Raw genomic sequence first — 72,089 nt, 5'->3', positions numbered from 1 at the left:
TGCCAGAATGGAAAGGAATTTGTTGAGGAGAAGGAGACGCCAATCACAGAAAATAAACACAGCGATCCCATGCTGCATGGAAAAATACATTTCAAATGGAGTTTGTTATATGCTCTATTCGGTGGCTAGTTTGAGGGGAAAAAACATCATGTTTAAAACATCTTTTTAATCACCAAGATGGTAATTAAGCTGCATAATTTGTGTTCTAATTTAACATTTTAGTTAATTCAGTGCAGTCAGGAAGTACAGTTTAGTTTTGGCCTATCACAGTGCATTCATCTTTATGCTGCAGAAAATGCAAATGCATATTAGAATTAAAATTAAACTAGTATTGGCAAGAACATGAACCTCTCCGATTGATACTGGTCTGCAGCTCCGGAAGGGATCATTGTGCCGTGCAGAAGTTTCATGTCAACATGGAAAATTCACTCTCGGATTAGACGTTAATACTTGCGTTTGCTGCTGCTGCTGACGGACATGAAGTTTAGATGCCTTCTTCCTCTCCCTCCTTCTTCCCCTCCCCTCCTTTGTCATTACTGTTTTTGGTATTGATTGCCTGCTGCCTCTTAAATTATGCATTCTGCAGCTTGGTTCGGAGGTGCTCCCAGGTGGGTTTGTCAAAGGAAGGAGACACATGTAGTCGGGCACTGTGGCTGGGACGTCAGAAATCCATACAGGTCACAATCATGTCACCCCATCAGTTTTAATCAGCCGAGCCTGAATGCAAGCTGGTGACAGGGCTTAGAGGTATAAGAGATGTGCCTCTGCTGTTCCCCCGACACACAAGCTCTGGTTCAATACTGCTGGATGCCACTGACAGAGATTCATTATCATCAGTATGTGGCTCGCAGCTGAGCTGGATGATGAGACATATACTGGTCTGGGCCTGTTTGACAGTGTGTTGCCACGCCATGGTGCAATTTTAGCCTGATGGGTTTATCAGCATCTTCATCGCTGTCTCCCAGTTTTTACATTGGGTGTAATGATGCATTGTGTGACTGTACTGCGGTTTTCTCGCATGGTCAAGATTGTTTTAAAAGTTGACAGTTATTTCCCAAAGTCTTAAACTGCAAACTTTGAGGTGTGTCTACAGTGATGATTGCAGCTCCGTTAGCTTTGAGCTAAATGTTGACATTAGCATGCTAACCTGCCCAGGAAAATGGACGGTTACTCGCTGTTAGTAGGTTAAAAGTTAGCTGTAAGTTGTGGCAACACAGAAAGCCTTAAAAATGCATTTTTAATCACGCTACATGGTTCTGATTTAACAGTAGCCTTCTACGTTTATCAGTTATGCTAGTGTAGCAGCTAGTGTCACATGTGTAGCTAACACCCAGAACATATTTTTAGGCAACAGGTTTGTTTTTCACAGTTTTGCATCTGTAACTTCAGTCATTGTGTATTGTGTATAGTATATAGTATATAGCAGAAGTATTGTGTATGTGTATATAGTACGGTGACCAACAGTCCTCTTTTCCCCGGACATGTCCACTTTTCACGTTCTGTCCAGGGCGTCCGGGGGAATTTTCGAGATTGATGAAAATGTCCAGGTTTTCCTACAGAGGACTTATATATGTGACGTCATCCCCGAGCTGCTGCTTTGTGAGTTGTTGTTCTGCGCACAGGGGAGAGCGCACAGTGGCGCACCTGATGATGTTTAAAAGATGCCAAAGCGCAACTGCAGCTTCTCAGATGAACTGTAAAAGAAATTTCCCTCATACAGTCCCAGTACTGGTAAATTTTCTTATACAGGTGAGGCCTTATTTCTGTACCATTGTTTAATTCCAGAGGTATTTAAGTTATTTTTTTGCCCTTGTTGACTTATAAAAGCCTATGTGACATTTTTTGTTTCACCTTTCATTAACCGCACAGAGAAGGCATCGTTTAAATATGTTAAAATTTTCTTTAAGCAAACAGTACTATTAAAGTTCTTCGTGACGGGGCCAAGTGTCCTCTTTTTTGGAAATCAAAATATGGTCACCCTAGTATATAGTATACCAAATCTGATTACTTCTTATATATGTGGAGAAACACTCACTGCTTCTGATATGCTACTAAAAGAAGCTGCTCATGCTTTTACCTGTAGACAAAGGGCTACATGTGAGGGACTGTCCTCAACCACAAATAATGTGTGAGGGCAGTCTCCAATTCACTCGCTGGGCCCATGTCCTCATTTTAGGTTTGACAGCGTTTTAGTAGATAAAGGTGAATGGCTTGGACATGAATTGAGATGCAGTTTGGGGAAGACCTCGAAGGGGAGGTGTGGCAGCTCCTGGGCCCGGCAGATCTCCATGTACTGAATAGAAGGGAGGAAGTTAAAGAATTGGAAAGGGGAGGGATGGCGGGGCACGTAAACGAGAACGAACAGCTTGTACAACTGGGGGAAACATATATAGATGAGAACCGGAGGCGTGGTCCAAATACTTTATCTCCAAACAGCGCTCATAGGTGTGGTTAGTGTTACGTATGGAGTTCAGCTTTTTTTTAAACACAGGGACAGTCAGCTCATTACAATATTAATATCAAACGCTAAAGATAAGATTTTTTTTTGGTGTTAAATATCAGCATTGTATGTCACAAACGTCTGTAAATCAGTTGCACGGTTGACTTAAATATTCTCCTACCTATATGTTTTGCTTTGATAAAAGTACTCCCAGCAATGTATATCAGTAGCCAAAATGATCCCACCTAAGTACACTGACAAGATACATAAAATCTTGTCAGTGTGGTTTCTTTTTAATACGACAGAATTTCTTTTTAACGGTAAAACCCATTTTGTGCTTGAGCAACTTGTTAGTAAATCTGGCCCAAGTTAGTTGTGTCGGTAGTGAGAATTCAGATGCCAAATCACTGGAGAAAATCAAACTTTGAGCCGCTCACAGGGCTGAGATACAAAATGTGTTAAGAAATCTAAAGGTAAGTTTCATCCACAAGGAACTTGATCTTCCTATAAACTCCAAAGGCAGAATGAATCATCTGTGGGACCTTGAATGTCAGTAGATAATTTCATGGCAATCCAACTTGTAGATGCTGAGATGCCTGGTCCTGAGTAAATGAATGACTACTACTTCATGGTGTGGAGAACCAAAAGAATTTCCAACAATAATTTATCTTCTGGCTGTTTTTTTTTTTCTTCTCTGACTCATTGCATGAACAAGACAATTACCCTGCAATACAAACTCCATGATCCTTGTAAACAAATGGAGGGTCATGACACCGCAATCAATGGATGCGTGGTGGATCAAGTTGCGGCTGCATCTCACTGTGAATCTTCCCATGGAAGGGCGAGTCTCCAAATGAGGCCAGCGATCCTTTGATGAAAACAGTCACAGAACTCAGAGTGGTGCAAACTTAAAGGAGTGAAACACAACAGGGTCAAAAGAGCAAATCCGGCCTTCTGTTCGCGTTGCCTTTATTGTGAAGTTTGTGCAAGGCACGGTGTGATTTTCTTAACACTGCCAATGAAAAGAAGCTTGATTTTCACAGGCCAGTTGACCTGCTAAGAGCAGGTGTGTCGGAGATACAGTTTCAGCCTTTTTTTTTTCTCCACTCCCTTTCCTGTACACTTCCCAGCTGACGATACTGCTGCCCGATCCAAATGCTTATTAGGACTTAAAGAAAAAAGAAATTCTGCCACTTTTTTTCTTCTACTTTTCATCTTTTTCAATGATTCTTCCGTTCTTTGAGTACTGTGACTGAAACAGTTATGAGAACATCACCTGAAAAGTGACATCAATCACTCAGGTGGGTCAGCTTTGTTGTCTTTGCTCTCGCTTAACTGTTTCCGTTGCGTGTGTAACGATATATGACAGACGATCAGGTAAAAACTTTCTCATATTTCCACCTTGAGCCCTGAAAGGGAAATACCTGATCTCTTCTTGTAAAGTGATATCAAGTGAGGAAATCACCAGTCTTTTGTAAAGCTCGGCGAGGGTCCTTTTTAGACCTTCAGGATAATTATATGTCTATGTGAGTTCTTTAAAAGCATGAGAAGAGAAATTCAAGTCAATTTTAATTGTTACTTATCTAAAAGTAGCTTTTTTATCTTAAAGCAACATTTTGCATAGCGCATATTTAAAAGAAAGATTCTGTCTCAATTTGATCTCTAAAAGGTGGCTAACATCATGTGTTTAACTCTGCATAACGTAAACATCAAAGCAGGTACACGTTAAAAGACTTTTGCTGGAATGACGCTTTATGTGGGGTAAGCAGAAAGAAACCTGGGAAGGCGCCAGAGACACAACATCCTGCGACACCAGCCGACTCTCTGACCTTACATACAGTATGCTCAAAATAAACCTTTACACGAGCGAAGAAAAGCTGAAATGTTTGTTCAGAACCTTATCTCAGGCTGTATGTTTCCTCTGGGGTCACGCAACTTGAGCTGGGTGGTTTATGTGCGGGCCCGTAGGATGTATTATAAAACCTTCAGGAAGACACTCACATCTAACTTCCCATTGCAGATTCCCAAGATGCTTATCTTGGTAGAGTATAAGCAAAAGCCTGTTGCTTCACCGTGATGTATTGTATCTAAATAAAGTGCTTGAAAATCAATCATCGTGGCATGAAAAGATATATGGTATTTGAGGCAATGCAAAAGGTTAAAATGCATCTAACAGAATCTAGATAGATTCGAAAACAACAAACTTATTGTCAGATGGGGACGTAATATCTCTTATCTTGTCCATAAATCAGAAAATAATCCTCCAATAAAAGTGAAAAAGTGGCTTTTATTTGATTGATTTCTTATGCAAACCAACCATATTTAAGTGTTTTATAATGCCAATGCCTATAGCTATGCCTATAGCTGTCAAGAGTCTTAAGACTCTTTTTAAATCGTCATATCATATTACAGTTCTTGACAGTGGGAAAATCAGGGTCAGTATTAAACAGTATTCATAATTCATGTTTAAATTGTTGCCAACAACACAGGAACATTTCCAATAGAGAGTCAGTGTTGGTCAAGTTACTTGAAAAAAGTAATTAGTTACTAATTACTGATTACTTCGCCAAAAAAGTAAACCCATTACTTTACTGATTACTTATTTTCAAAAGTAATTGGTTACTTAGTTACTTTTTAAAAGCATGATACACAACCTGAATAGGTAATAAAGCAAAAGACCTTTCAGCCCAATTCTATTTTTTATGCATAATCCATCATATACAATTATATCAAATGGAAAGCCTCTTTTTAAAAATTGTTTTATGAGTTTTAATCTTTTAATTTTATGCACATTGCATCAAGCAAAAATTAAATTATATGCAACAGTCTTTGACTTGAATAAATTATTTCACATTTTTTCTTTTCTGCATATTCCAGGGTATAAAATAAATGTTTAAAATAATGTTTTTTGTTTACACTCACTCTTTCAAATAAATGTTAGAAAAACAGCAAAAAAATAAAATCAAAGTCTCAGCAGCACTGAGTCCCGTTGCTCAGATTCGAAGTTTAGTTTTTCGCTGTAGAAAGAAGTTTTCTTCCCACGCAGAGTACACAGCGGACGCTAATATTTTGTCACTTTTTACGAACTAAAACCTCCACGCTTTAAACGCTGCATGGTAGTTCTCTCTCCCACACTCCATATTATTCATTGTTGGTCTAAACGTGTGTTGCTACCATGGACGTCGCACGCTCGTACGTCATTGTCATGAGACATTCTCACAAACAAAATCACGGTTTAATAACACAGTAATGCAGCGTGCTTACGGGAAAGTAACAGTAATCTAATTAGTTTTTTTGCAATAGTAATTCCTTACATTACTCGCTACTTTGAAAGGTACTGCAATCCGATTACTTTTTTCCCATCTCTGGTTGTGTCCCATGGTTGATTGTTATTATTTAGAGTTTAGATTTTATCACTTTATTGTTTCATTTTTAAAACAGTTTTTAAATGACCTTTATTGTATTCCTCCTCTGAAACCCAACTGGATACATTTGTTTCTCTCTCGTCCCCACTGATCAATTCCATTGTTTGGTGAAGGTGGTAAAAAAGTTCAAAATTTCACATTAGTATATGTTATACATATTTACAAAGAGACACGTCGATGAGACAATAAGCTATGGGTCTGCTGTGTCTGCGTTCCCACTTTAACCAATCTCAAAAGACCGCCATGACCTCATTCCACCTGAGCCCAGCTCCCAGCTGTCTCCCAAAAAGCCTCCAGGCCAGAGGCGGGTTGCGCCAACCGTAATCTTCTACACCTTCTACACCGTTGCCTGAGCTCACTGGAGTCACGTCACCTCTTTCACAGCCAAACACGCTGAGCTGAGGTCTGTTACATTAAAAGCCATGTTAGTGTTTCTTAAAACCTGCATGAAAGAGCAGACTTACACAGATTTAGTTTCACAGACCTCAGTCACCCTGAACAAGAGGGGCTTTGTATGAAAATGTGCAAGTCACAGCAGCTGCTTTAGATAGAAGTTCAAAGGTTATCCAATTAAAAGTGTTTATGAGACAGAGATCGTCATAGTTGTAACATACAACTAACTTATAAAGTGCCATCTGCTTCCTCTTTTAGGCTTGGGTAGGATTTTAGGATATACATTAGTCTGATACATGTGGGACTATCTGTAAGTTTCACAGTCTAAAACTGTATTTTAGAAGTGATATAATGTGCTAATTATATTTGAAGCAGCATGGCAGACCAAGGAAACAGCTGCGTACAAAAACAGCCAAGCAATGACATAATCAAGAGCAGGACTTTCCAATATTTCCAGTGTTTGTTATTTTGACTTCACTGTCTGCAGTATTTCTTAAAACCATGCTTGAAAAATGTAGTTTGAGCAGTTTCTAATGCATGAACTACACGTAAACAGGGAACTATTTCACTGTAAATCCTCGTCCCTCCTTAGTGATGAGGACGAGGTTTCTTTTGACTACGATGACCTGGATGACTGAGAACCTTCACAGACGTTTCTTTTGAGGGTTTTTTTTTCAAAAGTTCAAGGATTTAGGAATGTCCTCTAAGTGGTTGGTGTAATCTATTTGCAATCATTTGCAACAACTTAAAGAACGAGCATAGTTTGACGTCTTTGAGGGGAAAATTCAAAGAAAATAAACAAAGGCGGACATATTTAATCTGTTTTTGCATGTTAATCCAAAGTTTTGAAATTGTACAAAACACTATAAAAGGAAAGGAAAATTAAGATTTTGGACTTTGGTGTGGGTTTAGCATCGTATGTCACACATGAGAGTCGATGATGAAATGTCCAGTTTTATCAGTCAAACACAAATGCTAAAATGTCATTTAATAATGCAACCCAATTTACAAAGTAAGTTATTTCACAGCTAAAGTTTGTCAGATGCCTGTGCATGACGTTACTAATACAACCAAATCTAGCATGGTAAGAATTTGGGGGTGGCTGTAGCCAGTGTTGGGGAGTAACGGAATACATGTATCGCCGTTACGTATTTAAAATACAAAATATGAGTAACTGTATTCCGTTACAGTTACAGTTTAAAAAGGTGGTATTTAGAATACAGTTACTTTGTTGAAATAAATGGATTACACGGCGGTACTTTCCTGTTTCATATTGTCGCGGGTCAGGACTGTTTGGGTTTGTTTGACAGCTACGTTCTGTTGTTCCAGGCGGCAGCGTTATGGTTGCCATGGTTATAGGGCAACGCTGTGCCTCCTGGGTGAGAGAGCGCCTTTTTGTTGTTGCTGTGCTAAGCTAATAGGCAGAGTGCTACGGGCATAGCTCTAAAGAATGTAGCATCATGGGCAGTGTAGTCTGTGCTGCAGGGAGAATGGACTGCCATACACATTATGTGTCTGTGAGCGAGGGAGGGAGAAAAAGGAAAAGTACGAGCTGTCATCGAGCAAAAACGGGAGCTGGAAGCATGTAAATATAATAATAACCACTGCAGCCAAGAAGAGAGCCTGACCAGCCCAGTTGTAAGTAAGCTATTAAGACTCGACTGTACACCGTGTTCGTGTTTTCCTCCGAAAACAATACGTTTCGTTGCAGCAGCCTTTCAACGCCTCTCTCTGTCTCTCGCAAGCAAAGTTGACCCAGACAACAAAGTAAAGCTATTTTTCGGCTACGAGCCCCACATGGAACCCGCAGTATTAGTCAGAGGTCCCTTTACTACGGTTCGGAGCCGCGGACCTTCGGTAATAGTAATAAATCACAGCAATAGTACAGTAGTTGTAAAAAGCATGATAATATATTAAGTAATCCAAAGTATTCAGAATACGTTACTCTCATTGAGTAACGGAACGGAATATGTTACAGAATACATTTTGGGGCATGTATTCTGTATTCTGTAATGGAATACATTTTAAAAGTAACCTTCCCAACACTGACTGTAGCTCAGGAGATAGAGCAGGTCATGTACTGACTGGAAGGTTAGTGGTTCCACCTGGCTCCCCCTAGTCTGCACACCAAGTATCCTTAGGCAAGATACTAACCCCAAGTTGCTCTCCGATGCATCCATCATAGTGTGAATGTTAGCTAGGAAGCACTGACAAGCATAGAAGAAATTAAATGTGGTCAGAATCAGTCCATTTGCCATTTAATAAGAATACTAAGAAGTGTTGTCTGCTATGGAGAAGCTACCTTGAAACATGAATTTCACAACAGCATTAACACAGTCTGGGAATAACATCTTGCCAAAATTGTCAGGATAACCAAACATTGCCTCACCCTAATTACTCTTTATTGAACAGTAAAACTTTTAAATGGGTGTAAAGGTTGAGAAAGGCCTGTTAGATGAACTTGAGCATTCCCAGTTATTGTTTTCTAAGGTAAACACTTCCAGTTAACGACAGCAGTTACATCAGTGTTTGAGTGGAAATCAGCTGTGATTTACACAAAGAATTGTCGAATTAGAGGATTCGTAAACATTTACAGGCCTGGCAGAGTTGAAAAAAAAACTTGGATCAAGGCCATTTTCCTGTCCAAATCATGTTTCGTGTAGTGAGTAATAATCTCGTCTCACCTCTTCTCGGCCTGGTGTTACCGCTTTAGTGAAATCACCCTGTCTTGGCAAGTGTACCTGCTGTTGAACAAGCCTCTCTCCTATTACAGAAGGCTGGGCTTAATAAGCGTCCAGGCTATATCAGCGCTGTATTCAATTTCCTCAGATCTTGAAAACACAGCTGTAAAAGAAGCTGAAATTTACAGCTTTGCCCCCTCAGGTTTTGTTTAAAAGGGATATTCCCTTGTGTTGGTTCTTTTACTCCAGCCAGGAATATTGCTTTGCACTCTTCATTGGGCCTGTGGGAGAAATATGGAAATTTTACAGTTGGAAGTTTAGAAGCAGTGTAATTGGAGTTGGGCCAGGGTGAAACCCCCACCTTCTTCGTGTCCTAAAGCATTAAAGCCCCCCGAGCCACGTCTGAATCTGAGCGCCTCACACACAGGCTTTCTTAATTGGATCAGGCTTTAGTTCATATATGTGAACATGCATGCACCGCTGCACCAGTTATAGGCTATTCTGACTGTAGTCCACTGTTTTAGGTATTTACAACCATATCCTAGAATTAGCTTTATTTCTAAATACGTCTCAGTTCAAGATCAAGTTAACAGCTGTTTAGACGCTTTCGATCACACGGTCGATTTGTAGCTATTATATAAACACAATGTAACTGGACTAACTATTATAACTAGTACTGTTACTGTAGGGTCAATAGGAAGGCATTTTAAGCACGCAGGACAGCTATTTCTGCTTCGTTTACATATGTAGTTAATGCAGTACAACTGCATTATTAATGCAGTGCTGTCTTTGGAACAGGCCAGACTCTGATCAATAGTTGAATTAACAGGAGAGCATCCTACAGTACCACCGTTAGCCTCTTTCACTCAGATCACTGAGGGATTTAGCTTGTGCTAATTAGTGAGCATAAGTGGTAGAAGCGTTAAACTGTATTAAAACTTAACAGTTGCACTTGTTTACTTTTGCTTTTGTAAACAGTAAAAGTAAACTTTGTAAAAGTGTAAAAACCACAGCTGAGGTGGTGGTGATGAGGGGTTGGTGGAAACCCTGACAATGACGATTCGTAAAAAGGACATGCTAGCTAACCTGCTAGTTTACAGAAAAGCTGTGACCTTAGAGAATAAATTTACAGTTGTAAACTTAACTTGGTTATATCTGCACAAAGCCTATTTAAGATACTTTTTTTTTACATGTGCACATTACCAAGAGCTATTTATTGACCTCTAGTGTTATTTATTGTTATTTTTATTTATTTATTCAGGCCTTCTCATGACAAAGAAAACCGCAAAGTTAGGAATACAGGAGCTAAGTGCCCCTCTGGCTGTCTATCATGAATCTGACTGGCTTTCATGAATCATGCTATCACTGATCATGATGCAATGCCCTGCAAAGTGAACTACTGCAGCACATCATTACAGTGGTAGAGTACAGTAAAAGTACAATCTCAATGAGTCATGGCCTGGAGGAGTCTGTCCATGTGAGTTTAGATTGATAGAACATGATGACTTCTCTTTTTCGCTGCCTCGTTCTCCAGTTTGACATTGAACCACTGCAGGTGTACTCTGCAGCTTTCAGTCAGCAGTAACTAAATGGCAGAATGAACCTGCCAAACCAATTGGCCACACTGAAAGTTGAATCAGTGTTGAAGGTTGTCATGAGTCAAGCATGTCAAGATAACATCAAGAGTGACTTTACAATATGTTGACTGACATTAGTGCTGAAAGAAGTTTTGGCCACGGGAACGGGAGCATTAGATGAATGTGATCACAGCATGCCAGACAGGCAGAGGCACAGGTGAAGACGCTGATAAGGGGAATATCTCGTGGGTGTGTACTGGGGCAAAAGACAAGTTGGGATGGTTTCTGAATAATGCCATGTTAGAGGAAAGAGTTATCGCTGGCTTCCCATCAGATTGGAGTAGGCGCATATCCGCAGTGGAAGACTGGAACTATGGAATGGGGAAATGCTTAACGACTATTGATAAGTTCACCTGCAGGTCACGGTGTGCTCCCATAGTATCGGATAATTCCTCCCCTTTCTAAAAACATCATCTCATTTAGGCAAAACTATCTGCCTGACACATCACAAGGTAACCTGCTTAAGTTCAAACTCAGCATTAGAATGTGGAAGAAAGGTGATTTCAGTGACGTTAAACGTGGCATAGTTGTTGGTGCTGGACGGGCTGGTCTGAGATAATTATTGGTCTACCCAGAATTTTGAGGACAGCCACAACTATGCAGAAGAGCATCTGTGAATGCATAGGGTATCAAACCACCAAAAGATGTCCTGCAGCAGCAGAAGTCATTCCTGTCAGCTACGAGCAGGAAACCAAAATTGGACAATAGAAAATTGGTAAATGGACTGATTCTTATATAGCGCTTTTCTACTCTCCCGGAGTACTCAAAGCGCTCTATACAACATGCCTCATTCACCCAATCACACCCATTCTCACAAGCACTTCATCTATACGTAGTGCTTTCTAAGTACATTCACACACATTCATACTCCGATGGATGCATCGGAGAGCAAGTTGGGGTTAGTATCTTACCCAAGGATACTTGACATGCAGACTGGAGGAGCCAGGGATCGAACCACCAACCTTCCGATCAGCTCTACCAGCTCTACCTCCTGAGCTACAGCCACCCCCCAAAATTGGAAAAACATTACCTGCTCTGAGCACTTACCATTTCTCCTCCGATATTTAGATGGTTGGGTATGGTATCAGCATTGTTGCTGACTATTTCCATCCCGTAACCACAGTGTACCCATCTTCTGATGGCTACTTCTAGCAGGATAATGTGCCATTTCAGAACATTCGAATCATTTCAAGCTAGTTTCTTGAACATGATAATAAATTTGCTCATAAACCCTCCACAGTCTCCAGATCTCAATCCAATACAGCACCTTTAGTTTGTGGTTGAATGGAAGATTTGCTTCGTTGATGTGAAGACTCAAGAAGAAGTTTATTGTAATTTCGTATGATGTTACCCAGCCTGAAATGAAATACTGTTTCTCACCAGCCTCTACAGTCCAATAAGCAATACGGTTTAAAAAGAATAAATACAGTTTAAAAGAATGAGTTTTAAAAAAGAGCAGCAAAAAAGGCATAAATAGCATAAAATCTAAGTTCTAAAATAAACCCCAGTCACATTCGTTCGGGTAGATTGCAGCAGTTCTTTCACAGAAGGGGATGGAAAAATGAGGTAGTGTGTGTATCTGGGGGGTGTATTGTATGTGTGTGTGTGTGTGGGGGGGGGGGGGTGGTGGTGGTGGTGGACAGGGGCAACACAGTCTGCTTGTTGATCTTGAAGCCGACGAATGTGCAGGAATGTATCTATACCAGGAAGAATTAAAGTAGTCAGTAGCCAGATATGAAGTGTAAGCCTATACCTAATAGCCTTAAATAGCTAATAGCCTATTAACCAAGCTATTGAACAAAAACATCCACTAATGGAAATATCTACACTTTCCGACATGTTCTATCCAGGAAAAGGTTTGTAAGACTAAATGTTGGGGATTAAAAGAGCCTGGCACAAACACTAAGGAAATAGAATTAGCTATAGAGTCCTGAGGATATGAGTCAGGTAGTGAGGTCACTTATTCTGATAATCTGTTGGTTACCTCAAGCAAGTGAGGTCACATCTGTAACCGTGCACACAGTTTAGATTTCCAGCTCATTCTCACTCTGTGGTAATAAAACAAGAAATAATTTTGAATTTCTACCAAGGGGACTAAAAGTAAAAAGCATCATTAGTTTTGTTAACTGCTTTTGTAAAGCATTCAAACCACAGGATTGAATCTGAATGGCTGCGAAAAGATTTTCTAGCTTCTTTTTTAAAACCAGCTGAACTTTTGCTTGTGGTGGGAAATGCGAAGCCGGGGGCCAAACAAGGGCCACCCTCCGTCACAGGCCCATCGTTAAAGAAGCCCCTCGATAATACACACATGCACTCGAGCGAGATGTCGGTTTTCTTTCTTCCTCACAGCACGGGCAAACGGCTGACCTGTGTCTTTTTTCACAGTCTGCACGACAGCCTCCCATCCAGGGAGCTGTTACTCCAGCGAGTGACTTTTCTTTCCGGTCGTTTGTGGAAATAATGGCGCACAGAGGCCAATACTCCACAGTGACCGGGGGCTGTTATTCCTAGCAACCGTCTGAAAGGTTCAGGACATTAGTCAGAGTTTTGGAAGCTTGTGAAATGTTGAACCCCCGAGTGCATTTGTGGGGGAATTTCTCACTTTTTACTTTAATGAATTAGATGCATATTAAAGTGATTTATTCACTCAATAGCACTTGATTTGTAATGAGCATCATCTCAAGGCCATGATTTAAACAAACTTTGTCCTATTGATTTTCTGTTGAGGTGTCTCTTATCCACCATTGTGCAGAACTGCTTTTTTTTTGTTGCAGTCAATCTATTCTTATGTATAATGCACACATAAAGCAATCATGTGTTATTAGACTTAGCATTACAATTACACCTAAAAATTTATATTTCTTTCAGCACACCTTCTGCTTTGGCTCGCCAGTGAATTTCCAAATACAATCATTTGCAGGCTGCTAATAAAACATGCAGAACCACCATTAGCCTTTCAACAGCACTTCAAGTCTGCCAACAAGCAGCATGCCAAACGTCTAACATTATCATTTATTAACATGTTACTGACAGGCCGTATCAGGCTCTTAAAACTTTAACAAAGTCTTTCTCTTGTGTGGCCTTGTATAAGCTTTGATGGTATTTCTCAAAACACGTCTGCTGAATTTACCTGAGTAATACATCAGAATCAATGCTATTCTGACAGTCATCCTTTTAGGACTGCTAAACCAAAACTGAGAGTACACCTGTCAGCTCCTGTTTTTTTCTAGTATGAAGTCCAAAAACTTGTATTTGGTCTAAGTAAGTACATTTCTTGGTGTAATTTATGCTGGAGGAGCATTTTCTGGTGTCAGATGCCTAAATGAATATCTGCGTGTGTGTATGCAAGCGCTAAATTGGGATAGCAACGAGAAGCCCTTGGATTTGCTTCTGAGTTTTAGTATCCCTTTGCCATTGCCTGCAGGCATTTCAGCTTATTCATTTATAGATGTGCATAAATTATTTCAAAGACTATTTTGGGGGGGGGGGGCAAAATTGTTTTATTGGACTATTACACTGGAAGTGAGTCGCTTTTCGCGCACCACTTTGAAGCTGACAGCTAGTCACTAGTGGACATTCCATGCACCGGTTGCCTAGGTAACCCTCTGCCGTATTTACTACAAGTTCATGTGCCAATCAGTGATGTTCTGGCCTCTCACTGGTAGCTGCTTCAATTTTACTGGACTTACCTGAAGATCCAAACCCTCTCTGGTAGCTCATATTTAGCTGCAAAGCCAAGAAGCGATCTTACTCAACTGTACTCACCCGATTGCCCATCCCTGGGATGTTTATCCCAACATAAAGTCAAGTAAGAAGGCTTCCTGGCCATATATGGATAATCAATTACACTAACCTGCAGCTCAATACTAACCCATCTCCTTGTAGGCACTCCCTGGTGAATTCCAGTCCTGCACCTGAATAGCAATAGTGTGTTATTTCAGGTACATGGATCTCTCATTGGGGCCCTAACTGTTTGTTATTATGACAATTTCTAGTGTAAGAAAGTTAATTAAGGCACTACTATGGCCTTACAAATTAGTGAAAATGCAATAAAATTCTAATATTCCACTGAATATTCATGAGGTTATGTTATAGTATGTGCATGCATGCCTGTCAGTCTGTCTGTAAACATGACAGTTTGAAAAGTTTTGAATGAATTCTGATAACACTTTGTATGGGTGTAAATATGACTTATATCCACTTATATTATATGTCTTCAAAGTCAAGTTAATGATTTATTGATCATAAATTGACAAAAAGTCTTAGAATTTGGAAAAGTGTATAAAATGAGATAATAATCCTATATAAAGTCATTTAAAACAAGCTATTTGTTACTTTCTTACTATCATTGTTTGTATTGGCACATATTTTCATATAGGGAATGAGATATGTGCAGGATAAAGCGGATGAAGATGGATGGATGGATGGATGGAATGAGATATGTGGATCACTTTACTTTGGGTCTCTGATATATAGTATCAGATATAGTTTCATGTCACATTTGACCTCTGACCTTACTCTTTCATTGTTATATCTTTAAAGAAAGGGTTGTCAAGAGAAAGGGACTGTGCTGCTGAGGTAGTAAGAAATATACAGTTGTATAAAATTATATAATAAACTTAAATTATTCATGTCCATTCTTTTTACAAATCAATACTCATTATCCATTATCTACTCCTACACAATGTAAAAAACAGTAAACATGCTGCCGTTATCTGATTTAGCTACATACAAATTTATATATTAAATACAAAACACAATACTGTTCCCTTCAAAGTAAATACTGCCGAGAAAATGAACTGGCTTGGCGCAGGTTTGCACTCTCTGATTGCTTCTTGGTTGTTTTATGAAAATATTGCAATTTACCATCATTTTTGCGCGGATTTGATAGCTAAAGTTACGCGTTATCTTTTGCATTTGATGAAATGAAATAAGATCAAATGAATGGAATCCAGACATTTGTGCATGTGGTGAGATACAAAAACTCCCCTGTCTAGTTTGACCTTAGTGTTACAGATGAGTTCACTGAAAACAATCCAATTTTTAACAGCGCACATTGGCTATATTGTTACTTTGCTGCAGTTTATATTCACTTTAGCTTTGTTTTAACAAAGTTACTGAACATTTGCAGTGTCGATGTCTGTCTCATAATAAAGAGTTATGGATCTGGCAACGTGTAATTTTGGATGACTGAACATTTGTCTTTGTCTGAGTTCAGGGAGTTTACAGAGTTCCAAGCCATGAACTCAATCCATCACACTTGTCTTCAGTACTGATAAGCAGTTTGGAGCACCCTCGGCGACATTTATCATCACTGTCTCTGTAATATTTGTGCTTTTGGATTCTCCCGCTGATTTCAGTCTCAGGGTATCCTGATGCCACGAGCTGTGGCTGCTCGTGTGGAGCGGAGCAGAGGATGTCAGTGGAAGAGCCTGTCCTCTGGAGTAAGCTCTGGAGAGAAGGCTTTACAATTGATTTACAGTCTGTTTGACCCCATTAGGCCCATGACACCTTTGTATCCATAGCTCTGGGGAAAGTGTGTGTCAGCGTATGTGTGTGTTTATATGTTGCAGAAAGACAGAAGGAATGAAAGAGACTGGGGAAGGGGGCTGGGAGGTGTGGTGGGATGATACAGGAGGCTTCCAAGGCCACTGCAGTGCAGGGTTCTGAGCATTGCATCAGGCCCATGTTTATTTCATAAACATTCTCCCCAGCTGTCAGTCTGGGAGAGATAGTACACGCTCTCCATCTCCCCCCTTAGCTACCCACCGGGGTAAATAAGCAGCTACACACCTGCGAAACCGGAGTCCTCACATGAAATGAAAAAGTCTGCCTGATAATAAACAGCTACTTCAGGTCGAAGTCAAATTTTGATATCAAATACAGATTACACAGATCCCTTTTCTCTTGAATTTAAATCACTTTTTTTTTCTCTGGCTTTCAAAATCATAATTTCCTCTCTGTGAAAAGCAGCCAGAGATGAATTATTAGAGTCAGAGAGGTCAACAAAGAGGCACATTAGTCCTAATATAACAGCTAAACATCAGTCAACGGGACTGCTCTCCTTGGCATCAAGTGATGAGAGATGTATGACGGGGGCGGATATAGAGGTCTAAAGGCCCCGAGTCCCCGGGGTCCCGTCACCTTCTGCAGTCATGTGGAAAAACTCGCCAAAAACAAATGCTTGGATCTTCGCCCCGAGGCCAGAAAAACCTATTGACTGTGCATCTCCTGTATTTATTTGGAGTGAGGCGTTCATTCATACCCACACCAAGTGTTATCATGACATATCTGCCTTTTTTGCTGTGTGTGTGTGTGTGTTTGTGTGTGCGTCTGTAACTTAGACTGGGCTGCTTTTCTACACTGCCTGCTGGTCTTATGTAAATAGAGCTGTCAGCCACTTGTTATGGCCGGGCTGGGAGTCATCAGGAGGCCCTGGCAGCCTCTGGGTTCTTGGCCTCCATGTGATTCATAGCTGGCTGGGGACGGGCGGTCGGGGGAGGGAGGGGAGTTCAAGTCTGCCCAAATCCAAACAGTGAAGAAGGAAATGAAGGGGTATGGGTGGCTGGGTGGGGGGGTATATAAGAGAGGAGAGAGGACAGAAAGGAAAAATACGGTGGTGGTGAGTGTGTGTGAGGGAACGTAGGATAGAGAGCTGAAGGATGATGGAGCTCCAAGACACTTTGGGTGGATTGGCAGTTTGTAAGGAGACAAGTGCTGCAGAGGAGTTTGGGTACGTTGAGCTGAGGATGAACTCGGCGAGTTTTGGGTTTCCCTGACACTCTCCCCCTCCTCTCCCTCTCAGTCACTGTCACTCCAATGATCGTGGCGGTTTATCCTTCCTGCACTCTTGCCCTCATTATTTTCTCGTCCTGCATCTCTCCCTTATTTTGCCTCTCCCTCCCCTTGCTCGCCGCATTGATTGGCATGAACCAATTTCTAAAACTTTAATTTCCACTAAACCCCAAGGAACACATCGCCTCCAACTATTCGCAAGCTCGACTCAAAGTTGCCGTGCAGTGAGGACTCATAATGATACCGAGGAAAGGAATCCGTGGCAGCATTTGAATATTATAAACATTAGCTGGAGGTGAATTTGGGCTCCGTTGCTGAACATCCCCCTAATTACTACATTGCTGAATTTCTTCTTTCTGGGACCTAAATTATGAACTGCCAGACCTAGTGAATTAATAAATAATGAACTTCTGGATTAAAATAATTGAGTATCAAGAATTCTGCGCAGGCAGTATCCCGGGGCAGCTGTGGTATTGTTGTTAACTTCCATCACGTTCATGATTAAATCATGGCTCTCACTAAATGTAACTGTGAATGACCAGTCATGGTTTCCCCTGAACTGCAGAGCTGTGGATTGTTAACGATACTCTGGGTGCACACCTGTCATACATCTTTTCAGTGCTGGTTGTTGCTGCTGAATGTCACTGCACTTGACTCCCGCAAAATATGTTGACGTGCTACTAAATTCCCTGACAAAATAGGAGGATTCAGAGGATGCAGCTTATTGCATAGGTTGAGTTCACCAGGTTTATAGTCCACGGCAGTCATATTTGAATTTGAATTGCATTTGAATTGGATTTATTGAATTTATTGGATTCAGGTTAAAACATCGTCATAACCAAAGTATGCAGAAGAGCGTCTTTGAATGCACAACACATCAAACCTTGAAGCAGATGTGCTACAGCAGCAGGAGACAACACCTGGGATTATTACAGCACCTTGTTAAAACTGTGCTCTGATGAATTAACAGGGACTACAACCGCTAACTAGCCACATAGCTTAGCCTGTTAGCTAAAGAGCTAAGAAGCTAATATTACCAGATGACTGTTGTTTGTGTGTGTTTTATTGTCAAATGGCAGAAAATAATACACTGGCGCTTTGCATTTTTTATTAATTACATTTTTTTAAAGCAGGATAACAGTTCCTATCTACTTGTTTTTATTTTCCGACTGCTAATTAGAATTTGCATGATTGCTGCAAAATTGTTTTGCGTGTGACCTTCCGTTGGCGCTTCGAGCAAGACTAAAAACTTGTGTTCCTGCCTTGACCTTGGCTCATTATCGTTTTCATACAACAGCTCTGATGGCTATCAGCATTTCAGTTATATCTCTGTGAATATTCAATTTTGCATGATGGTCAAAACAACCCACTTTATCTCCCTTTAGATAGAATTAAGTTTCAAAATCAGCTCAGAGAAACTTGGTTGTTTCTCATTATTCCCCATGATGATAAAACTTTATGCTACTCTGTGTGTGTGTGTGTGTGTGTGTGTGTGTGTGTGTGTGTGTGTGTGTGTGGGTGGGTGGGCGGAGATACCAGATACTGCTTAAATTGATTCTTCTGCCAATTGATGCTGAAATGAAGATGGGGATAATCTCTCAGTCTCACCAACTGAGCTTTTTCTCTCTCTTTTTTTTTGATGGTGTGTGACTGTCACTCATTGATTGGAATACAGAGTACTATTATGTGTGAACTGATGCTACATGCGAGTTCAAAGAGGGATGAATTTGCAGAAGCAGGGGGTTTATCTGGCATGCGTTGAAGTATTGTTGGGCCGATAACGGCATCAGAAACCCCCGCTGTCATCCCACCTCTGAGGGATCTCGAATCCTGCAGCTGAAAATCAGCGCGACGATGTCAGATGTAGCCTTGAAGAAGTTTTGCTGATGTTATTAAAAAAAAACAAGGCCTTGGGGGAAAAATTCACAACAATAATCACATTAGAATATGAGTGTTATATGTCAGCAAAGTATCTGGAGATTGCTGCTGTTTTTCTCTGCACGTATTTATTTGTTTTCTTCTTTCTCTCACCGAAAATCATCACCTTGACTATTTCCACTGTCTTCTTCAGATCAGCCTTTATACAGTCACAGAATAAATTTGGATTAATTGCTGCCCCGGTGCCAGCCAGCTACTCCTTTTCTGCTCAGCGACTGCTGGGATGGGAGCGGAGAAATCATCTGCCACCTCTTCCCTTGCACCATATATCCCTTGTCATTGCACCGCAGAAGTCTTGCCCGCTAAAACAGAGGTAATTAAATCTCCCCGCTCTCATTAAAAATACAGCTGTCTACCAGCGAGCACCACGGCTCCACTAAGCGAATGTAAATTTTCATTTCATGGTGCTGAGAGAGGAAGGCAACCACTGTGCCCCTGCCAGCGCTGCGCGGAATAACTACTCCCTTCAAATAACTGTCCTTTTGTTTCCTACAGAATTACATAGGGAAATGGCCCGTGTGTTATATAATTTGTGGATTAGGTGCAGTCATGGGTCTCTCGGTGAACAGTGAGGCTATTCAGGTATCTTTTTTCACACACAAAAAAAAAGAAAAGAAAAAGGGAAAAAGGTATATGTTAGGATTCAGAGATGTTAACTGATTTTTAATTGGCTTTTCCTATTAAAAAAGCTCAGATGCTCTTCCAAGATTAACACTGGGAAACTTCTGTGAGGTTAAACACTAGTTGACATGCCGTGCACATTTCCTCTCCATTAAGTAGAAGAATGGTTTTGCTGATTTTTAAAGATTTGGCTAAATTAAATACTGTACGCCCTGCGGAAGTATGATGCGCTTAGTGAGGGAGGAAGTCACGCACTTGGATTGACTGAACTTTAATGATGAACACTCTTTACAAGGCTCTGCACAGCTGTTGTAGCTAGAATACTAAGCACATGGATCTTAGAGGCACGGACTCGAAGCCACAGACTCAAAGTATATTTGCTATAGTGCACACTGTGATGACCCCTCTTTTGTCACTTCTCATTTTTGCCCTTGTCTTGTTAGTTCTTTTCTCTTCCCTCGAATTACATGGACTGAATTTTATATCTCAGAACATACAGTGCATCAACAGTAAGGATTTCAATGGAAAGCAGAGCTGGGACAGAGGGTAGGGGTAAGAGACAAGTCCACCTGGGGATTACACAGTCCCGAATGAATGCTGAGTCCCAGGTTTTAATTTATGCTTTTGGTACATTATCACTGTAAATATTAAAAGTTATGATAATAAATACAAATAATGGTAATATTTTTAAAATTAGAAGGTAATGTGGTCAGACTGTGGTTCCCATGTGAGTCAAAAACAAGTCCAAAATGTGCTTTACAAATAAAACTACAGAAAGTGCAACTGTGAAATTATTACTGATACATTTAAAAAGACCTGATAATATCTCATGTGCTTTTTGGTGGAAATAAAAGAAGACAACAGTGACTAAAGTGGAGAGCAGGAAATGAAATCTGAATTTAGTGAAAGGGAAAAAGTGAAGATGTCATTTCACTGAAGAATATGTGGATCCAAACGAAGAGTGAATAAAGTGTTCTCGCATTTTGCCAGACAACTTTTCCAAGTTCAGCTGTTTCTTGACTCCACCGGATAACCATCCCCATGCCAACATGGATGATACAAAGCGCTCAAATATCCGCAGCACGTTGCCATAGAGTCAAAAGAGAGGAGGAGGGCTCCAAATGCAGCAGCCCATGTTTGAGTCAATCCCGAGGCCCATCGCGGTGTGTCTTCCCCCCATCTCTCTCCTTGCTTTCCGGTCTAATTTTCACTTTGTGTCATTTCATAACGTTGAAAAATCTCAAAAATTAATTTGAAAAATAAGAGGGAAAAAACAGGTCACTCAACCGGAGCCAGGGCAGCACTGAGGAGCAGAGACCCAGACATCTTTCAGGAAACAACTTAAAGTCAAGGTGCAAATATGATGTGTGCTGTGACTGTGGCTGAGATGGAAGAAGTGCCCCTAGAGACGGTGCCAAGCCAGTGTGGCAGCACAGCATGTTCCTCAACAACAGCAAAGCTTCTCCACACATCACTGTGAGATGCCAGAGGTGAGGATTGAGAGGGAGAGAGAGCCAGCCAATGCAGCACTCTAGTAAGCCTGAGAAAAACAATATGTTACAGGGTAGCATGTAGCTGAATTCCTATACATAAGGGTTTGCCACAGATAACAGAACCCAGTGGCAAAATGGACTGAGCAGAAAAACAGGAGCAAGGGAAATGCACCACTTCTATACTTGATATTATTAAATACAGTACTGTGTATAAGTCTTGAGTCATTCATTATTTCTTTATATTTTGCTAGAAAAATAGGAAGTAGGTGCAGTGATTTATTAAAACATGAAAACATATATAGAAATACAATAAAAACAGTTTGTTCTAAAGAGCTTGAAAGTCAATATTTGGTATGGCTGCTGTTATCATTCAACACAGGCTAAACGCTCTTGGGCAGCTTTTTATCTTTTTCTTTAACCCTTTAAGAGCTACCATAGAACCAAGTCCACCAGAGCTGATATTATATTTTTACATGCTGTAGAGCCATTTTTGGGAGCATTTCAAGTTGATATACATCAATACAACCATTATAGCCCACATTTTAATGATATGTCTGCATTAAGTGCATAGTAATTACATAAATTGCAAAAAAGTGCAATAAACTACAAAAAAATGAAAATCGCTTTTGTTTTTTTAACATATATTTCTAGTCAGAGAAATTTAAAAAGCTTATCCCTCAAAACTGTAAATACAAAAAAGTTGCACAAAATAGTTTCCCACCACAGGAAATTTATTTTGAGTGTCTTCATAGTTTTATTTTTGAAATACACCAATTTTTATATAGTGCAGGAAAAATGAAAATAAATATTATAGTGCAAATTTGCAAAAAAAAACAGCATATGCATCAAAATAAACTATTTCCAGCAGTGCAATATGAGTGCTAAGCATCCCAGAAACGACACAGAAAGTCATAAAGTCAAACATAACTTTTAAAAACACCAGTATAGGCTCATGAGGCCTTGATGGTAAAAAAAAATACATTTCTGCGAAAATGACGTCACTTCCGGTTTCGGGCAGGTCATGGCGGACATGTGATAGTTCGTGCTGATGGACATAGGAAGTGTTATGAACAGCTGATCGGATCGGCAAAGCGTGTTTCTGGAATATTATGTTTTTGCTGCTGCAAGTGCTTTTTATGCAGTTTTTGCAAAGCTATATGTGGAAGGAAACTGTGACCTAGGACAAGCTGATGGCATAAGATGTAAGTACAACTCCTCTGGTTTCATATGCAAAAAGAATTATTGCGCTAGCTTATGTGGTTGCAGAGCTACCGGGATTTAAAAATATTTACGCAAAACGGATTGTGCCCGCTCTGACCGGCTTTAAAGGGTTAAGGAGTCTTCAGGAATAGTTTATCAGGCCTCTTGAAGCATATTCAAAGGTCTTTTTTGGATGCTGGTTGCTTTTTTTGGCGTTCTCTGATCCCACACTGCTTCAAAAAATGTTGTGGTGCAGTCTGTGGGGAGCCCAATCCATGACTGGTCGTGTTCTGTTGTGCATTTTTCTACACAACTTTACTTTACTTCCTATGTAATCATGTTCTCAACAACCACCTCTCCAATGACAGCAGCTCTGATGAGGCTTGAAGGTCCAGATGTATCTGTATCTTGTATCAGGTCTTTGCTGCATTTTTATTTCTTAGGGACAAGATGTTCAGCAGCTGCTGCAGACATCTTTTTCAGGTCTTCCACTTCTTCCAGATTCTTCCAAAAGAGCACACTCCCCACTATGCTGAGCTTATTCACTTCAATTCAATTTCATTTTCATAGCTATATAAGTAACAAAAACAGTTACCTCAAGGCACCTTATAATGTAAGGTAAAGACCCTAGGAAAATAGCGAGAAAACCCCAACAATCTGATGACCCCCTTTTGAGGAAACACTTGGTGACAGTGGGAAGGAAAAACTCCTTTTAAGAGGACGTAACCTCCAACAGCTTCTGTCTTACTGAGGGGCAGCAATGAGCTGGAGGTGGTTGGATATGAATAGAAGTTGAAGATATTGCAACAGGACATGTTCTTGCAACATGCTGCTAGTAACAATGTATCTAAAGCTAAAGATGCTTCTTTGTTGTTATCATGTGTAGACCCAACACTGGTTCATCTTTGAGTTAGGCTCCTTTTATGCTTGAATGATTCATAGAAAATGGTCAGTCACAAGGACTGGACTGAAACTAACTGAAAATGTAGACAGTGTCCAAAAAACGTAAGAAGGACCTCCAGAAAGCCTGGAAGAGTATTGCAATAACATTTTTTTTTAATTACAAAAAAATGGTTCTTTAGAAGCAAACTATAAAGAAACGAGAAGTGAATCAAGACTTTTGAACAGTACTGTACAAGACTGTCCTATCATATTTGCTTTGATAATATTACACGTACAAGCTGAATCTAACTGCATAAAAGCTAATTATATACACTGATTCATTGCAACCGGAGGTTATTCATATTACATGAAACAGATTTTTTTTTTCGGGTGTGAATCTTTCTGCATCTACATCTGTCAGATTTGACTCGTGCTAAGAGTTAGAATAAATTCATAAATATCATAGCATAAATTGCTTGACTTTATGTACAATCCATTCAACTGCCAGGAACTAGCTAGGCCAACAAATGACTACTGAAAACAGACTGATTCAGCCCAATGGCTCAGACTACCATGTTCCTATTTGCAAACGCACAGTGTGGGGATTTTGTTGGTCATTACAATGCAACAGGTGAGTGGAAACCTCACGCAAAAAGGCTAGGCATGCATCATGCACTGAGAAACAGACCACAGTTTGTTGTGATCTGATTCACATCATGCATAGGATCTGATTCTCAAAGCTGAAGAAAGGACCCCTAGTTTTCCTTAAATAAAACTTCTGTATACTAAAATCTATTCAAAATAGCCTCATATTGATTATCATGCATTTAGTGAGAAATAAATAAATTGGTCCCTTCTAAAAACAAGCTGTTTTAGCGTTTTCCTGACAGCGATCTTTTGTCGTTCTCTGGCTAATATCTTTTGTCTCCCGTGCAATGGTGGAGAAACTTATCAACTACTGCAAACCCTTCCAATGTGTTTTCAGGCGGAATGCAAAGAGAATGTGAGGCAGTGCGATTCTATACAAAGTCAATGGAAAGACATGATTAGACATGAATTTGCTTGAGGCAAATCCCACAGCGTTAGCTATCTACTTAATAAATTTACAGAGATTAGAGGGGACAGGAGCCAGAATGAAGAGAAATAGCAGCAAACAGCTGTTTCTGGATAGTTCTAAGTCACACACACACACCTATACCCACAACACATATGACACGTGTCTTGCTAGCTTGGTTATGAATAAGCTGTGTGAATGATGCAACCTGAATCTTCATTTTAGGTACGTGTCACTGCAATGTGACACGTGCCATTTTGGACAACTGTGAAAGGTCTGATTCTGATTGACTGTAAACAAAATTTAATTGTAGATTGTTTGTTATCCTAATGCTAATGTAATAGCTAATATTATGAGTCTCTTGTTCACAATGTATTAGCTCATTCATTTATTCACTTATCTGTTTAGTGGGGTGCTATTTTTTACAAGATTTAATTTTGTTGACTTTTGTCTTGTTTTCTTCCCTTCGCAGTCACGGTAGACGGTTGCCCCAGCCTGAAACTGGTCCCATTAAAAGGGAGATTTTCCTTCCCATTGTTGCCAAGTGCTTGCTCTTGTGGGGTTGTTTAATGGTTGGGGTTTTCTTTGTATTATTTTAGGGTCTTTAAGTTATAATATAAAAAGCCTCAAGAAGACTGCTGTTGTGATTTGGAGCTATATCATTCAAATTGAATTGAATTGTTTTACTTTACTTTTTGACTTTCTATTTGCACTCTGTTTAGTTTAGTTTGGTCTGGGCAACTAAATTACTTGATCAAGTACAGTGTAGAGTTTTTTTGACAGGGTTCTCAATCATCCCTATTTTTCACACATATTTAACACCCCTAAAAACAACTATAGAAATTGCAGTAACAATAATGCTTTTTAGTATTAGTTTCTGACATTGCCTTATAATGTTTTATTCTGCTAACTCTTCCTTTCGAGACACTATGAAACAAGTTTCAATGTCTCTGTGAAAGTTCTCAGTCATCTAGGTCATGGTAATCTAAGGAGCTTGGAAAGAAGAGCGACTGGACTTCTTTAAGTTTCTTTAAGACATTTCACCTCTCATCTGAGAAGCATCTTCAGCTCTGGTGAGTCCCAGGTATTGAAGCCCTAGGACTTTAACTTACTTTAACTTACTTTAACTTACTTTTAAAGGTTCTGGTCAGCGTGACTGAGCCTTTGCCTTGGATTTGATAACTAAAGGATCTACCCTGAAACTGGTGTATTAAACCCAGTTTCAGGGTAGATCCTGTGTATCCAGAAGAAGACTGTATGCATGACATGAATGGGGGGTAAGTTCCCCTAAACGTTTTAACCTAGAATCACCCCTGATTCTGTAGAGGAAAACAGCACCATTTGGGTTGAAACACTAGTTCACCACATGTTCACACATTTTTCTAGCTGGAGCTTCTTCTCCACTTTCCACCTCACCAATGATGTTTCTTGCAACACTGAAGAAACCAACAGAGAACACTTGGCTTCAGTCTTATCCAGTCACTTTCCCACACCGGGGTACTTCTGATATAGTCCATGTAGTCTATGTAGTCTATGTCTATGCTACACACTGAAAAAACGACACCAAAGGTTCAACTAGAAAACATCAATATGATGACAAAGGATTAGCATGAGACAAGCTGGAAGTAAAAGAGAACCCTAACTATGGCAAATATGACATGGCCTTGTAGCATTTTATTCGTCTTTAGCATTTGTTATTCTAGACAGCCCATTTTTAACTAGATACTGTCATTGTGTCTGAGAAGGATTTGATAAGAAAATGTATTTTCATTGTAAATAAATACTGAAATGTAACTTGAAAGGGGATGTATTTACTCAAGATATGGGAAAAAATTTAGACTGCATGAAAAATTGTGAGTGCGGCATTTAAAGACATACACAACATGCAGTGAATGACAGTTATGCATGTTATGCAAGAGCACAGCCAGGACCTTTTCCCACGAGTGTGCCGGTTTATAAGGAAAAACAATTATTACTGCATCTCTCTATGGTCAAATAAGGAGATTTCATTGCCTATCGCAGGCATTGAGTCAGAAACTGAGACGCTGAGGGTTGCTGAGCTCTTGCGGTAAATTTTGAGATTTCATTTCACTTTCATGGCAGGGGCATGGGGTCTGAAGATGTACCTACCCCTTCTGTCAATCATCCAAGCAAAAACACCAGAGCAGATCTATAATTCAACTACAGGAAGGCTCATAAAATTCATAGGGGCAGATGTTTTCTTCTTTTTTTCTTCTCCCCCCCCCTTTTATTTATTTATTTATTTTGGTTTCTTACCTCCTCAGTGTTGGACCATGTTGCATTTACTCTTTAATTTCACAGCCAAGGACTGCCTTGACACCCCATCTCTACACTTTCTTGAACCGAAGAGCGGCATAGATTGTAGCAATAATACATTTTAATTATCTTACTGGTTTATGCAAGGAGGTGTGTGTGTTTTGTGGATGGGTGGGTGGGGGGTTAGGGACACATGGTGGAAAACTGCTCATTTGTTCATTCAGCTGTCCTCAATTTGTCCTGTCCTCGCTCTGTTTCCACTCATTTGAAAGGTTGAGAAGGCGTTCCAAAAACATCAAGTCCCTCAACAGATTTCCCCATTTAAACCTGTCAGCAGACTCCCAAGTATATCAGTGTTGATGGTGGTGCCCTAGTGTTGAACACAAAGACTCTTCATCTTTAAAGAACACTGTAAGCAAAGTCAAATGTAAAGAAGGAGGATCAGCATAAGATAATATGTAAATTTGCAAAAGCAGACGCTTTCTCAGGTGATTCACACCACAGAGCGTCAGCATTTCTGAGGTGCAAAGCACAACAGGAAATGAGCCGGAGCATTATGTAAGCATTTCTAGGTGTCAGCATTTGGATGACTCTCAACAAAAGTGGGGAACATTAACTTGAGGCTAACCTTTCTCATTTCTTTTTCCTAAAACTGTTTTTTTGTTGCCTTCCAAGTAGAGAGCATGAAGAGGTTTTTTTCCCTGTTGAGTCTTCTTGTATGGCTTTCATCAGGGTAATGCTGGTTAGGTGAGACAACACCATGGCCACACACTTCGTTTTCCAAACAGTGGGTATCTTTCTCTTCTCCCTCCTCTCTCTCCCTCTCTCTGTCCCGCTGAGCATAGAACATGGAAAGCTCCCAGCTAAATTACAGGAAAATGCCTCCAACTACCTACCACAGACGGGCTATTTTTAAGGTTTAAAAACCAATATTCTAATGTCATTGCATTCAACCATAACAGGAAAAACAGCCACCAGAGCAAGGCCTGTGGAAAAGGTTGGAAACCTTCAGGCTAAGGGATGGGTCTGTTAAAGGAAGATGACTAAAATTGAACACACATTCACTATGTCAGTATTAGTTTAAAACCGACTCTTTCTTAGCCCACTTACTCCATATGGGATCTGTGATATGGTGGTTGTGTATGACTATTCTGCTGTGCATAGGACGTGTAACTCTCAAATATCCAGTAGTATAAGCTATTTAATGCTGAAAAGGGGTCATTCTGAATAATGAGAACTTTTATTTTAGCTACTTCAAATAGCTAATGCAAAGCGCTGTACTATTATCCAGGTTGGATTATTGTGTTTACTTAAAGTTAAAGTGTGTAAAATTTCACAGATATAAGTTGATGAAGCAGTGAATCTCACCTCTGATGACGGCGATAATGAGGCGAGTTGTGGAGGATGTCCTGAGTATTTCTGTTGGTTAGCGTTGGTGTTAGCCAGCGCTATCTGCTGTTAGCAAAAATTAGCTAACATTAGCTGGAACAGGGTTAGCTTACAAAAAGCTGTTGCTGTTGTTGCTCGTTCACTGCTGTCTGTAGGGTCATACGTTAAATCTGCTGGCAGTAAGTTATTGGGATGACAATGGAAATAACGCGCAGGTACAACTTAAAATTTGCCTTCACAGCATGCAAATGACTTTGACCTCCTAATCTTGTTTTATGTATGTAGCTAGAGACTGTCCACATACATAGTACATCAAAGTTTATGAGAACACATTGTTGGATGTTACACTAATGATGTATATTTTAATATTTGTCAGTACAATATTCTTAATTCTATTAAATTAAGTCAACCAGCTGACTGTACCTTTAAGTGAAGCGCTTATATTTTGTCTTCTTTTGCCACTTTGCAGATTATTTACTCAGCATACAGCAAATTTATGCCTTCTCTTATGCACCGCAGGGATGTGCAGTTTTCTACATTGTATTTATTTCTGAGCCTATATTTTGATTTCCTGTGACCCCCCTGTCTGGTTCTTGGTCCCCCCTCATGCCACCTCATTGAAAACAGCTAGAAGCTAGCTATGTCAACCCAGCTGAGATGCTGCCTTTTCTAACCAAAATTCTTCAGCAATCAAAGTGAGTTCTGTGCTGAACGAGCGAAGAGTCCCATGCAGGTACATACAAGCTTAATCATTAAGCATTTGATCACATCTCACAGCAGCTTTGTCAGATGTGGGTCTCTTTTGAACTCTTATATTTTGGGTTGGTGTGTGAGTGGCTGGCTGTAGCACATAGAGATCTTAAACTTTGGCTTTATGTCTTGCATAGTTTGTGGTTGATCTATACATGGCATGCACAATTGCCTTTCAATTACCATTGCGAGGGCATGATGATATCTAGACCGGAGACACCCCGCTGAGGCGCCTGCGACTCGTCCGGGCATCAAAGTTTGATGACAGAGCATTTTGATTAATCAGCAGAGACACGTGGGGATACTCCCCAACAGTAAAGAGTAACCAGGGAGTCATCTTGAAAGGCAAGTGGTTTCACTTCAATGCCTCCAACTTCTGTCTAAAGAGAAGGGACAATCAGCACTTTATCTCATATTTAAACCCAGCTTCCGCTTGTAGAGGAAAGAAAGCAGGTGCCAGGTGTTCAGAAAGCCCGAGCGATACAGACATGACGCTGCAGAGTTGACCCTGCTGAACTCTGTCTTTATGAAAAGCCAAGGAAAGCTTCCTTTATGATCACCGCACACGGGGGAGAGGCGACGGGGGTGAGTGCTTTGAAGGCCCTCTCAGTCTGCTGCTGTCGGAAGCTTGCAGGTATGTTTTAATAATAATTTCCTAATTCAAACAACAGACCATATTGAGAGGTTGTCGCAACAATTTGTTTAGCTGAGGTATGCACTAAACTTTCTTTGTTTGCTCAGCTCCATAAGGCTGTTCCAGAAATACCACGCAGCTTCAGAAAGTTGCGTTTACTTTCAGGGGGATATATTTTAACTCCACCACGACTCCAGGCAGCATATCACTCTTCAAGGTGGACCTTTTCAACATGTGGAGGCTTAGTTTGGTTTTCTCCCCCCTCTTTTTTTTTTTCATCCCTGTGCAGTTTCAAAGAAAAACAGCCCCAGCATTTGAACAAGCAAAAACAAGTGGCTGTACTTTGGAAAACCACGTAATCTCAGAACGTATTTTTCCAAACAAAGCCCGGTCCAATACCAGCCCGCTGCGGCTTCTCAATGGTTTCTGCATCATCCACCTCAATCCCTACAATAACACTGGGAGCCTAGGGGCTATTTTCAGATTTCCCAGATTTCCTTGCAGGGATACAACACTTAGTGGTTGAGTCCTTCTCACTCAGCTGTGTTTGTTTGTGCAGGTAACATCTGCACCAATGCTGCTGTGCGATAGCCGAAATTAGACATAGAGCACAGAGTAAATTTGTAGTTTTTACCCACTGCAAGATTGTGGTTTATAGGGGGAAGATAAACCAAAAGACTGTTCTGTCTTGTGCAAGAAGAAGCTTTTCTTTTATTCTTTTCTTATAATGAGCTGTGTTGTCTGCTGCTTGAGATTCATGTTATATTTACATTTGTACAATTGTAGCGGTTCTGCATTTGTAGACTCAGTATTACAAGCATTTGAATTATAGGTTAGCCAAAGTGCTTAAGCTTCCATAAACGAAAGGGCATTGATCAAACCTTATTAAAATAAACTTATTGATCAAGTATGTGCAGTGTTCAGTTTCATCATGTCTTAGGTTTTTTGTGCAGAACCCAACCGAGTGGCTCCACCAATCAAGCCACAGTGTAATTCAGACCCTGGCTGGTTACACACTGGATGTTACTTAGACATCTGGTTAATTTTTCCTAATTGTAATCTACAGGAAATTCCTCATCGTAATTTAACAGCACACGATAATTTAGACAAGTCAGAATAGAGCTGCTGTTAAAGGGAAATTCCACCAGTTTAAACGTCAAAGTCAATTTACCAGTCTCAGAGTGCACGGCTCCCTGTATAATCTGTGGTGTGTCATCTTCTGTGACTTTAAAGGATCTTTTGTACATCTATCTGCACTTGTGTGACAAATCACAAAACAGGAAACCTGTGAGGACTGAAAGGTGTCTCTCACAGTTTTACAATTTTACCTTAGTTTAGCATAAAACCACAAACTACTGAGTTTGAAAGAGCTCAAAATACAAGCAAACGAAAAACAAAACCCGATGAATTTAACTAATTAATTAAACCAAACAATTTAATGGACGCTACGGGTGACTCCATCATGAATGACATACATTCAAGCGACTTTCATCTGTTTGCATTTACAAGTTGGTCACAAATACGATACAAGATAGAGGATCTTGTTGAAAATACATGGATTTAGCGAGAAAAAAATTAAGCCCACAGGCTACATCTGGCCTGAGGGGAAGTTGGTTAGCAATTTATTATATAGTGCTGTCTATGTGCTATAACACTAATACACTATACGTGTATGTATCACAGGGAACACAGCAGAATTACCTCTGTCACATACACATCCATTAATTCATTTTGCCCAGACACAGGTAGAAAGTGGTCGGCATATTGGTAGATGGATATTTTTTTCCCTCTGTTTCACAACTTTTCACTTTTCTTAGTAATAAAAAGTAGTAAAGAAACAATGTTTAAGCATTTATATTGTAATGAATTTGTAAAGTTAAAGAACTAAATAATGCAGAACAGTCACATGTGATAAAATATTACACGTGTTAGTAATGTTGACAGGCTTGATTATAGTCAGCCTGCATCATTATAAGGCTCAGTATGTTTGGTGACAGATTCCTGACTCTTTCCCCTTTGCTGAGTCTAAAGTAACTGACAAGCTATTTAATTTCCTGACTTAAACTATTTCAAAAACATACTGTAACGCATTAATTTGCATATGTTTGTGTCTTTAAAAATATTCAAATCTCTGTGAGATATTAGTTCCTTACCCAAAGATCTTTAGCGTGATTGCTTTTATGATCAATCTGCCACTGATCTAAGGACAGAAGCAGCAATCTGTGGAAACTGTGGATTCGTCCTCAGTTGAGAATCAAAGCTCTTACGCTGTCAGAAACATTTAGTATACATCGCTACAGTAACCACTGTTTAACTGCTCTGTATGAAGATTTAGACACATACCAGACTGATTAATGATCAGTCATGAATCAGTCAAAGGATGCTTCCAGATGTAGATGAAACCACTTTAAGATTGTAAAACTGAACCGAATTTAGACTGAGAGCGAGTTTCTAAGCTGCTGATAGATGTAACCTGTTTTTCAGCATTTCGTGTCACAATGTTTACATATGTAAAAATTTCATATGACTAAAATCACCATTACTGGATCAGACTATGATTTTATAATCAGCAGTCCATAAATCAACTTTATCTTATCTAAAAGGCCCAATTTTTCATTGACCTTTTGTCCTAATAAGGCAAATATTTGTATTTATTTTATGTAATATTCACAGGATTGCAGCTTTATCCCCCATCTGGACAAATTCAAGTCAGGTAAATGATGCTTAAACCCCTTTGAGCATGAACATGGCAACAGTGGGAATAAAAAACTCCTTTTTAACAGGAAGAAACTTCTGACAAAACCAGTTTCAGAGAGGCTGTGGTTGGGGGTGACAAGACAGGACAAAAAAATATATAATGGAATAAAATGTACTAGTGTTAATATGTTGAGATGTTCTGCACTTTTCAACATCAGTGTCAAGGATTCATATTTCTGACTCCGCTAGAGTAATATGGAGGCTGTTAGCTTTGTTTACCTTTTTCCCGGGTTCATACTGGTTTGTTTGATTGTTACTGATTGTTTGTGCAGACTCTTACACATGAATTATACTTCTGCGTCAGATCTACTTTGTAACTTACGCCATATCCAGAACCCTATTTTAACGCCACAACCTGCTACATAACCTGACGTGCACCTTTGGAGAAACATAATTTATACATTCATTGTTTTTGTTAAGTTCATTTAGTTATTAGCTTTTAGGTTGCTCAGTTTTAGGTCTTTGTTTATTAGATCCCTTTGTGTCAACACCCCCTGTGTTTAAGTCTCTTTTATTGGCTCACGTGTCTAACCTGTCTTGTTTCATGTTTGTGTGTTTCATGTTAAGCTCATGTCATGCTTCCAGTTTTATTTTGAAAGTCATGTTTCTATGTTCATTGTGCTTAGTGTTACTTTTCATCATCGTCGTGAGGTTCATCTTTGTCAGCTGTTTCCCGATGTGTTTCCACTTCCCCTGATCACCTCCTGTGTGTATTTAGTCTGTGTGTGTCATTCAGTCTTTGTCAGATTGTCTGTGTACTTACCCTCCACGTCACGCCAGGATTAAACCTTTCAAGATTCTGCTCAGGTTATGTTCATGTTCATATGTTCGGTCCACGTTGACGATTCACAGTGCAGAATCGTTTTCATGTCACAGTTTCATAGACGGTCATAGATTCTTCCAGTTTAGGCTTTTGTTTGGTTTTTTTCCCCGTTTACTTTACCTTGCTTTGGTTAGCCCTGTAACCAGCCACGAATAAAGGCTCAATTTCTGTTAACCCAATTTGCCTTCCACGTGCATTGTTGTCTGCTTTTGAGTCCATCATTGACGCAACAAACAGTCAGCTCCCGCTGGCTGTGACAAAAAGACGTTTTTGGTTACTACATAAGTTAGGATATAAATTTCTTGCAGAAGTCTAAATCAAGGTTTACCTCAGGGTGAATAGACAATACTCAAACTTAAACTCAATCTACCAATCAGCTGTTCAAAAACTAAAAACACAGAGATTTCCAACTCAGAGTCCGTAAACTTAGCGTGAAAGTTTCAAGTCTGAATTTCTACCTTGAGCATATAAACAAACCACAGCTGCCATCCTGTACTTCAAGCCCCTACTGGCAGCAACTTCAGCCAAAGCCATAAAGGATGTGTTGTGGTTTTATTATGCCAGCATCAAGTCAGGGAGAACAGTAGAACAAGAGCAGTAAACATATTTATTCCACGTCTGTGTCTTTGCTATCATTTCTATATTCTTGAGGTGGGTCAGATAGAATAACGGCCTTCTGCCTTCCTCCTCTCGTGCTGCAGGGGGGAGGGAGGTGCTTTATTGCACTATTGCAACTCGGGACAAAACCTGAAATGGAATCTTGTAGCTCTGTCAAGGCTCCATCACCCAGGTGTGCCAACAAAAGCTCCAGCAGATCCAACCAGTGACCCTTGGGAAAGGTCATGTAAGACTCCAATCTAAATTCCTGTCTGACAAAACCCTTAAAAAGCTGCCTGAATAGGCTGTCCATCCACAATACAGCACCCTCAAAAGACTATTCACCGGGCTTCAGTTGAGACATTTGGAATGTCTCATTCTTTGGAAAAGGTGGAGCTAATGTTGGTTAAAGTTTCAAAATTAACTGCGGCCCCAAACTACCATAGGTAACTAACTGGCTTTGCTAACCGGCTTTGCATGGCACTACCGTCAAGGCCTGCCAGAGAAAGCCCAGAGGAAGGGTATTATTCCGGGCTACGCTCTGGCTCAGAGGTGCCCACAGCCTGTCCCTCACAATTATTCAAAGTGTGACAGCGTGGTAGGGTTTGGTATCAGTGAAATGCAGACTCCCTTCTCGTTGGCCTTGTCCCTCTCGCATCCTCCGAGCCTCTCTCTCCCACCCTCTCTGTTGCCTTTAGCAGTTTCGCCACATGCAGAATGGAAGAGCTAGCCAGAAGGTGTTTCAAGGGCTTGAGCCCTTTCAGCCTTTGACAACCATGGCTGTGCAAATGCAGAGCTGTGACCTTGGCAACAGCTCTTATCCCGCTCCATTTCAAGTCACAGGAGGAGGGGATGCTGTTCCTGATCTGTGTTGGCGCTTACACTCCGTGTGTCTCGCTGGCACTTTTAATTCCTCAAATGAAAGCTTAAAATGATGAGATAAGAAGATAACAACATCCCATAAGACATCATTATTGTTTGAGTGAAATGAGAGAAAAAGAGGGGTGAGAATGATTGAGGGCTAAGTGAGTTCTGACAGTAGAATGTGTGTCGTACATTTCTGCAGGTCAGGACTCTCAGATCTTCTGCAGAGGTATATTACTCTTAAAATGGACTTGTACCACTGATCAATAGAGTATGTGCTCATAGATCTTTGGAATGAATGGTGGTGTGCATGTTGAGTAACATGGAGCTGCTTTCTTAGCATCTAGGTCTGAATAAAAGGGAGCAAAACAGAGCTGACAGTGTCTCTCTTTTACCCCGCAGAATTGAGTTGCACTGGCATAAGCAGACAAGGCTCTCCCTCTCACCCTCCCTTACTCTATTGACTCTATGGATAATCTTGACTCCCCAGAAAAATCCTTAAGCAGCTGGCCACAAACCTTGCGCTTGAGTGCACATGCATACAATATCTCCCTCAAGCCCCGGGGCTGTTTTTCCCCCTCTCTCTTTCTGCCTTCCTCTTTTCCTTCTTCCCCAGTTTTCCATTGAGATCTTGAGCCAACATGCCTGGAAAAAAAGGCAGGGTTTGTTGGTTGGTTCTGGGAGTGAGTGCCAAGATCAACATCGCTCTTCTCCTCAGGGAAACCTGCAGCAAATTGGACTGGAGCTGGGTTTCACTTTCTCGGGCCTGTGTGAGGCTGCGGGCTTCCACTGCCGAGCCCAGCAGTGAAACCAGAGATGCTCGTGTCCATTTTTGTTTGAAAAAATACCAGCAAGCCACAAGTAAAGCAGTGTAGCGGATTGTACATTGTTCAAATAGATTGATTTCCTGTGTAAACAGGTAGGCCATCAGAGAGTTAGTTTTGATTTGTGGCCATGCTCGGGCTCTATTAGTGGTTTCCTTCAATTTGGCCCACAGGTATGGCAGCCAAATAGCAACCAAGTCTACATCTGTGAACACTAAAATTGCAGTCTTAAGTATGGACTCCTAACTATGGCACTGGCAAGCAATGGATTCATCTGGATGAGAAAGCCACACAAATTATGAATCATGAATGAAAGGACAGAGCAGGGTGGTGTACACTGTCGGTTTCTATTTGATTTGCTACCAGATATTGTGAAAAATCAGAGGAGGTGGCGGGAATCTTAGCTTCAGCACATCCTTTGTATTATTACACCTCCTCACATCAAACCCGACTGGACAGCTGCAGGTGACACCTTGTTTGAAGAGTTTGACGTTTGATCGAGGATGTGTTTGATGCAGGAGGAATAAAAAGTAACACCTTCGCTTTTCAAACTTGGGTGCTGCTGTTTGAAGTGTGAGGGCAGCACAGGGAAGTCCAGGTATGTTCTGATCAATTGCTATTGACTTTTCGGGAGGGAAAACGTGCGATTCAACAGCATGTCGATGCTAAACCGGAAAGTAAAACTTTACCTGCCTAAAAAAACAATGGGATGAATCAAAACGAGGTGTATTGAAATAAATTGATGCCACATACTTTTGGTAATATTTGCTTGCTGTTTTGTGAAATTATAACATAAACATATACTCCAAAAGTATAAAAGTTTTGAACATTTTAACATTTAAATATCCACATTATCGTTTAATGATGTGGACTTTTTCCAACTACATTTCACTGTCTGTTAAATACGTCAAATAAAAAGCTACGCTACTATTTTTGCATATTATACACCTTTTTACCACTTTGTCATAGAAAAATGACTTTAAATAAAAACTATTTGGTTCATTTCTCCAGAGAGCATAGACAAAAGCAGTCTTTTTTGCCACCAGCTGTTATTTTCTTACTAAAATGCCACACTTTACTTTAGTAAACCGGCTGCTTTTTTTTGCCACCTTTTTAAGAAATTTTAATGTTTGGATACATTTTAAAACACTGAAAGATTAAGTTATAAATGTATTTTACTCTACTTGCTGTTATGCTACATTTTTAAGTCACTTATTGAGATTTTGCAGTCACATGACATGTCAGCTTCTCTGCCATTTGCTGGGGAAAAAACCTCTTTGTGATTGAGCTGGTTTGTAGCAGGTTGCCGTGGTCTCGCAACTGGTGGCTGTATCATGTCCAATAAGGTGGACGGTTACCCATCATTTGTGCATGATGTCACAATTGAATAGCTTTATCCGGTCGTTAAGTGATGAAGTGACGAATCCTACTTCCGGGCTAAAGTAGTCTGTGTTTAATATGGCTTTTGTGTTGTTAACATGTTTAATGTTTTGCATTTTCTTCTATTTAATCTCAAAAAGCTCCTAAAACAGTCAGTGATCACTGTTGACCTCCCTCGGCTTTTATTACCGCTAATCATTTATTTAAGCTCAGTTTTTAAAACCTTACGATGTAACTACAGCCCAGCCCATGCAGCAGTATATGAATGACTAACCTCGTATTGTGGATGGATTATCTCAGTTGTTCTCCTGGCTGAAGTTTGGTCCTTTTACAGCATCCTGCCATCCGATTACATTTGTTCCTGACCACTGAGAACACTCACGTTAACTTTTATCGAGTGGAAAAAAAAGTTAGCTTGTTTATATTATGCTAACATAGCTGTGTACACATCATTATATACCAGCTAGCCAAACTTCAGTACCCTACAAACGTCACTGCTGTTTAGTTTTCTGTCTTCATTTATGTTGGAAGTGATAACAAAGCTGTACGTTTTAATTTGTTTCCAAAACCCCGCAGTCAGGACATGCTATATTGTATTTAGATAGAAGCTAGCAAGCTAACTTCCTGCTAACTTCTAACTCCGTTAAATGTCATAAATTCCGTTTTCATGGAGGCCTGGATGTTAAACTCAATTGTTACACCTGGTAGAGCAGAACGCTGATCATTTTATTAAAGATGAAAGACTTTAGACAGTTTTTCAACTCTCAGTAATGCCATAGTGATCGTTTGATATATGGACCTGCAGTGGAGTTTAGGCCCAGACACGGCTAGTGACGTCAGACTTAACTATGCCTAGTTAATAGTCATGAGAACATATTCATAAACTGAGAGGTAAAGATTACCCACAGACTTTGCCTCAGCCATGGTCTACTAAAGAGGGCAAACAGAGTCTGACCATGTGAAAGCTAAAAATTCATTTTTACTAGACTCAAGTATCTTTTGGGATATAACGAAAAGCTAAAAATAAATACAACTTTGGAATGGCCATCTGTTTTAGCACCGAAGGCACGATTGGAATTTTGTTTGACATAAAGATTACCAGTTACTTTTTGTCATATTCAAAGAGCGTGAAGAATGCTACATTTAAAAAGAGCATTTTTTCAATTAAAAGCATCTTACTTTTAAGAACACGTGTTGGAAAAGACAAAGATCATCTTAAAACCATCATCATCACATATTAATTCCTCAAGAGTGTCAGCAGTGCTTCCATTGTCTAGAATGATCACAGACTGTGTGTTTGCCCTCTGATAGTTGTTTTTCTATCAATAACAGTCTAAATCACTAAGATATCAAAGTAACTAAATTAACCTGCCGGCTCCTGTATCAGCTAGTGAGTAAGTAAATTATTTATTCATTCATATATATATTAGGGGTGCAACGATACACAGAATTCACGGTTCGGTATTTTTTCGATTCAAAAAAATGTTCATGCCTTTTTAATTTGTCATTTATTAAAATTATAAATATATATTTTAACTCAAACGTACAGTTTTTAAATTTAATGTTGCTGAAACAACAAAGTAATAAAAAAAATAAATCTATCTGATCGAGAAATCCCTCATCTTTGGAAAAGAGAGTTTATTACAGAGAAATGTCTCTTTCCAAAATAAAAGCTATACTATACGCTTCTTCTGGGCTATATTCTCAGCAGCATATTAAACATATCAGGTCCCCATAAGGAGAATCATGTGCTAACGGCTGTCTAAATGACTCGGGTAAAGTTTGTAGCATGTGTGCTTGTTGTTTTTGTCTGCTTCCACTTGTCTTTGCACTAGGATGATGTTGGCGTAAATGTGCAGTCATATTCGTTGTGTTCCCACTAGTGCTGTCAGCGTAAATCTGAAATGACGTTAACGCCACAACACGGCAAATCTCCCTTAACGAGCTACCGCGGATCGCCTTGTGCGTGGGGCTGGACGGCCAACACGTTAACGAGCTAACTGCGCTAACACACTAGTTCCCACCCATGTAATTGAGCATTGCGTGGCACATCCGACATACTGTTTTACTTTAGTCCATGACGCGCTTACCTTCAGGGTCATACATCACATGAAAACCAAAATAGTTTCTTTCATGTCAGTCAGATTACTTATATGTAAGTTTTGCAGTAGCTCGCAGGTGATTTGGTGGCAGAAAGTTGTACAAATGAAACAAATGTATTTAAAAAAAGACTTTATCGCTATTGTTATCATGGGAATGCTAGTTTCCCCATGGTGAAATGTGACCTGGATGAAGGAGGACTTTTGGTCAGTTCCCACTTAGAGTAGCTAAACCTAGAGACGTTTTCTACCTGATTTATTTCTGTTTATATTATTTTCACTCTTTCCCTACAGTGCTGCATTTAGGATATCGAGTTCTTTGCATACATCTAAATGTAACAGACATCATCTTTAGATTACAGTCGCTGCTCTTCTATGGAAGATGCAGTATTCAGAAACAAATGTTCCCACATCCTGAATCTGCTCTGCTCTCGCTTCTTCTCTCTCAGTGCTTCAAAGAGCAGGTATCCACAACCCCCCGGGGCCCAGTGATTGAGTGCTCTGAAGGAAGGACTGAGCGCCAAAGTCTTATAAAGAATGCAACAAAAGTATACATATTATTAGGGATAACATGCTAATGCTACCGGTGTGTCGACTCAAATATGATCCAAAAGTAAGTTCTTATTTAAGAATTGCACAGATAATTACGCGCAAACTGGGGTGCGGGGTGGGCAGTCCTGTGCTCAACTCATTAACTCGTGGGCAGATTAAAAGCTGAGAATTTGATTTGACAAAAGCCTGGATTTTTCTCTTTGACCAAGAGATGTCACGTCACGAGTGTTACGGCAGGAGAGAGAAATCAGCCCTCCTCCGTTTTAATGGTTTTCATCTCTGTGGATTAGGTGTGACCACTTCAAAAATTCTCGAAATCTTAGCGTAGAAAACTTGTGCAATTTACCCTCCACTGGGAGGCTTCCAGAAGTCAGAGCACCAAGCGATTAGCATGGCCTCAACATTAAGAGGAGGGGAAAACTCGGATACAAACATATTCATAAACCTCTCTCCCTGCAGGCCTCGGGCCACCCTGCTGCTGCTGCTGCGCAATCCGCTCTTTGCATGGCTGTAAAAATCGGTTTCCTCTGCCTCTGTGCCATCTCAGCAACTGTCTCTCCACATAATCAACTCCTATCAAAATGCCTCTCCAGCTAGACGGGCCCCCACAGCGCCACAGGCCAAACTCTCAACTGGAGGCTTGGTGTCACGCCACAAACAAAACAACCACCATTTCAGGCAAAGTAAAAGACTTTTTTTTTTAAACTTACCTTTTACCAAAAGGAAAAAAGACTCCTTGAAATAATAATTTCAAAAAGTTTGTTTGCTGAGGTATCATTAACCCCTTGTTTTTGTAGTGGACTAGGGGTGCAGCTGCACAAAATGAATTTGTCATCAGCTTTAAAGCTTTTTTGGCAGGCTATCCCAGAGCCAGCCAAGGTCCTTGAAGTAGGAAAGGCTTTCCCGCTGCTTGGCTCCTCAGCATCCCAGCAGGTCTGAGGATTAAATTTACGCCTGCTGTCAAAGTGTCTGACAGGCCTTAAAGGGAGAGCACTGCTTCTTCAGCTCCCCGAGATATTATTCCCATAGGACAGGGAGATGAGGCCTTTTTATTGGCAACGGTGGAGCAAGTGGTGTCCCGGGGAGCTGGCATAATGTGACTCCAGGCTTAGAAGAATGCACGCCACTCTTCACTGTGTCTCTTTCTATCTGCCTTTTCTTTCACCCCCGAGTCATATCGCACAAGCATCGCCACCCTCACGCGTCTTCGCTTTGGTTTTATGTATTTAAATCAGGCTGTATGCATTACCTGCAAGTCAGTCTTCTTCTTTTTCTATACTTTTTTGGTGAAAGTTATTTAAAACAGTCCGCAATTTCTCTCACTTACACTCTGGTTTAAATTCAAGCTTCACCTCGGATGTGCAGTTTTAATCTCAGGTTTCTTATTCACAGCACAATGTTTTGACTCAGCACATCGTACAACTGCTTCATAAGGAGAAAAAAGGAGTCATGTGATTTACATCATCATCTTTAAGGACGTACAAGAAAATCAAAGTTGCCTGCACTTCAAGTCTCTGACATCAACGAGGAGAGTGTCTGAAGCTGACGATAGAAATAGCAGTTTTGTGAGGAAGTGTAAACTATAAATCGTAAAACATCAGTTTTTCTTCTTTTTTTCAGTTTTTCAAGAAAGGTAAAAAATCCATCATGAAGATTTTTTTTTTTTTGCCTTTTACGGTAGGTAGCTCGTTGTGTTTTTAAAATTTAACTTAAAAATGTATCAATTTTTTGGGAAGTAGGAAAGCTATCATGGGTGTGGTAGTGATACCCACACACATGATATTTCATCAACCAAGTCATGTCATGTGAAAGGTCTGGAGGAGAGGCTGAAATATTTGCAGTTCCAGATAAACAAGTTTAGCATAAAGCACCTGCTTTGGCTCATGCTAGGTTTTAATCAAAGCTCTGTTAGCTTGCTTTGTTGTTGCTAGGAAGATTGCACCAGCAAAGATACAAGCATGCAGATACAGGCACCAGAATTCACTGCAAAGCCTTAAAGGAAAGCATATATGTGAACTAGTGTTTTTAATAATGTTAGTCTCCAAGACTTTGTACTATTTCTGTCACCAGTTGGCTGCTGATAGTGTAAAACAGAACCAGTATATCCTACTTAAACTCAACGTGATAATTCATCTTTAAATATGTGCTGTTTTTCCAGCAAAAGATTATTTTTAATTGTATTTAAATAACTAAACATCCAAATCCATGTTCTCCTTTCTTAGGTCAGACTCTCACCTTAGTGTCCTTTGCAGTTTTTCTAAAATCTACTTTCTTAAGAGCAGCCTCCCGTTGCTTTGCAGAGCCACTCCAATTATGTATAAATTCAAGGATTATCATGAAGTGCTTCGAGATCACTGCCTACCGCTCCTTCGACAGGCCCTGCAAACAAATCTTGGGAGAGTGTTTGTGGGAGGGTTAATGAATTTAGATCAGTGTTTGCTGCAAACACAGCCTCACCATCCGTCGCGGTGGCCTTGAAGTCGTCAGACTCGAGGTCAGATCTGGGTCGTCTCCGAGACAATGCAGCTGATTAGGATGGCAAACACCAGAGACTGTGAAACTGAGTCTCAAAGTCAGACGCTGGCTAAAAGCTACACTACAATCCACGATATTAAAGCTGCGAGGCACTGGTGAAACCGAGAAACACACATGTAGACGTGAAGGTGTGTTGAACCTTTATTCTAACTAAAGGGAGAATTGATTCCTGCTAAAGTATGAAAAGAGACAACGTTGGACTTTTAAAATTCAACAGAATTAGATGTGGTGATGTAAATTTTAACATCATCATCTCCACCCTGGGTAGTCATTTAGTTAATTATTGTCAGCTTACAGGGTACATCACTATATAAAAACAGCCGTCAGTGACCTGTGCTGACATAAAAGCTACATGACGATGGTTGTGACAAATTTAAATTCCATTGTTATTCCCAAACAGGCGCCTCATACGAGATTTCATGGTTCCATTTTAATTTATTCAGTCCCTGGAGGAAAAGCCAATCTGACTCTCAAAAATGTGGGTTTGTAGTATTCACGGTATGCATTAATAAATTATACAAAGTTGAGCTGTTGCTAAGAAGCAAAGAGACTTTCTGGCGGACACCCAGGTGACTGAAAGACCAATCTAACTTAATGTAACAGTTTGGTTTTTTCTTTCTTTTCTTTTTTCTTTTCTGGAGTGACATAAAAATGAAAAACATCTATATGACCTATTCTGGAGGTTTGTATTAATATGATAAACATTTTATTTTGCAAAGTCAGTGTCATTGGATTTGAATAATTCCTTTACTAGTTACCAGTCAAAATTTCATATTGGAAGTTATACCTGGCTTAGAGAGCAGTCACTGCAAAAACTCAAAATCTTACCAAGTATATTTGTCTAATTTCTAGTCAGAAATATCTCATCACACTTAAAATAAGACACAATCAGCTACAGAGTAACATTTCAGTGAGATATATGAACTTGTGTTTAGACAGTGCATCTTGGATCTTTCACCTGATACAACATGTTTTTGCTTGAAATAGTCAAAGGGAAAGTTCTCCAGAGATTGCAGCAGTTTGCAAGTGTTAGCTTCAGACAAGTTAGCTTCATCCATGCAAATACACCCAACTCCTCACTAAGTGGTTGTGAATCTGTAAAGATTGGGATGCAACCAATGCAATCACAAGGTGCAGCAATTTCATCTAAGGACTAGGGATGGGTACGGTGTCATAATGGCACCGGTTCTGACATAAATGGTAGTAACCAGACTGAAAAGCAGCGCACATTTCGGTGCTTTTTTTCCCTGAGATGTCATACACTTTGGATTCCCGGCAATCATTTTACCTTTGCAAGCATAGTAGGCGGGCCCAGGTATATGTTCTTTTAGAGCAGAGCTACAGATTAAAAATGCCCAAGGCAAAGCGGTCGAAGTCTGGCTGTACTTCACAGCAAAATATGCAAACTCAGCAGCCTGCAACAAGTGTTTTAAGGTGATACTGTGCAAAGGAGGTAACTCCTCGAATCTGATGAAACACCTGGCGACATATAACATTTTGTTAAAAGCCGAGAAATGCATCGTATTTGATAGCTTGCTGCGAGACCTCACATCGAGCACATCTACTGCACTTGTGGTGCCTGTTATCGGACCCGGAGTTAGCAACATCCCCCAAGAACCCGAAGACAAGAGTCCTGGCCCCTAGCCCTGCCAGTGTAGCAGAAATGATGACGGATGATGATGACAGCAGCAGCCGTTCTTCTCTGCGTGAGTAGCTTAATGTTGTTCGTGTGTAATTTACGTTGAGTAGGCTAACCACGTTATTACATTAATGCATGTAAGGTGAACTAGCAAACATCATCATAGCTACATGCGGCTGTCTTCTTGTTTGATGGCAGATACTCCCTTCACCCTGGCCAAAAAGGCTAAAATGACCAAAGAAAAAGAGGGAAACAACTAAACTTGAGAGGTTTTTGGACAAAGTTGGTGTTTTTTCCATTGATTAAGCACTGCTTCCAGCCAAGAGTGATACCATAAATCCCCTATAGCTGCAGAAAAGGCTAACATTGTTATCTTTTTACAAAAAAACAGCTGAACATGAGAGGTTTTTGGACCAATTTTTTGTTCTCCATTCTTTAAGCACCGGTTTGAGCACCGTTTAAGCACCGGCACCGTTTCAAAAGTACCGGTTTGGTACTGGTATCGGATAAAACCTAAACAATACCCATCCCTACTAAGGACAGCAAGAAACCTCTCACAAGCACTCACCAACTAGTTGAAGAACAAATAATTTTCCTTAGTGACTGATTGCCAAACAGTTGCCATCCAATTTCTAGGGTTGTGAGTGGGGCCTTAAGCAACTAATGTAGGTATATTAGACCTTTATGTAGCGCATACTGTAACATTGGAATAAAAGTTGTTTTTATGGCTGTAGCACTGACTGGGATGAAAGTGAGAATGCATTTTTACACATCCATTTGAGGGTGTTGATGCAGGATGTAACAATGATAGTGACTGACTTCCTTATACACTGAGCAGAGCCAGCTATTTGCAACACATTGCAGCACATAAATCATCTGAAGGGTTACACCAGGGTCGTCAACCTCTGAACTATTTTTGACCCCCAAATAAATCTGTAAAGAGATGCAACACTTAATTTACCTTCATACAGAAAGAGACAAAGAGTCTTTATTTTCTATTAACATTACTATTAGGCCTAAATAATTTAAAAACTCCTTGGTAGGGGTGTCAGGGTGATAGACCTATTAATAATTATTTTTTGTATTTGATGCATAGGCTAGACATTTTTACAGCTGGTGAATGTAAAGAGTTGCTGGTAGCGATGATAAAAATAACTTCTATGCATTTATATATATTCTTTATTCATCTTCATCTTGATGTTTTTGTCATTGCCATAGGGAGCTACTGGAGATGCCGGTTCATGACCCTTGAGTTAAACCTCTCCCTGTCAGCTTGTGTTTCACAGCTGAGGATCCGGACAATGATGTTAGACACTGTCCTGGCAGAGAGGAAGGACTTTAAAACACGCTGGCCCATAAAGACAACCAAATGCGATAAATCAGAACTACATGCTGTCTGTTTTGGGACCAAAACTTCATTATTTCCTTCCGCTCTTGGATACCTCTGTGTGGCTGTTAGAGACTTACTTGTCATGCACAGGGCTGTCCATGTTCAGAGCAGATTCACTTCCCATTTACACAGGGATAAATAGCATTTTCTGTGGAAGAAGCCAGCTCTTATTGGGGAAGCAGGGATGGCAATTTGTGCCCATCATGCAACACTAATTTATAATGACACCCCTGGAAATGCTGCTTCTCGTTTCATTTGCAATGCTAACTTGCCTCCAGACCATGCTAACATGGCTCAACAGTCCAATTTGGAGGGGGCTAATTGCACTGAGGTGGCCGGTAGCAACATGAGAGCCTATAATTGGAGGACACGCTCAGTGTGTGTGAAGAACCATTTGCATATCACTTCCACTGTCTCTGTGAGGTGATGGAACATTATTAGCTGGAACACTTGCAGTGTCCGCAGTCAACACTTTCTGCATGTATTTATCTCTGCCTTACATTTCCTGTGCCTGTTTGCTTGGCTAGACCGCGCTGCTGTTAAACCTGATGATTCTGCCTCTAAACTCAAGATCGTATTCATTTTTTTAAATTATTAACTTTAGATTAACAAAAGCAAACAAACAGAAAAGGTGGGGAAAATCCAAAAATGCAATAAAATAAAAGGCATGACAGAAGAAGGTGTAAAAAAAAAAAAAAAAAAAAAAAAAAAAGCCCTCAAGACTAAGAAATATGGAATATGCAAAATAAAGTATCAATAAAGTATATTTTATTGTTAAAATAAGAGAGGTTCTTGTTTTTCAGCCTTATAACACTATAATAACGTAATATCTGAAACTGCATTGCTACTGAATGCTGTGTGTAAAGTGCAGCGATGTGCTGTCTATGTGCGAGTGCGTGTGTCAGAGGCAGGCAACACACCATTTGGGTTTATTGTTTGTAAGCCTAATTGCCTGGTGCAAAAAAGCTGTTCCAGAGCCTCCAGGTCCCAGCTTTGAGGCTGCGATGCCGATTGCCAGACGGCAGCATCTGACACATTCCACAGTTGTGGTGTCTATGGGTCTCCTTGGTAATCTTACCGACACACCGTCCAGTGTGTTGCGCTCATACAGTGGTGTTGATCTGTGGTTTCTGGGTTTTGTGGGCACAATGTCCTCTTCACAGTGTCCACATGAATCCTGTCACTGCTTCCGTGCATTCATCAATGTCACGATTTCACGGATGTTGGAACATCTCCCAGCCCTGTAACACGACCTCAAATTGATCCTTGCAGCAGTGGAGGAAGAAAGTGGAGAAACAGCCTCCTTTAGAGTTGAGAAACTCTAAATTATCAGGGAAAATTGCACTCTTGGCACTGAGAGAAACAAATTTAGAGTATTATTAGAATAAAGATGCAGGGGAGTGCATGTAAATTTGCACCATGACCTATAATGAAGGAATTCTTCCTCATAGTTGTCAGAAAAACAACTCTTAAGTTGAGTAACTACTCTCTAAAATTTTCCCAGAACCATCCAATCTGCCAGCATGTTTTAAGGAATCCATCAGTTCTCTGCGACTGCAGAGGAATAAAGAATAAATCTCATTCATCAAAGCTATTTATCCAGCTTAGGTGGTGCTATTTATGAAAGCCACTTGTATGTGTATCAGCTACAGACTGCTGTTAATAATCTCTTACACTATTCATTCTTCTTTATAATGTCTGTTGTGTCACACACACAGAGGGGGCAGAATTTTCTTTTCTGAAAAACAGCCAAATTCATGCAAATATTAATAGTGGAAAGCAATTTTGTGGATAACAAAATTAGCAGTTGGAAAAGCACACGTCTGTGTCTGAGTGCATGCATGTTGCACTTAAGGGAGCAAAAGGAGCAGCCTCATTACTTGGCTTTTAAAAAAGTAGGAGACTAACTTTCCCCACTCCGTTTGAGCAGTCGCCTTTTTAGACCTTATGAGGCTTGTTAGTGGAGACAATGCACCTAGGAGCAGCAGAGCTGTCCAAGCCTCCTCCCCACAGAACAATGAGCCTGTTGTGCTTTCCTCAGGAGTGAGGAGAAGTCCTGGGAGACTGCAGAGGCAGCTGTGGTGGGATCCTGGGACAAGGGCGAGGACTCGAGAAGGAGGAGCGCAGCTCAGGGTTTGTTTTTTTTGTGTTTTTTTTTCTGGGGAGGGTTGGGAGGTTATGGAGTGTAGAGGGCCTGTGTGTTGTGGGAACCCCAGATCTCCCTCGTTCAATCCCACCTCCCCCCTCCAATCTTTTCTGACTCCAGAAAAGGCCAAAGCAACAGAACTGCCATTTGCAATGCAGATCATGTCCACGAGGAAGGAAAAAAGAAGTCGGGAATCAATGGTCCTGTATCAATCTGCTGACTGCTAATGTCCTCCACATTCTGATTCTTGACCCCTTCCCTGCCGTTCCCCAGGCAAACCGCCATTGTCCCTCTCGGGCCCCACCTTTTCTCACTCCTCTCCACACTGGTGCTCAGGCAAAGATGCCACATTAGGCGAGGAAAATCCACAACTCAAGGTTTCTTTGATGCGATACGCCGTTAAGTGTCATTTAGAAATGCGTTTAGCAGGTTCGGGGCCCCGACATAATGGGGCGAAAGAAGAAAAGAGTGGAGGAGGGGGTCGGGGAGAGGGTGGAAAAGTGGGTGAACCAGTCGGTATTTGTTGAACACAACGTTTAACCCTTGTGGTCATTGTGACAATATCCCAATTTGTGTCAGAAATCTGGTTGGAGTGATATGGTAAATCAGCAAAAGAAAAGGAGAGTGTCAGGTGACAGCGCTCAGCGACAAAGAGGAGGACGTCTGATCCACGCCCGTGCACTCATCACACCTGAGCGGTGCTTGATGGAAAAACTGCCTCATTATTTTTACATGAAGCTGAACCAACAGCTTCATCAGTGGTGTAAATAAAAATTAAAAAAAAACACCAGTTAACAAATCTCAACAACCTCTGTCTCTCATCAACACTCATCAAAGCACTGCAGTCCTCTTATGCTTAGTATGGTATTTCACTTGATTACAGGAGATTCAGATTTTAAATTGCAACCGTTTCTTTTTTGATTGCGATAAATCATATGCAACTAAATTTTATTTATATAGCACCAAGGTGCTGATATTGTAAAGGTTAACCCCCTCCAAAGATCAGACGACCCTCTATGAGCAAGCACTTGGTGACTGTGTGAAGGAAAACTCCCTTTTAAAAGGAAGAAACCTTCAGCAGAACCAGGCTCAGGGAGGAATGGCCATCTCTTGCCTCCGACTGAGGGTGAGGGGACGGAGACAGGACAAATGATTAAATGCAATTCCATCTTAGTAGATGTGACAAAATGACGCTTTGATGCAGAAAAATATGAACTTACTATTCAATAAGCCCTGCTTATTCCCTAATGCAACCAGATGCTAACAAGCAAACTCGACATACAGCAGAGCATCACACTCAGCTGTTCCAGAGAAATGAATAAAATTAGCCGACCTGCAGTCTTTATGGTAAACTTCCCAGCTGTTTCTAGCCATTAGTGATTTGGTTTGAAGCAGAAAACAGCTTCCAAGCTCTTGACCTTAAAGTCGGGGGAGAAGGGGTGTGTGTGACTAGTGTGGGAGTAAATTGGCTGAGATATGATTCAGGAGCCAAGAGTTCAGCACGTACAGGGCAGTTGGCCTCAGACTATTCATTATGCCGTGAGATTGAGATGGAGGGTCGTCCTATGGCACCTTGGCTCTCATTTGGAGGAGCACAGCTGAGGAAAAAAAGAGAAAAAAAAGGAACACATGTGGATGCTCTGACCCTTCAACCCGCTCGGGGACTTAAAATCATAATATCGCCTCAAGGTAATGAGAGAACCTGGACCATTTTGTTGTTGTGCTGTGCTTTTGTGTCAACCGCACATGTGGATGACATTTTATTTACTGGGAAAGGTTGCATGGCACAGTTTGAAGTGCACACGCTCATTTGTATTCCCACTCTGTTCAGTTTGGGTGGGTGGGTGGGTGGGGGGGTTAACAGCACAAAGTTGCTTGTGTGTGTGTGTGTGTTGTAAGGGCATGCTCTACTCATAAGGAGTACTTTTCCCATCTACTTTTACACACCCTCTCCAGTCCATAGTGCATATGCATGACTTCCAAAACAGGCTACTCCTGCATAAAAATGCTATACAGTGGATTATCTACCACTGAATGGTATGATTTGAAAGCCAATCTGTCAGTTCTCCCTGTCTATGAAAAGCCTGTTCAGTCCTGTTGCCTGCTGTTTATTTATGAGCAGCTCTAGGCCCAGCGCTTTTAATCATTCATGAAACTTCGACGGGCCGCAAAAGAAGTCAACACCACGCTGGATCCTTATCCCAACCGATAGCGGGGGGAAAAAAATATCCAATTTTCTCGGAGACTGTAACGTGAAAATAAAATGAAAAATATGGGAGGATTTCGAAGGAAATCTATAAGCAACAGCCATGGATTCATGCTGAGCCATTACTGTTTGTGCCTTGTTTTGTTTGGCTTCATTATTTCACTCATAAAATAATATATATCCTATATATCCAATGTGGGATCATTCCACCTTCAAGTATTACTCAATTCAGCATGACTTGGTGTTTTGGGTTTTTTTCCCCCTTCGAAATAACACAATTCATAACTAACAGAGCCAAGACGGTGCCATTCACAAACTTTATTCTAATTTTAGTGGAACTAAAATCCAACACGGAGAAGCTCAAATTGAAATGACCAATAAAAAATAAATACCAGAGGACAGAAGTAGTCAGATACTAAGGTGTCAACAATACCTTGATTCACAGGAAGTAGTTTGATTTCAGTTGTATTAGCTGTTGGCAAATAGAGGCTTGTAGGAGGGAAGAAGGGGCAGTGTTAAGAATTGTGTGCATGTTTTACTATGTGTGTGCGTGTGTGTGTGTCTGCAGTGGGGTCAGCTAAGCTCTCCTGGGTCAGTTTGATCTGTGTGAAGATCATAAACCGAGTCAATTAGCCTCAATTAAGCCACCTCATAAATCAGCTTCTTTAGCGACGGCTCAAGTCAGCGTTTGGACTGGAATCGTGTCAACGTCTTTCCTTTCTCTCACTTATAACTGAGGTGCTTTTTTCCTGTTTTTATGGGTTTGTTTCATTTCTGTTCCTTGTGGCTAAAAACAGCTAAACCAAAGTAAAATAAGTCACAATTCCCGACTCCGTTAGGCAGAATTCTGTTGAGAAATATGATCTTATTTAGAGCCAAGAGTCTAAAGTTATGCTAAATAATGTACTAAATTGGGAGCTGGAAAGCAAAAGGCTAACATGCTCACAGTAGAAAATGTAAACATACTGAGGTTTTGCTTAGCCTGTTAGCATATTTACACTTGCTAATTGGATAAATGCAAAGGCCAGTAGGAATCTGATTAGTTTTACTGGTTTGGGTACAGAAACTAAAATTAAAACAAATAAATGCTTTTAATTATTTTTATTTTTTCTGATTAGGGCTATCTGCTGAACATTTTCCCACTTCTTTTCTTTTACGTCATTATTACGCGTTATTAGAAGTTAAGTGTTGAGCTTCATGACGGTCCATCCATCAAGTGGAGGCTTGACCCACACACACAGACAGACATAGCCGCACTTTCAACAACACCACTAATCTTACTAAAATCCCGTGTGCACAGCTGGGATGACGGGATCCCAGAGTAGCTTATTGTAACTAGCTGAAGATGGCTGAGATGTATCCGTAGTCTTATGGTGGAAGACTCGGTTCTGCAAATTCAGGCAAATTATTTATTGTAACCATCTGTTTATTTGATATTGAGAAACTATTAAGACAGAGTCGGGGCTTTGTAGTGAGAAGCATCTTGGTCTTATTTTCTTTGGAAGGATTATGATAACCAAGGGAAATAAAAGCTTAAAGGAAAATTTAAAGTGCTGCCGTCACCTGTCCAAACAAAAGGAAAGTAATGAATACCCACAAAAAAAACAGTCAATCCAATTAATAGCTTTTTGAGTTTTATAATAATGTGTTTTTCCCTCCTTCATTACATTAACTGTTGTGCATGCCTGTTAGCAAATACGCCAGAAACACAGGTGTGCTTCTTCGTTGTTGTTTGGTTTTCCCCCCGTGTTCCCCGCTGCCTTCCTTCACCTCGTGCCTTCTGTCCTTGCTTTGTCCGTTTGTCTCTGATTCATTATGCAAACCTAGGCCCGGGGCACACCTGTGTACGATGATTATATCACTGAACGGCTGCGGCCACGCTGACATTGTTCCTGCCACGGCGCGGCTATGTTACCGTAAACGTTTTTAATTACTTAATGCCCCTGGCGTGATGACTAATACAACTATCTGTCTTTTTATCTTCTTCACATGGCACAGGAAGCATGAGTGACACTCCAAAGTTCTAGGCGAGGCAGTATGTCTGCTAGGAAGTCAACCGGAGCGCTGCAGCAGTCAGTCTCCGGAGCTGCTCTGACCTGCACACCAAAATTTAATTTCATATTATTTACATAGAACCAACAGTCGGCTCGAGGTGCTTTATACTGTAAGATAAAGACACGACCGGTTAGGGGTGAGGTTCAGGACAAATAACACACTGGGGAAGCGAGCCAAAGACTAATAACAACTAATGATTAAATGCAAAGTGGTGTTTAAACAAAGGGAGTGAAAAGGGACGACTGAAAAAGAAACACTCAGTGAATCATAGGAAGGCACCGCGTACTGGGGCACCTGATCCAGAAACTTCTATTTATCTAAAACTAAAGTTTTAAGTCTGATTTTAAGGGTACAGAGGGTGTCTGTCTCCTGGATGCAAACTGAGCCATGGGGTCTACTTTCAAATATCCTAGGAACCACAAATAAGCCTGCAGTTGAAGATTTAAGTGCTCAATGAATGAGTACTGCTTACCCTACCACACAGGTAGTGTCTTCTCCTCCTGTGACCTGAAAATCTCTTCCCCTCCATTACCATGGAGATCTCAGTTTCCATCCACTAGTCATTATATATCAGATCAATGAATTCTAAATGGTAATCAGTGATAGATGACGATTAGCCAGTGTGTTTGGAAAATCCTCTTTTTGCAAAGGATTTTCTTGCACGCAGTTAAAGCCTGCTCAAATATGATTGGTCAGCAGCACTTGGACTATAAGCTGTCTACAAATTCAAGACTCTGTCATACAGATTAGTTCTTAATTGCACCTATGAGAGGAATGAGGAGAGAGGAAGCACAGGTGTATCCTACAACATCTTTTATCAAGTGGCATGACATGTTTATTTGGCTGGCCGGCTTCCTGGTATGCTGTGTATAGGCCCCGCTTTCCTGATCTCACTGTCACAGCATGTGCGGGGATGTGTACAAGCATGCGTGCATGCGCACACGAGTCCCTGCTTGTGTGCAATGTAATCTTGAGCAAATTTTTCAGCCTCGTTTCCGGCACTTGATGACAAGGTATGACAAATGTTGAGGCACAGCTGCACACAGAAGTGCTGCAGCTCTGGTTGGAAATATTTCTGCTGCAACTCTGCCAGCATCCAGGGATTAGACCTAAAGAAAGCTGCATTGCATTGTGGAGATGGAACATCTGTGTTTCTGAAGGGCAATACACAAGACACCCACTGGTCTTGGAGATCAAGTCCAGTACTAGCCATTTCAAAAGGTTAGCCAATTTGCCTTAAACCAAATGGAGCTGATAGCATCATGCTGCAGAGTCACTTTGTATTCACCAAAATCCACCAACTGAAAAGACACAAAAATGCATTTATGCACTGATGTTATAATTCCTGCAAATGTACGGTTGCTAAGTAATTTTACTTAATAAAATTGAATGTAGTAAAATGCACTGTTACTAATAGCCTTTGATAATGCAACAGCTGATTACATTATATGAGAGTTTGTTAAAATTTTCCTAGTAGGTTTTTTGTTTTAAACCTTTTTGTATCTGTGAATTCCATATTACAGTTATGTGGATACCACTCAGTTTCTACATTTTGTGCAAACTGCGTGCACCATAAAGCCTAGCCTTGTTTGGAGAAGCTCTGGGGTTTGCAGCAAAAACTTTATTTAACCCACTGGAGACATAACAGCTTCCCAAACCTTCCTCTTCACTCTCCAGACTTTTGTATGGCTTTAGATTTCTATAGACATTTATATAAGCTACAGCTACAGTCTGTAAGCTACAGACTATTTTTCCACTTATTTTGGCAGCAAAATAATGGATGGTGGCCCTGAGAAGTCAAATGCACTGGAATTTGAGGGGAAAAAACATTCAACAAAAGAAGGAAGTGTTTTTGGGGAGGCACTTAAAAGAAGCAGAGGATTCATGGGTGTTGTGAGGGAGAAAAACATGCAGGTAATGCGTGATTTAACTGCAGGATTCATGCAATACTGTAAATGCATGTTTGCTATTAGCCATTTACCACTAACCTATCACTTCTGCTGCTGGTTTGTCACATTATTGTCTCCCCCAAAAACACTCCCATTGCATTTTGTGAGTTTTTTAAATTTATGTTGTGTTTTATTTAACTTAAATGCTTTTGCAGTGTTTTTCTATGCGTTTGACCTCTCTGGGCCACCGTACAAATTAGCCCAAATGTACAAATGTTCTTTATCAGGCACACATATAATGAACGATTTGATCAGTTTGCTCACAGGACCAATTTACTGTGTGTGTTAATGTTAATTTAGCACTGAATTAGTGTGAGTGATGTAGTCAGTTAGTTCAGTACATCTTTGCCAATGTAGAGTTTACACTTCCACACATGAAATCAGTATCAAATGTTTTCAGCATTTTGAATCCAATTAAATATTTAGTTTTTTATCACATTATTCCACATTATTGTTTTATGGTTGTCAAGCAGTGACGGGAAAATGTGCAACAATGAATCCCTGTACATTAAAAGCTTTGGGAGACATTGATGCACATGTATGAAGTCAACACAAAAGCTGGATGAAATATAACATTTAGAAAAGTGTACATTTGCATTTCAAGAGGTACCAAAATGAGCGTGTACGACAGCATCCAAACATCAGTGAAAACGCCTTGATCTTCCTGAGACAACAAGCACCCAACAGGAGAAAAGATGGATTGGGGACTCAGAGGGTCACCACTGTTTGTGTGTTTGCTTTTGGTGTTTGCAGAAAAGGCCTCTTTTTCTTTTTTCTTTTTTTTGTTTGTTTTTTTTTACGATGCCATCTGCACCATAGCAAGAAAGGCCCGCATTGTCTGTACGTGCAAGCCCCTTGTGAATGATCACTGTGTTGAGGCGTTAATGACAATACCATTTGAACTTCCCACACTGCTTTTCTTTCATGGTTTAAAGTTCTAGTCCGTGCGCCAAGGAAAACAAGAATGTAATGGACATTTTCTGGCTGAGCAATTATGTGAAACGACACTGCCCTCGGATTTTGTTTGTGATGGTTTGCGGTGGAGCGAAACTCTGGCTGGGCCAACGAAAGTGCAAAAGTTCAGCGGACTGAACTGGACCTCAGTACACTGATATTTACATGACGTGTTTTTAGAGAGTCGTTTAATGGCACGACCTCCCATTAGTCACAACTAAAGAATTCACAAGACATTTTTTTTAGCTCACAGATATCTTATAAGTAAACTAAAAGAGAGCTCTCTATCTAATATTTAAGATAGACATCATTTGTCCTTTGAGTTAGCATTAGGAATCCATATCCTATCTTTCAATATCTTTAGGATTTGGTATAATCCATATAGCACTTTTTGGCAGATGAACAATCAAACACTGTTCGACCCTGTAATGGATCATTATTCTCACAGAGATTGATTTACAGTAGAGGATGTCAAGCAAATCCCCTGTGCACAAGAACCAACTGGATCCAATGTCATCTATGGACAGCTTTATGTTACGCTGCACTGCAGAGATTAGACACTAAACAACAAGGACAGCAAGAGGGGAAAAAGTCAAGAGAAAAAACTTTCATTCTGAGGTCAAGCACAGCTCATCAGCAGCTGACATCTCACCATATCTATCTCCAAGTCTGCAGCTGCATGCTCTCTGCCTGCCTGCAAACTCCAAATGTGCTTGCTCTGCATCCAGCCTCTCGCACGGTAACTGTCATTCCCACTGGTTAATCACATCAATTTGTGTTGCCTTGGCTGTAGAGTAGTAGTTGTTGTTGTTGTTGTTTTTGCTGTTTCGGAGCATGCCCAGAGGAGCTGTTCTCTCGAGCAGCTACGTACGGGGGTCCTTTCTTTTCTGCAGGCTTGATTCAGGCAGCTCATTAGCTGCTTCTCTCCTCATCCCTAAACAGCTTGGTTTGCATATTGAAGCAAATGGAAAGTGAAGGTGTTCTAGGCTAGAAATGGATGATGGGATTCCAACATACCTTCTGATTGGCATTTTTCTGCCAGGGCCTCCTGTAAATAGGGAAAATAACCCCACATCACCACCAAGCCCTCTGCCAAAAAATATGTGTCTGTCTACAGTGTTTAAGCCCAGGATACGACTAAAACACACTTGCCATATTCTCATCTGCTCTTTCTGCCATGGTTGCAATTGTAACATTTTTTCTACGCTACATTCACACACAGCTTCTGCTGTTTATAACGGGGTTTTGGAATAATTGACTGATTATCAAACGCCTCTTTAAGACAAGGAAGGCACAGAATCCATCCATTGCTGGCTTGATGGACTGATCCTTATCTATCGCTTTTCTATGCTCCCAAAGCACTCTATGCAACATGACACATTAACACAAGCACTTTCTTCTAAGCTTTTAGTGCTTCCTAACTAATATTCATACTCTGATGAATACATCGGAGTATCTTGCCAAAGGATACTTGGCATGCCCACTGGTGGAGGCAGGGACCAAATCACTAACCTTCCAATCAGTAGATGACCTGCTCTACCTCCCGAGCTACAGCCACCCTGAGATTAAAACATAAATGTTGTTGGATCTGACTTTGCATACTAACATCTTTAACTATATGTCATCAGATTAAAGGAAAGGCAGGTGTGTCTGAAATCAGGTAAAGTTTTAGAAAACACAGAAGAAAGGAAAATGTTGTGTATTGTGTAAACTGGACCTATGACAAATTAGATTAGCATAGCTAACAGATGAAGAGCAGGGTAGATTAAGCTAACACTGATATAAAGGCTCTATGCTCCTTCCATTAAGACAACAAACCTGATCACAGCAAAATCTCCAGTGTTAAATTAACACTAGAGAGTGTCTATATGTGTCCACTCCTCTGAGTGTTAAATATAACACTGTTGAGTGTTAAATGGACACTTTTGACGGTGTCATATTTTTAAAAGTAACCTAGTCAGTTTTGAAGATTAACAACGACCAACACTGAGCAGTGCTGATTTTCTAACACTGGAATATTTCTAACATTTTGAGTTATTTTCCAGTGTTAGAAAATCAGCACTGCTCAGTCTTGGTCGTTGTTAATCTTCAAAACTGACTAGGTTACTTTTAAAAATATGACACCGTCAAAAGTGTCCATTTAACACTCAACAGTGTTATATTTAACACTCAGAGGAGTGGACACATATAGACACTCTCTAGTGTTAATTTAACACTGGAGATTTTGCTGTGTACCAACAGTCTTTTGTCTTCACTCCAGAGAAGTAAAATATTGCACCAAAGATGGGAAGGATTGGCTTCAAATCCACTGGAGACCTTTAATTTGTTCCATAAGTCACAGCAACATTGGTCATCCATCAAATGTTCCTCTACTGAAACCACAAATTGACTTTTTTCAAATAAAGTTTGTTTTAATATTCTCTCTACACGAGTTTCTAACTGATATATTAAAGTATTTTCAACACTGCTATAAAATGAGATCGACATAATCTTTGCCATTAATCTATTCAAACAAGTATATTGCGCAAGAGTTCAAAGGTTATCATGCAACAGCACTAGATGTATTCATGATGACATCATTCTAATGTGCCACCATGTCAAACAGGCTTCATGAATCTTAGACTGAATAATGCTATTAACATATAATCAGCGTAAATGAATGAATGCAGTGACAAATAAGCACAACATTGTGACATGTTAATGTTTTAATGAGCAGCAAGTTTGAGAACTTGATATGAAACAGTCTATAAATAATACTGTACTGCGCAGAACAAGAAAGCACCATGAAACTCTTTTCCATAGTCCAAGCACTGAAGATGAAGCCATGAGGAAAATTATTTTAATTCTGTTTTATTTGGTTTTGTTTATACGTCCCTAAATCACAACAGATCCCTTTATATTGTAAGGTAAAGACCCAACAAATATATAGAGAAAACCGCAACAATCAGATGACCCCCTACGAGCAGGCACTGGGAAGGAAAGACTCCCTTTTAACAGGAAGAAACTTCCAGCAGAGCCAGGCTCAGGAAGGAGCCGTTAGCAGTGAGGGGAGGAAGACAGGACAAAAGATCCACTGTCGAGGAGAACGAGAGATTAATAGTAACTAAAGATTAAATGCAGAGGAGGTGTACAAACACAAAGAGAGTGAAAAGGGGTGAATGAAAAAGAAAGACATAACTAGTATAACTAAGGGAGGATTCGGGGTCACATGATCCAGCTGTAACTATCAGCTTTATCAAAAAAAGTAAAAGTAAAGAGGGTGTCCATGTCCTGATAACAGGATACTGTTCATTAATCTGTTGCAATGAATGTGTTACCCATGTCTGAACGACACAAAGCAAAAAAAATATTATTGACTTTAAATATGTCAAAAAATCTTCCTATAACGAAATTTCAAAAGCACTTCAATTTCTATGTCAAGATACGATTGTATAGATTTCAATCTATACACCTAAAAAACACAAACCAGGTGAGAAATTTGGGTGTAGTGATGGATGCAGACCTAAACTTAGAAAAACACATTAAGACAATAACAAAATCAGCTTACTATCACCTCAAGAATATTTCAAGGATAAAAGATCTGATGTCTCAACAGGACCTGGAAAAACTAGTCCATGCATTCATCTTTAGTAGGCTTGACTACTGTAACAGCATCTTTACAGGTCTACCTAAAAAATCAGTCAGACAACTACAGCTCAAGTTCTGATGCTGGTCTATAAAGCTCTGAATGGTTTAGGACCAAAATACATCAGTGACCTCCTGACCCAGTATGAACCTTCCAGATCCCTCAGGTCATCTGGATCCGGTCTTTTATCAGTTCCCAGAGTCAGAACCAGACACGGAGAAGCCGCATTCAGCTTTTATGCTCCTTATATCTGGAACAAACTCCCAGAAACCCTCAGATCAGCTGAAACACTCAGTTTATTTAAATCCAGGTTGAAGACTCACCTGTTCTCAGCTGCATTTGAATAAAGCACCAAATCCGCACTTAAGCTTAAATTGCAAAACTTACATTTTAACTACTGATTTTATCTGTTTTGATTTTATATACTGTTTTGTTTGATTGTTTTAATCAATTTTAAATCATGCTTTTTATTTGTTTTTGTTTCTAATGTCTCTGTAAAGCACTTTGAATCACCTTGTTGTTGAATTGTGCTATACAAATAAACTTGCCTTGCCTTGCCTTTGCCTTCAGTCAACGGACTCACCAGTTTTCTTCTGAACATGTGCTATTTGACCTTCAAAAATATGCTTTTTTTTTTTTTTTTTTTGCAAATTTCTAGGACTCAAGCTCGTCTCCAGGACCAGAGAAGCTCAGTGCTGTTGGAGAGGGAGTTGTTGAGTAGCAGTAAATTAGCATGAGGCTCCATCAGAGTCAGAGAGCGAGCTTGGTATGGCTTTCCGACAGACGTAATGAGCTCGGAGGATCTCCTGGGCTGCGACCGGCCTTTGGTTGGCAAACGTAGAGGCAATGGAATTCCGGGTCTGGAAAAAAAGTCATACCTCCACATTACACGGGAATGTATGGATCCTTTACAGTTCTGAGAGACTTTCCAAAAGTAAACAAGGCCACTGTGGCTGCTTTGTCCAATTTTCCGAGCAGCTTTCGAAGGCCTGTATAAATTAAACTGCATTTTAAAGGCTTTTTTCTTTCAACCTCCCAGGTAACATGAGAACCTTCTACTTGTGTCAGCATGAGTAATTATCTGGCTCGAGATGACACGGATGCAGTTTTGTTACCACGTCCTCCTCTTTTTAACACATCTACAGCTAATATTGAATTTAGCTGAACACATATTCCTATGTAATCTTTACTAAATGGACATAAAGAAATCAGGCACTAAGCGAAGGAAACAAACATTTTTTTAAGATAATCTTGCAAGAAGGACGTCAAAGATGTGTCGCCACAAGACCCCAGGCGACACCAGAAACGTCTTTTAATCTGCGCTGGGGACATGTAAACAGTCATTAAGACGGTGGGAACTCTATTCATGCCTTTCAGCTGCGTGATAGATGTGGGACGCCTTGCCAATGTCTACACAAGCAGCGCACCAATGTAAAGCCGTCAACACTTTCAAGGAAGAAAAAAAAAAAAAACGAATTAAAAAAACCAAACTGGGAGCTCATGTGAATAACTTTGTGCGCACCTTTGCGACTGAGATGCATACACACAACAACAACACACATCTATTCAGGTTGTGTGCAAAGCGAAGGGATCCACTCGCGCTCACGATAATGTAGTTTTTCTTCTCTGGAGTTTCTATGGCAGATGTGCTAGCGCTGTAAAAGCGGAAGGGATGCATTGGGGGCTTGTTAATTAGCAGAGTGTTTTGAAAGGCCTCGCGTCCCGCCTTGGCTGGCAGGTTGGCAGCACCTGATTAGTGGGGAATAGCGAAGAGCTGAGACGACGCTCTAGTTCCCCAAAATAAAGAGGAAAAAATTCTCTTCCCCTAGCTCCCTCCGTCTCTCTCTCTATCTCACAGACACACACACACACACTCGGGGGGCCCATATGCTGGCCTCATTTTTTCCTCATCTTCACCTGACAAATTGAATTCACGCTGTAAAAAAAAAAAGCACCGACCCTGGAGAGGGAATACATGTGTCTAAAGCTTCTCTTTGAACTGGAGATGGCGAGGAGATCATTAGACATACAACATTGTTTTCTGACATGAAACATGTTCCATTTAAAGGGCTGCAAATGACTTCATGCAACGACGACAGAAGCAGATATGAAGTTTGCAGAGTTTCAGAAGTTGTCGGTCTTGCCTTAATTGAGGTGTCATTTGGTCTTCGCGACCTTTACTCCTGCACTTCTTACACGCGCGTTAGTCCTGAGTGACTGCCCTTTTATGCCTCCGAAACAGACGCGTGCGTATCAGCAGACAGACGAATTGAAGGTTCTGTGCTCGTGATGCTCATAGAAGTGGGTGAACCCTACAATCGCCCAATGACAGCATTTCAGCGAAAGGCAGAAATTACAGCTTAGGGAAGATTCACGTCTCTGTGGACCCATTCACCGAGAGAGAGATGTTATGGGTAACTGTAGGTTGCAGAAGCTATGCACACACACACACACACGCCCCTTCCAAAAATCACAAAAACATATCATACAGTCCTGTGTGGCAAAACATGCTGAATCCCAAATTTCCATCTGGAGGTGATTTTGAGAAAAAAAAAGTCTAAACTAAGCTATAAAGCAGACACACCGACTGTCAGGTTCAACATGGGATCAACTACTAGTACTATTCTAAATTATACTCTTTTTGATAGATATTTGTTTCTATTGTGTCACAATCAGAATACTTTTTAATCCCAGAAGAAATTATGTGGCTACAGTTGCTCCAAGACAGTAAGAACAGTAACTAACTAAACTAAATAAAATAATACAAATGTATTACAAAGTTACAAAATATAACAAAGTAGCTCTAATAAATACAAATAGCTCTAATTATAAATATCCCAGTGTATCCTGTCTTTAAGTCTGACATCATTAGTCGTTTCCAGGTCCAAACTCCGCTTCAGGTCCCAAAGTCAAAAGAACTTTGCGGCATCACTGAGAGTTACAAACTGTCTAAATTCTTTCATCTGTAATAAAATGATCAGTGCGGCTGCTCTACCAGGTGTAACAATTAAGTCTAACATCCAGGCATCCATGAAAGCAGAATTTATGAAATTTAACAGACTTAGAAGGTAGAAGTTGCCTCTTCTGGTTCATTCATGATTCCATCTTTTCTGGAAAAGCACGACTGCAGAAGCTTTTTTGGAGTACGTGCTGTGGCTGGTCTGAGTATTTGTTAGCTTGATGTGGAAAACTGACAAATATGGCCCAGTGGGCCCAGCGGAGGCTCTTCTAAGAAACCGCTGAAACTTTACAATCATTTTATTTTATCATATACTGTGTCGATGTGGCAGTGGACCCAAAAATGCAGACCAAGGCAGGCAGGTGGAAATGAAAACTCAAAATCTACTTTTACTTGGATTCAGGAGACAGACACTATCTCTACTTTTAAGATTAGGCTTAAAACTTTCCTTTTTGCTAAAGCATATAGTTAGGGCTGGACCAGGTGACCCTGAATCCTCCCTTAGTTATGCTGCAATAGATGTAGGCTGCCGGGGGATTCCCATGATGCATTGAGTTTTTCCTTTCCAGTCACCTTTCTCACTCACTATGTGTTAATAGACCTCTCTGCATTGAATCATATCTGTTATTAACCTCTGTCTCTCTTCCACAGCATGTCTTTTATCCTGTCTTCCTTCTCTCACCCCAACCGGTCGCAGCAGATGGCCCCGCCCCTCCCTGAGCCTGGTTCTGCCGGAGGTTTCTTCCTGTTAAAAGGGAGTTTTTCCTTCCCACTGTCGCCAAAGTGCTTGCTCATAGGGGGTCATATGATTGTTGGGTTTTTCTCTGTATCTATGAAGCGCCTTGAGGCGACTTTTGTTGTGATTTGGCGCTATATAAATAAAATTGAATTGAATTGAATTGAATGAAAATCCCAGGTACAGTCCAAAAGTAACAAAGTCCAACAGGTGACAAAATCAAAGTATGGGGAAACTGTACGAGCAGAAACATAAACCAAGAAGAAACATGTCAGGAAGAGTTACCTACTGCACTGACAGAAACAGGAAGGAGGTCATAACAGCTGCAGGAAACACAGGTGCAGACAACTTGGGGAACAGGACTGGAGGAAAAAAGTGAATACTAAACACATGAGACAAAAGATTAATAAAATAAAACAGGAAGTAACATAACGGGAACATCTACTATCCCTCAAGATTAACAGGTGAGTAAAACCAAGGAAACTATAGGCAATAAGACAATATGCCAAAGTTAAGACACCGTGCAAAGGAAATACAACTCAATAAGGTCCAAGACACAGGACCACCACATTTGGAGGGATTCAACAGATTGCAGAACAGTTACCTATGAGGAGGTCACCCATACAGACGAATAGCACTGCAGTCTCGTGGTGACTGGTGCCTGGAATTCACAGGCTTCCTGGGACAGTTATGTGTGGACTTTGCATGTTGTCCCTGCAGTCCAATGACATGCATGTGGTTAGGTTAATTGGCCAGTCTAAATTGGCCGTGTGAACGTGAATGGTCATATGTCTGTCTGTGTTAGTTCTGCAATAGACTGGCGACCTTCCAGGGCATACCTCTTCTTTCTCTCAATGACAGCTGGTAATGGGCTCCAGCTCCTACGTGACCCTGTAGTGGATAAGCAGAAGAAAATAGATGGATGCATGGAGCTATACAGCAAAAAGAAGAGATTTGGTGTTTCTTGGTTGGGCTTAACATCCTGGACATGAAGTTTAATCTGTAAGGGCCACCATGCATCCAGCCAGATGGGGACACCAGATCCGGGGTGGTACAGGTTACCAGGACCTCCCTTTCGCTGGTCCCGGGTTCAGCTAATGGACATCTGTCACAGTCCCATGACACTAGAGCCAGCCACTGTCAGAGCCATAATGAAATATGTATGAAACAAGAATGTTTAGCAGTGGGCCTGCCGCTGCTAATCAATGATTCGATCCACCGGCGCCCAATGTGGAATACATTTATTATACATTATCTTTTCATGCAGTCAATTTTATGCATTCCGATTCCACCTCCAGCCGCACTGCATTGAAATGAGGCAAAGATGAAATTGTGTTTAAAATTTAAAGTGGTTCCTTTGCCCCAAGCTACATGCCCTCCTCACTGTCGTGCACACAAGACTGTTGAAAAAGTGAGACATTTTCTTCCTCCTCTCGCCGAGCATCTGCCCTAACAATTGCACAGCCAGTGCGTTCCTCAAACGGCAGCAAACATTTCTTTGTGACACAAAGTGGTGTCAATTAAACTCCTCTTTCTAATTATGCTACAAAACAGGGGGGAAAAAATACGTGTCCTGTGTGGCAGGCCAGAGCTAAGTGACCTGAACAGGAGTTAGCAGTGGCAGCCAAGGGCAAAGCTGGCTAATGTAAACCAAATCCTGTACCTGGGGAGCACAGCCTATTCAGGCTAATCCACTAGCCTGGAGGCTGCTGCTTTAATAGGGGCACTGTGGACCTAGTCATTGTCCTCTCTGCTCAAGGAGTCCAATGCAACATGTTAGCCCCACCGAGCTGCACAGCCCCTCCACCCACTGCTGCCTGAGTGTTTATCTGAGGCACATAGGAGGAGGAAGCTGGAGGAGAAACAAAAGTGAGACTGTGTATTTGCCCATATATGTGTGTGTGTGTGTCTGTGTGTTACTTTGGTGTTGCACAGCTGATGATATGCTATTTTTAAAGGCAACAACTCTCAGCCCACGAAAAGAAACAAAGTGCATTTCCCATGTAAGCTTGTAAAACAGCCTGAGATGCTTTGACTCGAGGTTAGCGTAGACAACAACGCATAAAAGAGGGGTGGGGGAAGAAATATAAATAGACCGAAGGGAACGAGGATCTGCTGGATTGTAGTGGATGTGTTATCAGATGCGCCCTTCTCCGTAGGCCTGTCATTTGGCACCAGCCACCGAGGGAGCAATAGCAGCTGTCAGCAGCAGCCCTTTACATATCTATCCACCCAATACATCTCATTGGATTTGATTCATTTTACCTGAGGCATTTTTGTCAATCCTCCTCTCAGATTCTTCCTGTGTGTGTGTGTGTGTGAGTGTGAGAGAGAGCCACGTGCACATTGCTGCATTCTGTTTGTAAGTTTTTCTCCGCTAACGTGTGCACGCGTGTGCGAGACTGTGCAGAGCAAAGGAGTATTTACACACATGTTTACCTCTGCTGCCATGGGAGCCCGGAGTACGCCAGGGGCTGCCGGGGTTACACAGCAGGGGAGGAAGCCTGTGAAGGGCTGCCTCGGTAAACCCACTGATTATCTGTACCATTAATTCACAACTCCTTGACCTTGCTGCTTAATCTATATTCCAGTACCAGTCTCAAGTGGCACAGTGGAGGCGGCCAGGCTCATACATCCTGATCCGGGGCTCTCTCAGGACACAGAACAAATGCATGTGTGTGTGTGTGTGTTTTCTTTTTTCTATTCTTATTTTTTAAAGCAAACAGCAATCTTCAAAGCTGAAAAAGAAAGCAAACAAGTCAAGCACAAAAACTGCAGTTCCTCCAATGGTCACTTGTGGCCGGCGCCACGAGTTATATATTTCCCATAGACTTCCATCCAGTCCTTCCATTAACATTTTAACAGCCTGCTCCAAAGAGTGTTCTTGTTTATAGAGCTAATTAGCATCATTGTGGCACTAAGGCTGTGTTCATGCACATCGCTTAGCCCGTGTCGCATAGCAGCACATGCCAAAAACGATGTCACATCCACTGGCACACTTTTAGTAACCAGGTGTGTTGCACCGCTGCCGCCACAGTACAGAAGCTTAAAGTCACACATTATGCATGGTGATGATGTTGCAACAGTTTGAAAAAAACATGAGAGTTTGTGGGGGAGAAAAAACACTCTGCAATGTCTTTGTTATATGAATGATGTGGCGCTGTGGCCTGACTGGTGACACCTATTGTTCAGGACAATACTGCAGCGGCTGTCTGTGCATAGAAAGAAGTGTCTGCGTGATGATGGAAATACTGGTGCATTAAACAGTTTGGATTTTGTTAAAGTGTAAAAGCAGCTGTCTGCGGAGGCTTCACAGCCGCTAATTTGCATCAACGACTTGGACTTCGCTACCATTTTTTTTTATTTAAAGAATATTTATAGGACTTATCTGAGGAAAAATACAGCTTGTGCGTGATATTGCCGGTCAGAGAAGCATGTGTTCCAGCTTTGGTGAAGGAAAAATTAATATTTCATAGTCCTGTTAGCAGGTAGGTGTATCTGTGTTTGAGTGGTGAGTCTCCCATGAGCCCATAAGCAGTGCTGCAACTCCTAAGTAAGGAAAATCGCTATTGGCTGTCCTAAAAGTCGTTTAGAATTCGCTAAATGGCGTCATCGCCTAATTTGCATAATTGGTCATGCTTATGTAATTGTAACTGATGCTGTAGAAGAGATAAATAGCTTGTGGAAGAGACATAAAAATGCATTTAGAATATATTTAGAACTACAAATTAAATTTCTTTTAGCAATTATTGTTTTGTCACAATTCCAACCCTCCTACTTTATCCGGGCTTGGGACTGGCAAAAGTGACCCATAATAGGCACTCTGGAAAAAGAACTGACTGCGTTACAGTCAGGGCAGGAGCGGCGGCTTCACTCATGCGCGATTCATTTGCAGTTTGGATGCGTAGGTGTGAACATCTGCTGTGACAGCAGCTGGTGGGGACTGTCCGTCGCCTGTAAACGCTTTGGCACGGACAAGGTGCCCGCAGCAGCACCCGCTGCTTGTTGAGAGTATGAGCAATACGTGCTTTCACGTCAAAAAGTCATCATAAGTCTCCAATAACACCAGAAAAAGTTGCCAGATTTGTCGCTAGTCGCGTTTTAGAATAAAGTTGCTAAGGGGGTCTGAAAACTCGCTAACACTGCCCATAAGTCTACCTTCTCATCTAAATGTGTTAACCTCAGTTTTCCCCCAATCCTGAGTCCAGAACTCTAACCCCAATGGGTGACATCACCAGCGGCTATCTCCATCTTTTATTTACAGTCTGTCATTTAGCAGCTGGAACGGTTGTCTTTGGACACCAGAAGCAGTAGCTGACACAGAAGAACATCCAGTGGCATTTATGCACCAGATGTGGCATTTGAATTTTGCACTGTTTAATTTGGAAATAACATTTCTCGCAGAAGCGAGTGAAAAAGAGTATTTTTACCCCTTAAGGCTTTGGGGTTGTTGTGGGGGGTTTTAATCACTCTAAATGTAAATTAAGATTTGCTAAAATGTAAGCAACTTTTTTTCCAGCGCCTTTGTAAGATTTAAAAAAAAAACTCCCCAGGATCTGCACACCCGTCTGCAGCCATGGCTGGAATATGGAGGTCAGTTTCATAATTAACCCCTTACACAATGTAAGGGAAAGCACGGGTAGAGGGGGGACATCAGCTGCTAATGTACATTACTTCAGGAGCGATATTTTCCTTACAACTTTACTCCTGACTCTGGGGGAAACGATTAAAACTGCATCTGAACTTCCATGACTTTACTTTGTCATGGCACAGTGACGCTGTACTTCCAACTAAGGCGTGTGTATCCGACTACAAGCGACTCCTGTCCCAACATTTTGAAGCTGTTCTTGCCGCTCATCATCATCAGAGCGACATCACTCTTTGATAGCTCCATTAACCTCGGGGGGAAAAGGTTAACTGCTAGTATTGTGCTTTATTACTTCCCATCTACTTTGATCCATCGCCACCTTTTCACCTTTCGGCTGACAGGAAAACCCTTTTTTTGGCTGTAAGTCATAATTTGAGCGAGGTTGTAGCAACGTCATTGTCAGTCCAGCGTCTCTCCCACCCCCTCCCTACCCTACTTCTCGCAGCGTCGTGCCCTGCCGAGGTGGACGACAAGCTCTCGGTGGGTGATGAAAATGCATTCTCCTGGTTTAATTGAAAGTAGAGCTGTCATGTTCCACGCAGACAGCCACATGTAATTATTCCAGTCTGCCAGGATTCAGTTTGCCTGTCAGCTACCTGCCTGGGCTGCCTGCTGCTGCTGCTAGAGGGTGTATGGAGACAGAAAGCGAGGGAGGGGTGGTAGATAGAGGAGGAGAGAAATGAAGAAGTGTGTGTGTATGTGTGTGTGTGCGCATGCATTCGGCCTGGCTGGGGAGTTTCACTGGAGGGGTGCATAAAAAGCAGTGATCTTCCAATTTGTCTCTGCTGCTCGTCCTTTCTCCCCCCCTCCTCCGCCCCAGCCCCCATCTTTAACTCTCTCTTTCTACCTACTTTTCTCTTGTGCCGGCACCCTCCAGTCAATCTCTCCGTTTCTGTCTCCATATTTCCTTCTTCACAAAAAAGAAAAAAGAAACGGGAGTAAAGAGAGAGGAAGAGTGAGCGACAGTAAATGTAGGCCCTCCACAGATAGCCCAGGCCGCTAAACATAGCCCGCTTGGTTCGACATCGACTTCAATTTCGGGAACCTCAGAGTATTTTGTTCCTCCATGTGGCAATTAGGATGTCAAATCAAACTTGGGAAGGCAAACAGCAGAGCAAGCCTCCTCGCTGCTATTTCCAGACACCACATCTCTGTCTCAAGCACACACACACACAGATACAAGCTGCTTTTCCTCACACAGCTACCCATATCTCTTAAGGGTTACACAAACTCTGTAGCTGCTCAGAGAGCGCTTCCTTGTCCCCCACATGGACACTGAAACACACACACACACACACTGACAGTGTTATGGAAATGATCACATCCCCTAACAATGTTCCTGACCCGGCGGTCAGAGAAGCCATAAATCGGGGTGTTTTAGCGGAGGCCTGACCTCTGGCCCCCCCAACACCGGGCCTGTCCTTACTGTCAGTCAGGCCTTTATCCTCCTCTGACCTTTAGACATTACCCAGACAACAACGGGGCCAAGCCAGAGCCCTCGCCCAAAATTGTCCAGCTTTTTCCCCCTGCGTCTCACACCGTGACATCAGTGCGTGCTCCCTACTCCAGGACAAGTCACGTCCAGCTTTAGTAATGCTTCGGATGTTTTAGTCCGAAGCATTCAAAGCCAACAAATACGTGTAAATCAGGCCTAAATGATTCTGCTTTGTAATCTAATTTTTTATCGATCAAACAGAGAATTTTTCATGCCATCATTTTCAGAGCAAGTATAAGTAAGTAAAAATATGTAGCGTTGACATTTAAAGTGCTTTTAAGGTTAAATTGTGTTCTCTCCTCCTAGTTCGTCATGGCTTTTTTCCTAAAATGGTGAACAATGGGACTGCAGATCATTCCCCATCTAGCACGGACCTCCCTAAATTCCACAGTGTTCCAGATATTCCATGACCAGTGTATGCAGGATGTAAATATTTCAAGTCCTGCATGGATTTTGTATTCAACTCAATGCAGACTACGACTCTCTGGTTTACGGGGGTTTTCAAAGGATCGACCACATGAAGGCACTGCCTGCTTTGCTCCACTGTTTCCTTTCCTCTTCATTTTCTCTTTTAACCATCAAGCACTGTAAATTATAATTGCTCTGATCCCATTCAAATGCATTTAATGACAGACCAATGGGGTAAATGATAGCTTTTGAAAACACTTTGTGAATCAGTAGCCTAAAACCTCAGTCTATGTGTTTGTGATTGCAGGAAAGTGTTGCTCTGTGCCAACCTGGGTCAGCATTTCTAAGAAGACTTGAAATGAAACGCGGACCCCGCTGTTCATCTGCACGGGACGCTGTCCGAAGGCCCGAGACACTCAGGAATTTGGGGCTTTGTGGGGCAGGGGCTGCTGGGAGGGGGTTACTAGGGACTCGATCTGGGTCACTGCTTTTGACCCCCCCAAACCCCATTCAACATATAACATGTCATAAGCATCAAAACAAGGCAAACAAACTCCAGTTAAGCAAGTAATTTATTCTAACTCTGACCAGGACAAATATTGTTTTTACAAAGTGAAATATCATTAGTCATTTAGCCATTCCTGTGTGGAGTTTGCATGTTCTCCACGTGTCTGTGTGGGTTCTCTCTGGTACCCAGAGAGAACCCACACAGGGTTCTCTCTGGGTACTCCTGCTTCCTCCCACAGTCCACAGACATGCAGTTACTGTTAGTTAGCTTAACTGGTGCTTCTAAATTGTTCAAAGGTGTAAATGTGACTGTCTCTCTGTGTTAGCCCTGAGAAATCATGGCAACCTGTGTAGGGTGTACCCGCCTCTTGACCTATCAGAGCTGGGATAGCGTATACCTGAATTGAAAGGTAAAGTTAACGGACGGATGGAAATATTCTTAGTGTTATTTGTATTTTTTTATATAATAGAATGATCAATCAAACATTTTCTCAGATTTTCTTTAAATGTTGAAATTGAAAGTTTAACTCAGGGTCAGTGTTTTTGTCTCATTAAGTGGATGTTTCATCAGTCAAGTGTCGCAACATATCGACAGAACAAACTTCCTCCACATTGATCTCCACATGTCCCCGCTACTTTGCCACTCAAACGTCCTCAGTGGCATGCCTTGAAATCTGGATCAGTGAAAGTTTGAAATATTCTGCTGTGTTTCGTGCCATAAAACACAAACTATTCACTTTAAATGAAACAACCGGAGTGATAATAGGCATGTATCTTTAATAACCTTCAAAAATATTCATTGTAGGTTGCTAACACTCAATAAAAAGGTACCAACTGTTTCACAATAAATCTGAAAACAAGTTAAAGCTAAAGGGGATGATGGGGTCAACCCACATCCTTCCAGAAAACATCCACCCACCCCACAGCAAAGTGACAGGCACTGCTGGGCTCAGCCTTCATTTAAACCAGAATGTACCATCTGCCAACAGGGGTGAAATAAAACAAGTGCTCAAAATCCCCACAGTTGTAAAGAGAACATTTATTCAGGTGAGTGTTTGGAATCGCTGGGATCTAAGGTCGAGTGTGAACACACACACATCTCTGGTCTGTGGCCTGCTTAAGAACCGTTTCACCTTTTCTTCAAATACTTGAAAGCAGCCACTCCAGACGCGTTACACCAGACATCAGTGCTTGGTAAAAAGACAGGAGTTCACCTAAACGTTACAGGTGGATATCCAAGCGTAGCATTTGCTGCGATCAAGCAGTGATTTCTTTATTTAATATTTAGTACGAGTATCTAAAGCCTTTTTTTATTTTTAAATGATTTGATATGGAAACAAATACTTTAATTCTACTTTCATTTAAGATGTTGGAGTTGAAGTTGCAGCTCGGCCTCTTCTCTATGTGTCTCTGTTTGGTGGAGTGGAGTGTTTTCTACTGATTACAGGGCGGTTGCTGTCGGAGGACATTACCCACCTCCCAGCAGCCTCCTCCCAATGTGATGACAAGCTCTGAAGAAATCCTTCACACAGCTGGAAGCTCAGGGGCCCCAGACTTCAGAGGCGTGCGCCCGGCCCCCTTGACACGAACCACACCGATGTGTACAGTATTGTCTCTTTACTTCTCTCCCTCCCATTCCCTCCCTCTTCCCCTCCTTTCTCGCTCTGCCTCTGTTTTTTTTCCCTGCTGCACTTTGACACGCCCTCTCTCGCTCTGTCAGAGTCTTTAGCAGTTCATTTGAAGTCTGGTTTCACAGCGGGCAAACACAGTTAATTAAGGGAGTTGAAAATATGGCAGATATTTTCTTTGTGCACTTCAGCAGGAGTTGTTTTTTTTTTTCCTTTTAATACATGCATGAAAGATGCAAACATTTATGCCTCATTACTTCTAGGACTGATTAAATGTATTAGCAGTTTTTGGCCATGCTACAAGCTTGTTTTGAGGCATGTCAGTGGCTCGGTCAAAATAGCCCATCTAGGGTCGTCCAATGCACGTGAAGCTTGTGCTATAAATGCTGTCACTGTGGTAGTCAAATAAAAACATTTTAAAAACACAACAAAATAAAACCCAAAAATTATTATTTTTTATTTATATTAAAACCCTTCCTTGTAATTTCAGTTTCTCCAGTTTTCTGTGTGATTTTGTCCACTCCAGGTTAACATGTGCCATAACTGGTGTAACATTCCAGACAGTTGTAGCTCCGCTGCCACCTTATTTTCCATTTTAATGAAATGGGAACATTAGTCAGGCTCTGAATCGTTTTTTCTCAGGCCAGCTTGGGGTGCCGAAACTGAGCGCCCACGAGCAGAACAAAAGTCACTTCTTTCCTGCGAATAAGTTGCAAATCTGGGCCAGCCACCGCTGAGACCCACCGTGGCCCTCGGGCTCACTTAAGGAAGGGCTGTAAAAACCCTGACTGATTTACATCAGTGCTGCCCGGGCTTCCGCAGAGCAGCGCCGCCTCCCCTGTTCCACTGTTCCACTGTGGGTGCTTCAGAGACCCACAGAGGGCTGGGCTCAGAGAGTGCAAGAGGTGTAGAGTGGGGGAGAAGAGAGAGTGAGAACGAGAGGGGCGAGGACCGAATAGGAGAGCAGGAAAAAGAAAGAAGGAGAGAAAAGAGAGCGAAAGAGTGAACGGGTGAGGGGTGGGCGGGGGAGAGGTCACAGGTCACAGGGGCAGAGCGGGGCACTCCCAATCAGCACTGTGTAAACAGGCCTCCTCCTGGAGTGGACAGGTTGGGGGGGAGGGAGGGTAAGTCCTCCACGGGCCACTGAGGCTGTCAGCAGAGCAGATAACTGATGGCAGGAATGTGGCATTTGTTCTTAAAAAGAGAGAGAGAGGGAGGAAGAAAAGGAGGGAAGGAGGGGAGGAGGAGGAGTTCAACTAGTGGCAGAAAGTGGGGGCCGCCAATTAACATCTACTTGATGCATTCATACAGCCGGGCCTCTGGCTCCTTAAGCCCTGCAGCTGCATTTGTGCTGGCAGGCAGCTCCCTGCTTCCTCGGCCTCGAACGCTCACACGGAGATCTCCTTAACGACACAACAGTCTCGGGTCCACCAGGCTTACATTGTCAGACTGTTCAGTCATTACTCCGTAGGCTGCTGGTCAGGGGCTGAAATATGTGAAAAAGTTTATTTGCTTCGGAATCGGTAGGCCAGTTTTCCTCGTAAACAAAGAGCCAATTGGCAGCGTACTCGAGCTCCCAGATAAAACCTCTACCCGCCTAATCTTTTAATCTCTTATTACACTATATCACCACAGATTCTGTCAACTTCCTGAACACCACCTCGTGCCTGTCTCGTCTCGATGTCCTCCATTTACATAAAGATT

This window comes from Neolamprologus brichardi, chromosome 9, assembly GCF_056152115.1.
Source record: "Neolamprologus brichardi isolate AB-2024 chromosome 9, ASM5615211v1, whole genome shotgun sequence".
In the NCBI taxonomy this organism is placed as follows: Eukaryota; Metazoa; Chordata; class Actinopteri; order Cichliformes; family Cichlidae; genus Neolamprologus; species Neolamprologus brichardi.
The sequence above is the reverse complement of the archived record's forward strand: the minus strand, read 5'-3'. Positions refer to the sequence as shown.